Source organism: Mytilus californianus, unplaced genomic scaffold (assembly GCF_021869535.1).
Source record: "Mytilus californianus isolate M0D057914Y unplaced genomic scaffold, xbMytCali1.0.p SCAF_6, whole genome shotgun sequence".
Taxonomy (NCBI): Eukaryota; Metazoa; Mollusca; class Bivalvia; order Mytilida; family Mytilidae; genus Mytilus; species Mytilus californianus.
The window spans coordinates 55,089,119-55,161,207 of NW_026262712.1; the positions used below are offsets into that span (position 1 = coordinate 55,089,119).

Here is a 72,089-nt window from a genome sequence, read left to right on the forward strand (position 1 = left end):
AACGTACAGTCACATGAACGAGACCTGGGTTCTCTTTACATGTGGAACATATCCGTGATCTTCATTGGTAGCGTTTTGTAGATAGAGCTGATTACAAAATCCCCCAATACTTAATATCAATAGACATTCCATTTGGTTAACCACATGAACCACTTGAATCCCAGACATAATCTCTAGGCTATATTCATAGATAGACAACAACTCGGAAATTGTATTTGTATATATATAATTGAATAGCTGTCAATGTTTTTTTTCAAAAAGACGCAAAGTAAAGAGATGGGTAGTATTAAGGTATAGGGTTAACTTCTGCGGATTCAGAGAAAAATACATGTTGGAAAAATGCCGCCATTTCAGGATATTATCATTTATGACAATTCATATTAAAAAAAAGTAGGAACCTTCTTTAGGACCCTGTATGGTCTGTTGTTCATTAGGTAGAAATATTTTTCGGCTACGTTCGTGACCCAAATCTTGGTAATTCAGAAACATAAAAAGTTTGAGAACAAACAAACCAAAAGGTTCCCAAACAATGCATCCATCTCCGTCTACATTCATTTTTCATTTATCGAAGCAGTTGCAACATAAGTTCAGGTACATTAATTTACGCATACTTTACTGTTGATTCATTACAATTTTTTTTATACCAATACTAGTTAATATGGTTGTTATTTGTGAGCCACGAATTTATTGTTTAACGAAATACAAATTATGGATTTCGGTAAAACAACGGTATCAGATTTTAGTGTAAATACATTTTTTTTCTTTATCCACGGGAATTGGTTTCCACGAAAATACGCAATGCACATTATTTAAAATGCATCAATAAAAGTTTTACCGTAGCACTCAGTGGATGGTTGTCCAGTTGATTAATAGTTTTCCAGCAGCATTACTGACATAATTAAAGTACAGAACGTATGTCAAATCTCACATTTTTCTTATAAAAGCCATACCACTTACTTTATTTACATTTAGCGCTAAGTCTGGGTAAAACATGCTGCTATTCCATATTTTGTATATCAATATTGTATGACATTGATGTTTTCTGGATTGGTTGTTATGATAAATGATACGATGTAAATTAGTTATGTTGAACTGTACCACCAATGATTGACAGTCCTGTTTTCATCGATATCAGTTTTTCACTGAAATGCATTTAGCGTTTAAACTATAAGCTTACTTTTTTCAGTGTTATTTTTCACTTGTTCCAACATTTAGTCAGTTCGGGTGAAGCTGGATTTTTTTATTGGTTTAAACTCCAGATCTTTATAATAGCAATGCTTAATTGTCAGTCGACATGAAACAATTAGTTAAATGTGTTTGATTAAATAAATCTAGAAGCAGTAAACGTAGGTAAATATAGAAATATAAATGTTCTTCTGTTTATTTCCTAATATCATTAATTCGTATATTTTAACTATTTTGATTCGTTCGGGGATAGTCACATGTTACACTATATTTTCGAAGGTAGATAGAAAACGGCAGATAGCAAAAGTGATATTGCACGGTTATTTCGAGAATATCTAAAAACCAATACACTTTGTGACGTTATCTTATGAATTTCATGATATTGTTAAAAACATTTAAAAAGTGTATGTTTTTATGATCGATTATTTGAAAAAAAATTCTTTAAATACATCAGATGTACACAAGAAAAACATAAAAAAATAATTGAAATAACAAATAATATGTTCTTATTGTCAAAGAGACAATATGGTATCGATAGTATTCCAACAAAATCAAATAATCGAAAAAAGAGAATTTTGATACAAGTATTATCGGAAATTAATAATATAACAATTGTAAACTTTGTATGAGGTCGTTCAGTACAGTATATATCGACCCAAAGAAGTATATCGACCTCGAACTTCATCCTTAGTCAATATACTTTTTCCAGGTCATTATATATGTGTTTCGATCTCATACAAAGCTTATATCTGTTTAGTACGTCAGAGGGATATTATCTTGTGTACTACATTCAAATATCTATTCCTCTGCACACGATTAAAGCATTTCAGTAATCATTTTATATCTTTTATTAACCATTTTGGTGGTAAAATTACAGTGCATACATACATTGTTACAATAGAAATGGAATTGAATTAATGACAATGTAACTGTTAATATGCGACTAAGAAATATTAAAACTTTACAAGTCTACAATGTGAATAAACAGTATATAATTGTATTATAAGACTGTTTTGAGTTCATTTAACATATACAATCATATTCACAATAAATATAGAAATTCAATAATCCATATTCTTTGTTTTTCTTTTATCTAAGAAAAACATGCAGTATTTTGTGTCTTTTATATAATTGCTAACAGGGATCATGAGGAAAACTTGATTTTTCTGTATGTAAACATATATTCTATGTTATTACAACCATCAAGTAATTAATAAGATCATGCAAACTGCTTTGTTGCAATTATATATTTGTGTGCGCTTTTTCTCCCTTATCATTATAGAAACCCTGTAATCAGTTCTGTTTAAATTATTTTCCTTGTAAGGTGTCATTACCGAAAATGATTTAGGATAACACGTGTTCTACCTTTACAATATGTAGTTGCTATTCAATAGTCATGCATTGTGTTTAATTTTTAAAATTGCTACGTGTTTTGAAGTACATTATGTTTTTGTTAAACGATTAACACTTTTAAAGTTTCAAACATCATTCATCATTAATAAAGCACAGACAAGACACATTAAAACTTAAATAATTCACCTTTATGACATAAATTGTGTCGTTCCTTTATGTTTTCAGTTCGTATGTGATAATGATTGAACTACTAATTGAATTCAATCAAAATAAACCAGTCATATATATTCATGTATCGTAGTAAAATACATTTATCTTTATACTACCAATTTAGATTATACCGTATAAAAAATCTCTAGAAAAAATAGCTGTACCAAGTCAGAAGTATGAATAGATAGACATAACTGCATACCACCTTTTCAAAGTAAAGGGTAATTTCATCAAGGTACTGTGGTCATAAGTATATCGAAAATGCCTGTACAAAGACAGTAATATGACATGTGTTTTGAAGTGGCTGATAGGGCTGAAAGTTTGATTTTACAGTTTTGCGAACACCACCCTTTTTTTATTTAACCTGTACATGTAGTTAGGTTTTCTGGTTCATCTTTTTTGTCGACATTATAAGCATGGTAAAAATTAATTAATACAATCAATTACTTATCGCTATTAACCTATTTAGGAAATATCAATTCAATGTCAGTGCAAACATAATAAATACACGTGAATCTATAATGCATGTTAATTGTGTAACGTCAATTATTTCTATACTGTTTTAAGCTTACACGATTGTCATTTACTTTCTTAAATATTAATGAGTAATTATGTTAATACAATTCTTCCGTGAAAAAATAAGTTTCACTCTTCAAAGACATTTATGTTTTCATCATATCTTAACTGTTCTTTATTAAGTGCTCAACTATTGAAAGCAAACATTGCTTGTCTTTACAAATTGTTCCACAAACTTTTTGAACTTTAAGATGTTCATCCTGAAAATGTACATGACATTTGTATTATACTATTAATATTTGCCAAGCATGATTTTAAAATGATCCATAACGGTCTTTATTCTTAAAATTAATAAGACTTTTCGCAAAAACTATTAATCATTTTCATAGGCATTCATCTATTTAAAAAAACAAAACGATTGGGATTGTACCTCACTCAGTCATGCAATCATAACTTGATTGGGAGTATCTTTGCAGAATGAAAAAGACCTGCTCTGATAAGTAACACAGGTATAAATCATATGCATGACACTGACTGTGAAAGTAATTTTATAACAATGAGCGAAATAACAGAAAACATATGAACTAATTGTTTAAACAATTTCGTAAGAATATTACAATATTAATCTTACGGTATCCTTATAGTAAATATTCACTGCGAGAGATTATCTTGAATTATAATCATCATCGTATAGCAACACGTAATATACAAATAGATGATCTAACTACATTGATTTGATCCAAAATATCCCGGACAGAATAAAGTGCTTGCCGAAATAGGATTTGACCTTTTCTATTCATATCCTCGTCGTTTTTGTTTTAACGGTTACAAATATGGTTCTTGTATTTCCAAGCAAAACGTTAGACAAAAAGGTTGGAACAAGAATACAGATCAACACTTATGAGATTATATCATACCAATCACAGACGCATCCCTGGCCCGAAAGCCGTATTAAGATTTTTGTTGATTTTTGGTAAAAGACACTGGTTTCATCCTTTGACAAGACAAATACATTATTTTGTTCTTTTTACACATTTTAATGGACATTAGTCTCCCTACTATTACTAGGATTACATTTGGTTAATAAGATATGTATAGAAACACATAATGCGCCTTTATTTTAATTTATCAATAATTATTTCTTTTTTTTACCTAACAGACAAATGAACATGGCCTCATTTGACCAAATGAGAATAGTCGGATCAAGTTGGTTAAATATCTTATAATATTATATGGTTTAAAAATATATGTTGATCCAAAACAAACAAACATCATTTCAGTATATTCATTATCACTTAACCTGCTACCTATTGATTTAATTTGTTAATACGTTTTTCTTATTAGCGGCAGAAACGAAAATTGAAATTGTCTCCATTGTCAAATTAACGAACTCTGTTTATAATACATGTACTTGGTTAACACGATTTATATAAGTAAACCGAACTGTGAACGTCTTGATACCAAAATTAGCGAAACGGCAGGACACATGGACAGTTTTCTTATGCATCCTCAGATAACAGAGGAACATTAGTTATGCCTGCCTAGTATGAACACATCATTATGCTACAAAGCCTTAAAGAATAGAAGGTTTGTTACCGTTTAATAAATTCATTGTACCTGAATAGTTTGTTCTATGTCCAATGATAATCCTTTAATGAGTTCCATCTCTTCAACTAGCATGCACATTTGTGTTTTCCTGACCGACTGAAAGTAAAAATATATTAGTTGCTTAATGTTGATCAACTGATAAACATAAAAAAGAGTAGTGACTACGAACGAAAAAAACACCAAGAACCTTCATATATAAATGTGAAATTGTTTAAATTGAAAGCTGCCACATATACCTTGTTTTTAGCATGTTCGTCATTGCTTTTTTGTGTAGACAACAACTCTTTGGTTCTCATACTTTGACCTAGAGATTTTTACTAGGGTTTAATGCTGTAATGGTGCCATTTTCAAAGCAGTGTATCCTTAATTGTAATAAATTCATCAATAGCAATGATTGTATTTCCAAAAAAATATAGAGACAACGTTTCAAGTGCAAGTCTTGGTTCATTTTAAAACCCAAATGAAATAATCCGGTGACTTTACCATCCTATGTTAAAGTTACCAACGTCCTGAGTTAGAAATAGTTGGTCTTTTGGATTTACGTGTCTAATTAGAATGATATAAACTGACGGGGTAGGCTCCTTATTAATTGTTATTTCTAGTGCATTTCAGACAAATTATATCTTGAAACACATGAACAGGAAAAGGAAACGAATATATTATTCGTGCACCATTATACATTTTGGACTTGAATTAGTGTAAACTTGAGTGGGTTTTTGTTTGTCCCGTTTTCAACACTACCTGATGTTTAGGCAGATTAGGTACTTAAATACATGTTTAACATGAAGATCAAATGGGATAATGGCAAATAAAGATCAATAACAAGAATCAAGCAAATTGTTTTACTGGTTTTATGATTCTCAACAACAAAAAATGTACAGATTTACATCTATACTATTAAATGCGAAGATCTCATTTTTTGTGTCTTCCTTCCACAATAAATTAATCATCATGCCTGTGTGTCCTGAAGGTACCATGCATAGTCGCATTTGTCATCCTCCCTTATGACTATTCCGTTTGGGTCATTTTGGGAGGAAAACGAAAATAAAGGCGTCCGGATATTGTTTCCGTCATCGGACGGACTTTTAAGTCATAGACAAGACTTCCGTGTAGGACTGTTTAAAATTGCACATAATTTTTATAGGTACTTGGGCGACAGGACAATTATTTTCGCTTTTTCTGCATACCATGAACATACATCATGTACATATACTATAAATAAAGTGTACATTGTATTTGCTATTTACTATCAATTCCAAGTTTACTATCAACGGTGGTCATATATTATGCAGCGATTATAGTATATGTCTGTTCATAGTATACAGAAAAACGCGTAAACTATTGAAATTAATAGCAAACAAAATAATATCGGATTTTGAAAAAAGGGGGAGGGCTTAAAAAGTTGTTCTGTCCCCAAGTACCTATGACTTTTGATACCTTTCCTGAAATTCTCCAGTCATAAAATCTTTCACAAAAAATCATCTTACAACAGTTTACATACTTTCAACTACGCTCTAAATGCCCGAGATTTCGCAGGTGTGTTCTTGTATCTCTAAAACCTAATAATGGCGAATGGATTGGAAATATTGATATCAAATTTGAATTACAAATGTAATGAAATTCTAAGAAAAATCAGAAAAATATGTTGATGCTGGGTTTGATCTTAATTGATGTTAAGAGTAGGTAACAACCAATCAACGAATATATTTGTGGTGATGAAAAAAAACGTGCTTTATTATGTCTCTGCTGCATGATTTTTTTAATAAGCTGTTATTGTTCAGTCAGTAACTGCGAGTACTCTCAGATCTGTACTTTGAGTATTTGTGTTGTGATGTTCAAGTACCCGGCAACGTCCCCTCTGTTTTTTTTTTTTGTTTTTTTTTGTTAGATGTATTTCTATTTTTATCCATCTGATGAGTTAAGCTTTTTCAACTGATTTTATAGTTTGTTCTTATGGTGTACTGTTACACCTCTGTCTCGTGTTTTGCGGAGGGTTGGGCGCCCGCTAACATGTGTACCCCCCCCCTTTCACATCCTGTATTTGCCTGTCCCATGTCAGGAGTCTTTAATTCAGTGGTTGTAGTCTGTTTGCTGTGTAACATATTTGTTTTTGTTCATTATTTTGTACAAAAAGTAGGCCGTTAGTTTCTCGTTTGAATTGTTTTACATTTGTCATTTCGGGACCTTTAATAGTTAAATATGTGGTATGGGCTTTGCTCATTGTTGAAGATCATACGGTGAAATATATTTGTTAATGTCAGTATCATTTGGTCTCTTGTGAAGAGTTGTCTCATTGGCAATCATACCACATCTTCTTTATGTATATATATATGACTGAGATGGGATTTACGAATAACCGAACTACATTAATAAAAGACTGAACAGACGATGAAAGTTTTCATCTAATGAATTAATGTTATTTAAAACAAAGATGTGAAATCATTGATTGTTTCTTTATCTTTTATGAATATTCAAATTGTTTAATTGTGTCTATTGAATTCCCCATCAGTCTTATAATCAGTGTTAGCTTTATAAATATATCATTCTAGATAATTCTGCTCAGTGAGGTAGATTCAATATTCAGACATAACGTCTAGATTGATTGATGTGGCAAAAATTTTATACATATTCAGGAAGATCTTAAATTGAAGATTTATCTGTGTAGGTTAAGCTTTGCAGATTTCTTGAATATTTCTTCAATTAAATCCAAAAAAAAAAAAAACATGATAAAGGAGTAAAATTCAATGATAACAATTTAACCCATTCAGAAAGCATTGTAGTGAATGCTCCTTAAGTTTTTGTTCACAAGACGTCGCCAATTATAAAAAGGTCCGAAACAGACGTCAGAATTGACATGGTGTCGACTAAATTGGCAGGTGTCTCCTTATCAACAGACATGACAAATATTTCGAATATGACACCTTAAAATCATCAAACTAATGACAATTACAATAAACTTTGAACGCGGCCGTGTTCAAATATTTACTAGAAATTTTGGACATTAAATACTTTCTAATTTTTAATCTTAAACCAAAAACTGCAAAACCTTTTTAATTTTAATACATTGTAACCTATGCTCAATATATATAGCAATAAAATTAAAAAATAGTACTTTGCCAGAAGCTAAGATGATCTGAATTGTAAATCAAGAAATCTCGTCTACGGATTAAAGTGTAGCGTTTGCGAATTGGTATGTATCGGTGAAACGAAAGCTAGGCAAACTAAACGTATGTGGGCATTGATCTACGAACAACAACAATGCAAAGCTATATTGTTTACCAGCATTTTAATCAGCCTAATCAGTCAATCCATTCTATGCAAGTTTGCATCAACATCAACAAATAAACCACATAACTTACAATCCTCATCTTGTAACCTCTTTCCGTAAACAATGAATTGGTCTATAAATACACATGCTACATACATTTTTAAAGACAAAAATGTGGCAAAACACAATTCTCACCTCCATTACCGTTATGTTGTTGTCCCCGCTTATAAAGTCCCAACGAATATCGTTTTTGTGTGTAAATCGTATTACATAAACTACCCGATACATGAATATGGTATGAACTATTCTCCTGAAATTCATTTTACACCCCAGCGACAATTAACAAGAAGGAAGTGCTTGTTTTGAATTAAAACCAAAGATGAAAAACTGGATCTGCCTTACACTGTATTGGATACCTAAATTACATAAGTGTCATTAAACAATTCTCTCAAATAACCTTCTCCCTCCTCCTTCACATGTTAAGGTCTTCCATTTAATATACACTTCACTTTTTAACATGTAAACATAATTATATATTTTTATTGTATTAGACAGTTCCTCAACATATGTACCTTTGTATTATTATATACTTCCTCAACATATGTACCTTTGTGTTGTTGTATATTTCCCAACATATGTACCTTTGTATTATTGTATATTACCCAACATATGCACCTTTGTATTATTGTATAATGTCTATGTTCTTCTGTGTACTTTTATATCTACAGCAGTTTATCAGAATGAAATATATAACAACGTTGTACTGCTTGGTTTTCAACGTGCTCAATGAACATAAATTCTATCAGTAATCAAATACGGACTTCAAAGAGGTTGTGTAATAACCTATTAAAGAGGTAGCGTGGATCAGATGTTGATACTAAATAAATCCAACGATCTTTTAGAACATTTACAATCTTAGACTCTCTCATTGTGCTAAAGCATTAAACATTTGATTTTTCTTCACTTCACAAAAAGTATTCCCAATTTTAGAATAAAAGAAAAATTGAAAGGGTTGGTTCTGCTTTTTTTCACAAAAAAAAACCGACCAGCGTAGATTCAAGTATCTAGTCTTTGTGAGGAATAAATCGTACTTTATGAAAACAAAATTACTCTGATTCAAACATGAAAGCTATTGAACTAGGAGTTCCAAGTGGTGCAGTTGAAATGATCCTTTCGAAAATTTTACAAAAGCCATCACGAGTTGGCTGACCGTTATGGAATATCTGTTTCACAGATGACGGCGGATATGTTCTAATTGTCTTAACCATAATCAAGTTCGTATGTCCACGAATGTGACCAATCGAGTTAGACTTATCACCAGGTTGTCACATGTGAAGCAGAATATGTTCATCCTACCGACGCACTTTAGATCAACTCCGGTTTTTTTATTGGGTTCGTGTTGCTCAGTTTCAATATTTCTATGTTGTGTTTTATGAACTCTTGTTTGTGTTTTGGTAATTTTTATTTTCTTTTCTTTGCAATGTCGTTGTCAGTTATTTTCGACTTATGAGTTTGAATGTCCCTTCAGCAAAAATCGGTTCTTTTTTACAATAATTTTTGTTTTCCGTAGATAATATGTGTGTCATACATTCAAAGCTGTATGTATGTTATTGAATACAGATTTGTATCGAAGTTGAAATACATTCAATGTCTGAAATTTTCATTATTTATTTTAAGAAAAGGTAATTTAAGATCTTATGACAATTACAAATGTCATCTGTTCTATATAAAACATAAATCACATACGGAATATAAACGATAAAATAACAATGAATGAGTAAAGGGATTACGTCTAGAGCATACCTTTGATAACGACTTATTTATATGCATGATCTACATCTGATTGTCTTTACTAGCTTATGTTTTCGACATTTATCAATGAGCCATTGAATAAAAAATAATCTATGCAGTCAATTCATTAAGCGTGTTACCATACCTCTCGACCATTCGCAGCCTTCAACATATGAATTCTACTTCCATGCTTTAATTCGGTTAAAAGAAGATGTATACTTACTTGCATTACAGTTTTCTTGTCCCATGGTATTAACGTTTTCAAATCAATTACTTCACATTGTACTTTTAACTGTTCTTTTGCCATAGTTGCTACCTTTTCTAACACATGTATTTGAGGTCCATAACCTATCAGTGTTACGGCTTCACCTTACAATTATAAATAAAATATTATGTCAAAGGTTGTTTCCTCTCGCATACAATCAATTTATCTACATAATGTCATCAGAATGATACCTTTTAAAAGCAAAACAAATTGAACCTATGTATAATAGATCTAGAAGCATTATGTGATGTTCTTTTTTATCATTTGTTTGTTTTAAAAATGTAAGACGAGACAAAAAGTTTGTAATGTATTATCCTTGCTGCAAGTTAAGAAAACAAATTCATTAAGGTGTTTCCTATTTACAAAAAGTATTGCTGAACAGTGAATTTTGTCATAATAGTTATCCATCCTAGAATACAAAGTTACTAATTTTAAAATTACATTAAAACTATGTAAATACTGTGTTTATTTTAAAGTCACTTATAAACTGATTTTCTAAATAAAAATAAATGGAAAAGAATGCACCTATGATGCATCAAATTGATTTTGATTCGTTTAAATGTCTCGAAAACGTAATTTGTATTTAATAGATGATTAACGAATTTATTAAATACAATTATACAAAGCTGTTTTGCTTGCAAAAGTCAACATATATATTTAATAAAGGTTCTAAGTCGAACTTTGTGTGTGTTTTGATTAGTTTAACTATGGTTAATACAATCAAAGATCGTTTAAAGGTTTTCAAATTATACTGCTTTCAAGATAAGCAGACAGACAATCTCGATTATGTCAAGACGGCGATGTTTGTTTTTCTTTTGGCTAATTCTAGTTATGTATATATGTCTAGCTCGTTCAACAGCTGATTTTTCTATTAAAGACTGGTTGCAAATTGCCTTGCAAAAACAAAGGTGTCATTGCTGGCTATCTTTTATGACTGCTCAAGTACGATCGATCGAAAACAAAAACTTTTGTTACAATGATATAATATAGGACAAGGAATGATGAGGGGCGTTTTTGGCCCCCTTCCCGATTAAGTTTATATATAGATCATTGAAAGCCTTTGTATAGAAACTATTCAAAACTATGATTTTTTTTTTAGTTCCGGTGAAAGTAAGGTTGCCTAGCAACGGTTTTATTACATAGCCAAATTATCACTGATGCATTGCTTTCTCATTAAAAATTAGCATAATTCAAAATAGTATTGTTTGTTTAACAATAACTTGAAGTTGCAAATAAATAGTCACTTCAATTTCAGTTAAATAAATGCTTAACAACAACCTAGCAACAAAAATATTGCCTATCAACGGTTCAAAAATTTGAATTGTCTTCCATATGAGGTACAAATATAGCAATGTTTGAAGATTTAGCTACCGTAAATGATTTTTCTTTCTTATATGATGTCCGAGTCATCATCATTTTTTAATAAGTTACTTAGCATCCCAAAAGTTACTTAGCAACAGCCAAAAAAGATAAAATTAAATTTAACTACAAACATACATTTGTTTTTTTTTATTCTACACATTACAGTAAAATCAGATCAGAATGGTTTGTACATGCAAGAATAGCTAGCAGTAAGAAATTAAAGTAAGTCAATTGTATATCATGCTAATCAAAAATTTAGCAACCAAAATAGTGCTTAGCAACGGTTAAATAATGGTTTTTTTTTTGGTTACCTGAAGTTGGAATTTGGCATCATTATTCTATTTTGATGACGTAAATATCGAGCAAAGAAACTCATATGCCATGTATGCTGTTACTCAAAACAGGAAAAAAAAACAGTATTAAATAAAAGACAGCTACAAGGAAATTGGTCAGATTATTCGACAAAAATGCATAAATGCAAATCAGATTGTCAAACAATAAGCAGTAAGAATGAACAGTCTTTACATTAACAAGTTAGGTAAAATAAAAATAAGCTTTAAATAATAAGTGGCACAATTATAATTCATAAAAAATAGTCGAAGTTATGAATATAGCATTTTACATTTACATGATGAGTACATTAAAAAAACACAAATGTGTTAAACATACTGTTGAAAATTTAGTATCCGATTAATACGGTTTAAGTATTTATAGCCAACACGAGTTGCTCGTGCAATACCATTGTTTGTCATTCAAGTATCACACACTGTTAACTTTTTAACACTTAAAGCAATATCTTAAAGAAAGTAATATTGAACGCAAAGTTCAAAGTTCTCGTCAAGGTCGGGGTTCAAAACGTAAAAAAAAAAACACTCACAAAGAAGTGTAGACGAAGAAGACGACCTTCATTAACATTTTCAAGTTTCTCTGAAAATTTATTATTTCTATCATAGATTTCCTGAAATTAACACACTGATCGCCGCTGTATAGTATCATTTGCAAACATACCACATTTCATTATCTTATCCAAAATGTAATGCTTATGTTAATGAAACATATACATATGTACTTGGTAAGAAATAATTCATGAAACCCCAAAATATTTGAATTTGATTAAAAACGTACACATACTTCATTAAACATTAATGTTGCGGCTAATTAGTATTAGTGAAAATGGACACAGTAACAGGACACACTTTGAACCACAACCCTGAAAAGTCCTGATTTATACAAAGCCGTCAAGTGGTTTCTTGAAAAAAATATAGATTAACCGATAAAAGACATCGAAAACCAGTTAAGAAATTCAAAAGTGTCATCAGTGCAACTTCTTAAAGGACTATAATATTACATTTAAATAATAGAAAATGATATTATTTAACAATATTTCTTGTTATTATAAAATTGTATATAGTTGCAACAGTTGCCTATATTTATGATAATGACTGAATTCTGTTTAAAATGCAATCGGAAATATGTCATGCATATAAGCACAAGAAAAAAAATTAAGGTGTGCTGTGTACTAACCAAAAGTTCAGAGCAGAACATTTGAATGCTACTTCACAAGGTATCATAAAGCCTTACTTGGACACATTGTTTGTGACTCGGAGATGACAAGTCTTTGCTTTTACAGATATATAACAACTAATTCGAGCCAATTGAAACTGTGTTAAAATTTTCCTTTGAATAATAAAAAGAAAATAACGAACTAGATATTGACGATGTCCCTCTCTGCTCTGTCATATGCATGAGTATAGTTCCACATACATTTGTACTTTAGATTTGACAAATAGTGATTTTGCAGTACACAGCAAAAAATGCAACGCATGTTTACCAGGTGTTTTTTAAAACGTATGGTAAACATGCGTTTCGCCATATGTTTTACAAACGTAACAAATATGTTGTCAATCAAGAAATCAAGCATCTTGATAATGTCAGTTTCAGAAAATTTTTTGTTTGAATCAGAGTGATTCTTTACAAAGTAAGATTTCTATAGATTGTGACATTTTTATGGTATATTAATTAAATTTCTTTTTATTCTGTGTATTATATTGTCGAAACTGATGGACTGGCATGATATATATTCTTGGTATACATTTGCCAAGAATATTTCACTCAACCAAGGCCTTTTAGATAAAGTTAATAATTGCAGGGACTTGAATGAATTAGACTCTTTAAAGCCCTTAATTAAAAATGAATTTACAGAAAAATATAAAGACATTTTTGAAAATAGAATAAAATTATGATGAACTGTCAGAACACTTAACTGTAAACTCAAATGCTTCAGTAAGAAAAGAATTAGTGGTCATAATTTAGAAATATGAAGTAGTGGATAATATAAAATTCCTAGAAAGGATAGAATATGTATCCTGTGCCACTTGCTGGACGATGAAGAACACTTCCTCCGTGATTGTAAGGTTAACAAAACAACTTAGAGATAATCTATTTTAAAATTGTTTACCTTCTCATAATAATGTACACATGTTACCCAAGAACAAAAAGTAAAAGAAATGCTAATCCTCTATAACATGGAACATGTTTAAAATATTGGCTCCTTTATAAAAAATAGTCATCAGAACTAAGGGCAGAAACATAATATTTGTTTTCCATGTGTTTGATTTCTTATAGAATAGTTATTTCTTTGCATTATAATGTTTGTTTTTGTTTTTGTTTTTTGTCACAAACTAATTATAATATGTTTATATGACAATAAAAATATTTAATTTTACTGTAATGAATATTTTGAATATATTTATTCAATAGAGAAATAATGAATTGCCGAAATTTTATTTAGAATAAGTCTTAAAGATAATCTTAAACATTTGTTAAACAATGTTGAATGCAGATCAGTCTCTCTAAGTATAAACAATTTTGATTTTAGAAAATTAATTTGAAAAACACCTTTACAATAAAAAAAGGCAGGCATTGTGAAAGTATGCATTATATTAGAAGATTATATTCATTTATTATTCACTTGCCAAAAAATTCATGTAAAATATTACTTAAATTGATAGAATTATTTAAAAGGTATAACATCAAAACAAGTAGTCATGAGATAATTTTTTCGTTTTTTTTTTTATTAAGGTATATATATATGGTTCAACTTGTTTTATTATTTCATTTTATTTTGAATTTTCTTGTCATAATCACAGTAATTAAATTTGTCAAACACATATATTTTACCTGAGACACTTTACCTGTAAGTTATATAATTTGAACACTTCAATGCAGTCATGATTTCCCTTTATCCTTGACTAGTTTTTGATTAATACCTTGTGTATTAATTAAGCAACAGGGGGTATAATGATGGACATGTAGGGCCATCATGGTGGACATAGTTTTTATGGCCACCATTAATAAGATAAAGTCACAGGTAGTACTGCATCCTGTTTCCGGCGTCGGCGTCAACAATGTATTAGTTTGTGATTAGGTCTGTATATAAAAGAAGATATGGTTTGATTGCCAATTTGATGAGACAACTCTCCACAAGAGACCAAATGAAATGACATAGAAATTAACAACTATAGGTCACCGTACGGCCTTCAACAATGAACACAGCCCTTACCGCATAGGCAGCTGTAAAAGGCCCCAAAATGACAATTGTAAAACAATTCAAACTAGAAAACTAACGGCTTCATTAATTTACAAAAAATGAACGAAAAACATATATGTAACACATCAACAAACGACAACCACTGGATTACAGGCTTCTAACTTGGGACAGGCACATACATACAGAATGTGGCGGTGTTAGACATGTTAGTGGGATCCCAACCCATCCCCTAACCTGAGACAGTGGTGTAACAGTACAATATAAAAACGAACTATAAAAATCAGTTTAAAAAGGCTTAACACATCAGATGGATACAAATAGAAATACATCTAACAAAACACAGATTGAACGTGGCCGGATACTTGTATATATCTCCGAACAGCAAAAAGACGCTAAGTACTGATCTGAAAGTACTCACAATTAATGACAGCTAGTTCAAGCCATTAACAATAGTTTATTGTGAACCACAAGTGGTAAGTCAATGATATTTGGTATGCAGTTGTATAAACATTGGCACATCTCATTTCCATGGTGATTATTTGGCCCTATTGACTTTGAAACTTTTGCTTAGTTTACATGTATTAGTTTATGATTAGGTCAGTTCAAGGGGAACAATTAGTGGTAGGCCAATGTTAATTGGTATTCACTTGTATAAGCATTAGTGCACCTCATTTCCATGGAGAATATTTGGCCCCGCCTCCTCAGTCATGGTCTGTTGACTTAAAACTTTTGCTTAGTTTATGTTTTAGTTTGTCATTAGATCAGTTTAAGATGAACTGCTAATGTTAAGTAAATGACATTTGGTATGCAAAATTATTGGCATTTGCAAGTATCGTTTCCATGGAGATTATATAGCCCAAACCCCTTCATCATGGTTCATTGACTTTAAAACTTTTACATAGTTTACAAGTTAATGTTTGTGTTAAGGTTTATAAGGGAACGACTTATGATAAGTCAACATGGTCAATGGTATTTGGATTGCAGTTGTATTAGCATTGGCACATCTCATTTCCATGGAGATTGTTTAGCCATATACCTCGAGTCATTACCAAGTTCATCGACTTTGAATATTTGCATAACTTGCATGTTATTATTAAAAGTATTGCTATTTTAATTTCAGCATTTGCATTATCAAAATTACAAAAAGGCGAGACATATCTCTGTGATAACAGTTTATTATGTAATGTAAATAGTCCAGAACATTTGATTATTCTGTGCCAAACTGTTTTAGGGTTTGTCAACTTTGTCTAGATAATGTAGATATAGTCCAAATGATGTCTTGAAAGGCTATTTTATTTTTTTGCAATAGTGAAGCGTCAAAGCAAAAAATAAAATAGCCTTTCAAGACGTCACAATTATTTGGAATAGGGTTTGTCTGACCGAAAAAGAAATTTGACATTTTTCTACTATATTTTCAGCGAAAAAAATCTGAAAATTTCTGTCTGACATTTTGTCGGTCATACACAGTTTAGGATACACAGTCACTGTTTGATTTTATATGAATTTAGTTTGTGTAAAATTAAAGTCAAAAATAGATCATTCCAAGTAAATAAGCAATAAGTCAACTGTTTTTGGTGTAATGAATGACCGGTTTCACCTGACCTTGATCTCATTTTCACAGCTGATTTAATTGGTCAACAGTGGCAGATCCAGAAATTTTAATAAAAATGGGGGGTTGAACTGACTGCAAAACTGGGGCCTACTCAAGTCATGCTTCAATACTAGTAATTCCTTAAATAATCAACCAAATTTTCCCCACAGAAGCGGTCCTGCCCCCTCTCCCCCTAAATTAACCTATTATCAATAGCTTAGTAAGTTTACCTGGTTAGTAAGTTTCTGTAAGACTTGTATGCACCCTAAAAAAAAAATTATTTTCTGTAAAGATTTTCAATATTTCCATCCTATTTTACGAACCACATTAAAGTGGGATATTCTTTTCTGAAATGCCTTCTGGTTTGAAAACACCCTAACTGCTAGTTTGAAACGTGAAATAAAATATATATGGCAGCTGGTACATCTGACCTTGACCTGATTTTCATGGATCATTTCATTGGTCATGTTAAGTTTTCCTGGTTTAGACTACACAGCTAATTTTGCATAGGTACTATTTCTGTACCAAAATTATGTAGTACTGGATATCTACTTTAAATATTTTGTACAATTTTGTTAATTTACAATTATTGTATTATTTAGGTACCAATATTTACAGTACTTGATTTGTACTTGAAGTTTCATTACTACAGATTTTTGGTTACACCGTTACATTTTCAGCATTTTGAAAGTTTGTCTTTTTCAAATGTCTTAAAGTTATTATTTTCAAACATGGAGTATTGCGATCACTGTTGGTATTATTTCTGTTCCAAAATTTTAAGTACAAATCAAGTACTGTAAAATACAGGTACCTAAATATTACAATAATTTTTGAGTCAAGAAATAATACGTACTAAATATTAAAAGTGAATTTCCAGTACTGCAGATTTGTTGTACAGAAATAGTACCTCTGCAAAAGTAGCAGTGTAGTCAATTTCTTAGATACTGTAAAATAGGTCAACTTTTAAAGAATGAAATTATGACCCATGCGAACATTTTCATTCTTGGGTTAGTTTGAAATTAGCCATGTTAGCAGTGACAAACTATTCATTTTAATTGGTCAATTATATATAAAATTGCATTAGAAGCTCTCTTAACACTGCATTGCTTGTTCTGTTTAGCTTAACTGGCCAAAAGGGCCAAATGAGTTTTTCTCATTACTTGGTGTCCGTTGTCCGTTGTCCTCTGTTATTTTCTACAAAAATCTTCTCCTCTGAAACTACTACAATGTAACTAAATTCAACCAAACTTGGTCACAATCATCATTAGGGTATCTACATGTAGTTTAAAAATTTGTCTGATGATCCCACCTGCCAACCAAGATAGCTGATAGTCTAAAAATAGAACAGAAGTGTAAAATGCAAGATGTGTCTATTATTTTGAAAACCGTTATAATAAAGAATCTGATAGAGGCGGAACTGTCAAACAACTCCTAATATATAGGATTTGTCATAATAAAATGTAGATTGAAAGAAACTTAAAATTGAAAAAAATTGAAAGATTATCACCAAGACAAGTTCTAAAAATAATAAACTTGAGAATGGAAATAGGGAATGTGTCAAAGAGACAACAACCCAACCAAACGACAGAAAACAGCCGAAGTCCAACAATGAGTCTTCAACACAGCGAGACAATCCTGTACCCCACGGCTTGCTTCAACTTGCCCCCAAACAAAATGTGTAGTAAGTCTGACATGAAAATTGACTGCACGCTGAACTCCAGAACATATAATGAACTTTAATTAAAAAAACATACAAGACTTAATAGAGGCTCTTGATTTGGGACAGGCGCAAAAATCCAGAAGTTTAAATATTTTTTGTGAAATCTCAACCCTCCACTATATAATACCTTTAGCCAATGTAGAATACACAAACACACAGTAAATCTCTGTTCAAAAGAGGTCTAAGTCCGATGTCAGGATAAGTACATTTATACCAAAAAGAAACTAAGTAAAATTAAAAACCAATTGTTCAGAGAACAATTGAAGGTCTTTCCACCAGTAAGGATCTATTTTGATATGAAATATTAAAATTAGGTTTTAAATGTCAATTCCAGAGTCAAATGACGGCTTATTGTACGCTGATTCCTAAAATATTTGGTTTCTATACAAAAAGATATAAATAAGGGAGATAATGTTTTACTTCCGGTTTGAAAAATGTCACTTCTGGTATTGTTTGATAGTTTACTTGACAGTGATTCCAAAATTATATGGTTCTATATACTTTTACAATAATTTAATATAAAAAATAGCTACTTCCGGTTTACAAAAGGTCACTTCCGGTTTTTTTTTTCAAAGTCACATTGCTTGCAACCTTATGCAAAAAATCCCATGGCTTTATCATGCATAAATATGAAGTAAAAGCAAAGATCAAAATCTAGAACGTTAAATTTACCTATGACCTTGAGCTCAATTTCAAGGTCATAAACCAAGGACCTCAAATAAAAAGACCCTAGGCCTCTACTTTAAATTGTTAATGAGTTATATTACCATACGACTAATATTAGATATAAAAGGGGGGAAAACTTGCATCAAATTTCTACGTACCCTTTCAACCAAAATGTATGTGTTATGACATGTCGCAACTAACAATTGTGTGAAAATATTTTGTCGATATCTTATATGATTTCTGAAAATTAAAGATAACAAGCCAAAATCAAAATTTTGAACATGACCTTGACCTTTGACCTTGACCTCATTTTCATTTTTTTGGACCAAGGACCTCAAATCAAAAGACCCTAGGCCTCTATCGCTTATGGTTTTCCAGTTAAAAATACATTTTACTTATATCAAATACAAAAGGGGAAATAACTTTCATATGGAATCTCTATACGGCTTCGGTCAAAATAAAACAGAACATCCTGAGGATATAACGAGCAATTTGGAAAAATAAATTTGTCAGTTTCTTATACGGTTGAGAAGCCTTAGAAATAACAAGAAAAACAGTGTTCGGGGAGATAACTCTTATATGGGAAAGTATTCGGTTAAGCGGTGTCAGTTTCAAAAGCGTATAAACTGTTCGATATCGTATTCCAAATATCTAAGCGACATCTTGCGAAACAAAAAAACAACAAAGGAAAAAAAATTAGGCGGAAGAAAAACAAAAATTAAAAACCAATTGTTCAGAGAACAATTGAAGGTCTTTCCACCAATAAGGATGTATTTTGATATGAAATATTAAAATTTGGTTTAAAATGTCAATTCCAGAGTCAAATGACAGCTTATTGTACGCTGATTCCAAAAATATATGGTTTCTATACAAAAAGATATAAATAAGGGAGATAATTTTTTTACTTCCGGTTTGAAAAAATGTCACTTCTGGTATTGTTTGATAGTTTACTTGACACTGATTCCAAAAATATATGGTTCTATATACTTTTACATTAATTTAATACAAAAAAAAGCTACTTCCGGTTTACAAAAGGTCACTTCGGGTTAGCTTTTTCAGGTTCAAATGTCTTGCAACCTAATGCAAAAAGTCCCATGGCTTTATCATGTATACTTATGAGGTAAAAGCAAAGGTCAAAATCTAGAACGTTAATTTACCTATGACCTTGAGCTCAATTTCAAGGTCATAAACCAAGGACCTCAAATCAAAAGACCCTAGGTCTTAATTATATATGATAAATGAGTTATATCACCATACGTGTAATTTCAAATATAATAGGGGAGAAAACTCCCATTAAATGTCTCCGTACCCTTTCAACTCAAATTTACCTGTTACGACATATCGCAACTAACAATTCTGTAAAATATTTTGTCGATATCTTATAAGATTTCTGAAAATTAGTGATAACAAGCCAAAATCTAAATTTTGAACATGACCTTGACCTTTGACCTTGACCTCATTTTCATTTTTATGGACCAAGGACCTCAAATCAAAAGTCCCTAGGCCTCTATCACTTATGGTTTTCCAGTTAAAAATACATTTCACTTATATTAAATACAAAAGGGGAAATAACTCTCATATGGAATCTCTATACGGCTTCGGTCAAAATAAAACAGAACATCCTGAGGATATAACGAGCAATTTGGAAAAATAAATTTGTCAGTTTCTTATACGGTTGCGAAGCCTTAGAAATAACAAGAAAAACAGTGATCGGGGAGATAACTCTTATATGGGAAAGTATTCGGTTAAGCGGTGTCAGTTTCAAAAGCGTATAAACTGTTCGATATCATATTCCAAATATCTAAGCGACATTTTTCGAAACAAAAAAACAGCGAAAGAAAAAAATTAGGCGGAAGAAAAAAATAAATAAAATAATAATAATTAAAAACCAATTGTTCAGAGAACAATTGAAGGTCTTCCCACCAGTAAGGATCTATTTTGATATGAAATATTAAAATTTGGTTTTAAATGTCAATTCCGGAGTCAAATGACAGCACATTGTACGCTGATTCCAAAAATGTATGGTTTCTATACAAAAAGATATAAATAAGGGAGATAATTTTTTTACTTCCAGTTATAAAAATGTCACTTCTGGTATTGTTTGATAGTTTACTTGACACTGATACCAAAAATATATGGTTCTATATACTTTTACATTAATTTAATACAAAAAATAGCAACTTCCGGTTTACAAAAGGTCACTTCCGGTTAGCTTTTTTTAGTTCAGATGTCTTGCAACCTAATGCAAAAAGTCCCACGGCTTTATCATGTATACTTATGAGGTAAAAGCAAAGGTCAAAATTTAGAACGTTAAATTTACTTATGACCTTGAGCTCAATTTCAAGGTCATAAACCAAGGACCTCAAATCAAAAGACCCTAGGTCTTAAATATATATGATAAATGAGTTATATCACTATACGTGTAATTTTAAATATAATAAGGGAGAAAACTCCCATTAAATGTCTCCGTACGCTTTCAACTCAAATTTACCTGTTACGACATATAGCAGCTAACAATTCTGTAAAATATTTTGTCGATATCTTATAAGATTTCTGAAAATAAGTGATAACAAGCCAAAATCTAAATTTTGCACATGACCTTGACCTTTGACCTTGACCTCATTTTCATTTTTATGGACCAAGGACCTCAAATCAAAAGTCCCTAGGCCTCTATCATTTATGGTTTTCCAGTTAAAAATACATTTCACTTATATTAAATACAAAAGGGGAAATAACTCTCATATGGAATCTCTATACGGCTTCGGTCAAAATAAAACAGAACATCCTGAGGATATAACGAGCAATTTGGAAAAATAAATTTGTCAGTTTCTTATACGGTTGCGAAGCCTTAGAAATAACAAGACAAACAGTGATCGGGGAGATAACTCTTATATGGGAAAGTATTCGGTTAAGCGGTGTCAGTTTCAAAAGCGTATAAACTGTTCGATATCATATTCCAAATTTCTAAGCGACATTTTGCGAAACAAAAAAACAGCGAAGGAAAAAAATTAGGCGGAAGAAAAAAATAAATAAAATAATAATAATTAAAAACCAATTGTTCAGAGAACAATTGAAGGTCTTCCCACCAGTAAGGATCTATTTTGATATGAAATATTAAAATTTGGTTTTAAATGTCAATTCCGGAGTCAAATGACAGCACATTGTACGCTGATTCCAAAAATGTATGGTTTCTATACAAAAAGATATAAATAAGGGAGATAATTTTTTTACTTCCAGTTATAAAAATGTCACTTCTGGTATTGTTTGATAGTTTACTTGACACTGATTCCAAAAATATATGGTTCTATATACTTTTACATTAATTTAATACAAAAAATAGCAACTTCCGGTTTACAAAAGGTCACTTCCGGTTAGCCAAACAGTGATCGGGGAGATAACTCTTATATGGGAAAGTATTCAGTTAAGCGGTGTCAGTTTCAAAAGTGTATAAACTGTTCGATATCATATTCAACATATCTAAGCGACATCTTGCGAAACAAAAAAACAGCGAAGGAAAAAAATTAGGCGGAAGAAAAAAAAAATAATAATAATAATCAGAAGAAAACCAATAGGTCTTTCCACGGAAAAGTGGAAAGACCTAATAATCAGAAGATAACCAATAGATCTTTCCACGGAAAAGTGGAAAGACCTAATAATAATAATCAGAAGAAAACCAATAGGTCTTTCAACGGAAAAGTGGAAAGACCTAATGACAATAAAACCTAAATTACTAGCAGTTACTGACATGCCAGCTCCAGACCTCGATTAAATCGATTAATAATTATGTGTTCATCATATGAAAATCAAGCACAAGTCTAACATTGATGAAAATTTTACCAATTTTTCGCATCTTTGCCTCATCTTAAAAATTGTAATTATGGTAATGAAAACTTACATTGTAGTACAGAAAAATATTTGATCAGCATGACAAGATCTCAAATTTAAAGACAACATGGGGGAAATCATCCAACAACTCCAAGAGAATTATTGCCCTTTAATGCATTTAGTTTTTCCATATACTTTTTTTAATTTACCTTATACTATAATAATTGTAATAGATAAATACTGGGTAGACACTGTAAATCACAAAATTATCAGCAATGCAAGATCAACTGAAGTCAAATATGTTTTATAGCTTGTAAACTGTCGCTCTTTATTTATATATAGAAGTGGTTGCCCTTAAATGAGGATTTTTATACCATCTTTTGTGTTTTGAGTAAAAATTTAATTAGATAGAAAGAAATTAAACAGACTAAATGATCTACAAGATACAAAAAAAAATGTTGTCATTCATTCCATTTTCGTCTGCAATGTGGGAGAGTGTCCTTTGTTGAATATGCATTATAGACCTGGCAAGGTTAGCGACACAGGGTCGTTAGAGACTCTAGTTTTTGTCTTGCCATAGCAAAGTCATGAAGGTGAGACGTAGGTATATTATTTTTGACAGAGGCGAAGTCTTCAAGATTTGTTAAAATTCATCATTTGGTCAGTTTAAAAGGAACCAAGAAATAACTTATGATAAACTTGTCAATAATACTTGTTATGTAGTTGAAGTAAGATATGCGCTTCTCATTTCCATGGAGATTATATTGACCGAGAGAAGCACATCAACCTTGGCCTTGTCCACAGTTAATATGCCTCTCTTCATATAACCCTATATCGACCTCATACAAAGGCTATAATTTTATAATATATGTGTAGTTTTATAAGTTGACTATAAATTAATCACTTATAAAGACAGGTGTTTTTTTAACTAAACATAGGGACATAAGATGGGTACAATACAAAATTAAAATCAGTATATTGTAATAAAATCAATGTTTTAACTTCAGAGATCATTTCTCCACAAAAACAAGCTAAATGTCAATGGGCCTGATGAAATCGAGTTTTTTGTTGGATATTTTGGAGAAGTGGAACATATTGGTGATATAGAAAAGGGGGAAATATTACAGTACATGGAAACCAGCATGAGCAAGAAAAGACAAGATATTAAGTTATAAAGTCTATATATATATATATATTAATGTTTAAGTTGTGACCTCAACCAATCAAATTATATCACCACTTAATGAAGTTGGTGGTATATAGAACTAACCTTGACCAAATCGATATGTAAAAATGTAAAAAATAAATGTGGATAGTGTCCACATGTGGACACAGATGATGCCCCCGCTTGCATATAATATAGTTATAAAGGGACATAACTGAAGAACGGTAAAAGTGACGTTACCCAAATTTGAACTTGATCTGAGTTTTGTGGTAATAAGCATTGTGTGTAAGTCTCATAACATTTGGTTGAGGCTAACTTAAATAGAGAACAGAAACTAAAAATTCAGCAATTTTTTCTATTTGTAAACACGCATAACTCTAGAACGGTTGTGTATAAGTTTTATAACATTCGGTTGAGACAAACTGAAGTTAGAGAACGGAAACGAAAAATTCAGCAATTTTTATGTTTATAAAGGGACATAACTCAAGAATGGTAAAATTGTCGCCACAAAATTTTGTACTTAATCTGTATTATGTAGTAATAAGCATTGTGTATAAGTTTCATAATATTTGGTTGAGGCAAACTAAAGTTACAAAACGGAAACAAAAAAAATGTACTTGATCTTATTTTTGTGGTAATGAAAATTGTGTATAGGTTTCATAAAGTTTGGTTGGGGCAAACTTAAGTTACAAAAATTAGGCAATCTTTCGATTCATAAAGGAGCATAACTCAATAATGGTTAAAGTGACACTACCCAAGTTCAACTTGATCTGTGTTTTATCAGTGGAAGTCAAAATTAAACATTGCATTGTATAACGCATAGATTGTAGTTGATTCAACTATAATTATGGACAAAGGAAGATAACTCCAATTTTAAATATTACTTGATATTTAGAAGAAAATACCTTGACCTATAATGATTTACTTTTATAAATTGTTACTTGGATGGAGAGTTGTCTCATTGGCACTCATACCACATCTTCCTATATTTATAGATGTTCATATATCACTGTACGTAATATTAACCTTAACTTAATTATTTTGCTTGTTTTAAAATAAAGATTAATTGATAGTTAGTTCCAGTTATAATAAACTTTGCATCTTGCTTTATTTCGGAATCTGCCATGGAAAGCTACTAGTTTGAAAAAAAAAGAAAACAGATGAAGAAATTGACTTATTTTTGTTAGAATATATTTGAAATGTTACATTTGATTATACACTTAACAAATTTTAAAAATATATTCTTCTACCACAGACAAGAATTTATTATCAATCCTGCAATATCAAGAAAAACGTGTATGCATAGAAATTGGTTTGAACTTAGGCTGACAGGATTGTTAAGGTGTTTTCAACTTAATAATATAATTTATAAGTACTCTTCAAAAAATCTTTAAAAAACTGAGGGCCAAAGTGCAAATTATATAGCTGTAGATTCTTTATTGATTGAAACATCTGCACTCAGATGAAATGCTCATATGGTGCAATAAAATTGATACCATGAAAGTTTAATTTCAAACGCATAATTCACATAATGACTTATGTTTTGTTCATATATCCTACATGATTTTTCTCAAACATGTTAGACTGCCTCGGTTAGTCTGATGGTGCTTGCCATGAGTGCAGGAGGTTATTATAGGTTCAAACAGGGGCTGAGTCAATGCAAAGACTTGAAGACTGGTATTAGCTGCGTCTCTGCTAGGCAAGCATCATTAGTAAAAGAAAAAACTGAATCGACTGGTAGTCATAATAATGTTTCCTGGTAGGGTGACATGTCTTCCTGCAAACTGTTACTTTGTGAGTTAGCACTTTTAAAATCTGTCTCAGGGTGTCAGTCTAATACATAGCAGGGTTAGCGCTCATTTCTCATTATTATGATCTCATAACCTGGATATGCATCTGATCTGCCACTAGAAGTAAAACAACCATCATCCAAACATATGTTTACCGTACGGTTTATGAACATGTGTTTACAATATGTTCTCAGACATATGGTTACCATGAACATGCGTTTACCATGTGTTTTCAAACGCATGTTTTACATATAAACATGCGTTTACCATGTGTTTTCAAACGCATGTTTCACGTAAACGCATGTAAACTATACGTTCCTCAAACATGCGTTAAACGTACGTTGCTCCAAACATGCGTTTCTGACATGTTTAGAAACGTACGGTGAATTCCTGGTAAACATGCGTTTACATGCGTTGCATTTTTTGCTGTGTACAACTGGAAATTGTTGCGCTGTCTGTAAGACACATTGATGCTCCCGCCTAATCATAAGACATTATAAATTAATACTATGTATGTTGATCTATTTTTATTTTTTATTCTGAATGTCTTCAATTGCAGGACTGAATGTCCAGCCAAAAGGTTTCAACTTTCAAGTTATAGTAGTCACCAAGTTCAATTTTCTATTTTCAGTGATCACCAAGTTCAACTTTCCGGTAAATATTTAAAAGTAGTAAAAAATCTTATTTGTTGCATTTGGGACATTAAACTGTAGTAGTGCAATTCATGCCTTCAATTATATAGCAAGCGTGAAGGAAAACAAGTCCAACTACCGATTTTTGTGAATATACAACAACTACACCTATTTGACTTTTAGTACCAAAAAAAATTGACTTAGTCCAAATACCTGGCATTTTGAGAGTTTTTGAAAAAAAAATAAAAATCCTGTGGCAATGCACGCTTCCATTATGTGTCCAATAAACCTGTTAGATAGTAAAGCTGTAGCTCAAAAACTGCATACAAATATGAAACTGAAATAAGAGGGCATAGTTACCTGCACATTGAACAGGTCAGATGAACCACTGCACTCCGGGATAAGGTATACATTGTGTATGTTTGACATGAAATGATTGTCACTTAGATAGAACTCCAGACAAAATAGCTATAAATGTTTGAAATGGCAAAAAAAAAATACACATGATTCTTCACGCATACTTCATAAGTCTGTTTGCCATGGGTCTTATCAATTTTGTATTTATGCAAGTAAAATATGTTGACAGTAATTTTGTTGTATGTTTTATTTAAAAATCCAAACAGGAGCTGAGTGAATGAAATGCTACTTTTATTTTATGATTACAAATTGTCAAGAGTGCTCACATATATAAGAAAAATGTACCGATATATAAATAGGGTGTCAATATGTAAATTACAGTATAGTTTAAGTATCATGAACTTGCTTTCAGTATGAACTGCTCTATGCATAGAATAATGGTTTTTAGTTACATTGAATTCTTTGGATTTAATAACTTCACATGCATAGCTCTTTAGTTTAATACTGTAAACAGATATTCGTCTATTATTATTATATCTATTTTTTTATCTTTAGTTATTATATATATTGGCCTTAGTACATTCATTGCACGTATGGTAACTACGGATTGTAAACGAAATAAATATATATAAATCTATTTTTCTGAGGATGGTAAAATAGAAAATTTTCAAGTGCAAAATATATTAATTTTGAGGATATGAACAATTTACTTCAGAATTACAAACCCAATTTGAATATATTAAGACCTTATAATAACATTTATTTGTACGATTTAATTGAATATTTGAAAATAATAATGAATGGAAATTAATTCACCATATTTCAAGGGACATCATTTTGTATTTGTCTGCACGATGGTAGACGTTTTTGCCTTGGTTTAATTACACGTAGAACATATTTTCTTTAAGAGAGTGCAGTGGCGGATCCAGGGGGGGGGGGGGGGGGGGGGGGGGAGTGGGGGGGGATTCTAGGGGTTGGAACGATCGATGCATTTGAATGGGGACATATGGTTGAACCCCCCCCTCCTTTTAAAATGGCTGGATCCGTCCCTGGAGTGACATGTCTTGATGACTTGATACGACGTAAAAGGTATTCGTACGCTATATTTTGAGATCAATTGTGGACCCCGGAATAATTTCGTAACCGTGCGGTTTCGTTTGACGTATTATATTGACTTGTAAAAATTGTAAACAGTCGGATACGCCAACGTAGACCACCTTAATATTTTATTAAATGAAAGATACACAAGAGCACAGTTGATAGTTGAAAATTTCAGGATGGTCTACATTGGCGCTGATGTCAAATTTCGTCTCCAAACATGACTAAATTGTAGAATTTTTACAATTTTCATCGTTCATAGCCTTTTCAAGGTCTAAGTTTGCACAGATTTGAGCACATAACACCTTAAAATAAGGTTCTAGGTGGACGAGCAGATACGGCAGTTCATTCCACAGGCGGGATGGGTTTCAAATTCAAAATTTCAAAATTCTGGAAAATGGGGGGCCAGAAACGGCCCTTATCATACCTTGTCCTTTTAACTGAAGTATTTGGTACTTAATGCTTTGCAGTATATGTTATTGCAAGCTAGTGTAAACGTATGGTCACTTAGCTCCTAATACTCCTACATAATATAAATAAGCACTGCTATGTGTATCATGTGTATATAGTATGTTTATGCTTTTATATTGCATTTTTTTTTTAATATATAGATGTCTGGTAATTAATTACCTTAATATTACTCAACAACGTTCATATGTCTAATTAATACTCGATAATGTGTTATATTGTGTGATTTTAGAAAAAAAAATATCATCTTAACCATGTTAACATAGCAACAGTATTCATCAACTACTGTACATTAATATACTAATTGAAATATATCTCAAACCTCTAATGTTTTGTATTGTTCCAAGAGAGTGTACAGTCGCTTCAGTCTGCGTTCATGTCTATTTTACTTATTGTTGTAATGAAATATATTTCTTTATAAAAGAAGTAGTGATAAAAGGTAGAATATTGACATGGTGGTAATGTTTCAACGTAAACGAGATACATTTACCAATCTTCTACTGTATGATACGCTTTTATTAAATATGACTCATCAACGTATTTTAAGATGAGCTATACGATGGGAATTAGTAGTTGAGCATACGTTTTATGTTCGCTCGAGGATTTTGGACAGGTTTGAGTCACTAACTCTTGTGTTCCGTACTAGACTAGTAGACCCTTATATGTGTTTGTTTCTTTTGTCGTTGTTTGTTCGCTTGTTTCAGGCAAATCCAATTATATTTCCTTCTTTTCTGTATAGTTAAATATTTAAAAGGGCATTGGATTAAATTTATAAAACAATATATGTTCATTTTCAGGTTTCGGGTGTTTTGAATTATTTATTTGTGACCTTGTGTTATCACTTCGAACCTCTTTTAAAGAAGCCTGGCTTAAAGTTATTTCCATTTTGTTCAAGTAACATTCATCATCACAGATGAGCCATATGTTCTGAAATTTTTAGATCAGAGTTACTCACATCAACTGATATCATTTATAGATGTATGCTATCAATACTACTTTCCATAGAGCATATCCTGCCATACCTTCTAACACAATTTCTGCAATTCCTAACGGTATTGTGTAATCAGCATCGTTCACTTCTTCCTTATCGTCGTCATTGTTAGGCTGCAAGAACACACAAGGTGCATTTACTCTTATGCAAGACAACAGTAAACCTTTAGCCTGATAAGGTCCTCTTGGAATTACAACCTTCAAAGAAACAACAAATCATACAGGTGAGCTATAGGGGTGATTTCAAAATAGTATAAACGCTAAATTATTTCTACCGTACTCAGTCTCTGCGTGGTGATAGTACAAAACCTTTGTTTATGGCATGGCAAAGATATAAGATATATTAGATATTTTGAGGGATGCAGATGTATAAACTTGTAACGCTTAACAGAGTCAATTTTTTTATTTGTTTTGCTCAATTCGTATCAGTCGAACAAGTTCCTGTCTACTTTATTTATGTCATCGTTTAGATGGTAATTTTCTCTAGCAAACGTTTAAAGAAAAACAACCTTTTAATTCTCTGGCCAACATTTAACGAGTGGGTTAGTTTGGAGGGCGCCTGACATGCATTACTTGTACTATCCGCACTAGGTGCAATCGACAGTACATCAACTGAGATATATTATTTTCAGAAAGACCCTCAAGGACAAAATTTGTCTCGTCAAAGAGAGAATGAAAAGTCTACAAAACAATACATGAAAAAAAACTGAGCAAAACAAGACTCATACAAACCGAACGTCATATGAGGTGTTCTGAAAGAATTATCATATCTTGAATATAAAATCGCAAATTTTTCCCTTTTTCTTTTTATCTTGTATATTTAGTCTTACTTGGAATACAGACGGATAGAACGTTAGGGACATTAAAAACTCAAGCTTTGAATTTAAGCAAACAAATAAAAATCATTGAAAAAAAGACGACGTGGAGAAAAAAGAAGTAAAAAAAAAAAACCTACACATGATATTCAAGACTGAGCATAACTAATTCCTAATAAAACTAGTGCTGATCTAAGGTGTATCAACAAGGTGAGCAAATCATGTTCAGTGGTTGTCGTTTGTTGGTGTGGTTTATAATGTTTCTCGTTTTTTATATATATAAGACCGTTGGTTTTTCCCGTTTGAATGGTTTTACACTAGTCCTTTTAGGGCCCTTTATATTTTGCTTGTCGGTGTCAGCCAAGGCTCGGTGTTGAAAACCATACTTTGACCTATAAATGGTTTACTTTTACAAATTTTGACTTGGATGGAGAGTTGTCTCATTGGCACTCATACCACATCTTCTTATAGCTATGTACTTGTGACAACCCTCATGTTGTTCAAAGTACAAATTTGGTACTAAGTGTCAATCGTTGAACTTGAAATCGGGGAAAAACGATATAGTATGGCTACAATTAGTAATCTGATACACAGATAATCCTTAACGACCTAACAGACTATAGCGGCGCAATTAGTTCATAAAAAAGTTATAATTTGCAAAGTACATTTATTGTTTATCAATTTTTCATAAAATTGTAACACTCTAAAAAGATTGAGAAAAATATAAAAAATCCTAAGTCGAATAAAAATAGAAGGGTACTGCATAACTAAACGGTACAAATCAAGTCCACAAAGACTGCTAAAACTAAGATTGAACAAGACGATTTCTTCATAAAAAAATACAATATGGGTCAGCGGTTCTTTCTCCACTAGAGTAAACAAAAGTACTGTTATCAAAAGGGACGAAGAAACCTTGATTTTTATGTTAGTAATACATTGACTCATGAAACATTGTTGTAACAACTTACCTTTACACCAGATATATGTATATGATGCTGAGATTCCTTTTGACTTTGGTAGTTATACATTTCTTTAATCGGTTTTATGATGGTAAGTTTTTCATATTTAGATATTTTTTCAGCTTCACATTTTAACATCTGAAATGAATATTGCAAGGCAATAAAACATGTAAAAAGAATCATTATCAATTGCAGAAAATACTAAAAGTCGCATGGTTTTTGATATTTAAATTACAATTGAAAAGAACGATCAATTTGACCCGCATAAAACAGGATAAATCACCTAAACTTGTCGAATCTTCTGAATGTTCCGTTCCTCTTATAGACTATATTGTCAGGGTTAAAAATAAAAAAAGAAGTGGATGATTTAAATATCCTTAAAAAAGATTGCAGACACCAGATAGAAACTCAATAATCACCAGTCAATGAGAAACCATCACCACCATGGTAATAAACTTAAAAATTAAAAAAGACAGTCTACAAACCATACATTGGAAATTTAAACAAAGATACACCAACCCTACCATTATTCGAAGATGATCTTAAGTGCTCTGGAAATGTAAGCAACAATATAGCACCCGTCGTTTTGTTCATGGAATGTATAAGGCGGTAGTAAGAGTCATTTGGTGATGTCAAGCCCAGGACAATGAACGTGACTGTGGCTCCGACAACCGGAACATAACAGTGGTCGTCTGTGACACATATATTCCAAAACAGTCAACCAATCATGATGGCGTCTGTGAAACTTTCAAAAGAACGATTTCAGTTTTACCACTAGGAACAATGAATAGATTGATTCATCAATTACCTTGTTAATTGCAACTGTCTATCTAGGACATCATTATAGAAAACATTATCTCCGGAATATCGTATCAACTTGGAGATATATGTTCCATATGCAGATGCTATTGAATGTTGCGTTTTTTGTTTAATGTGTTTGAGCTTTTGATTTTGCCATTTGAATCAGGACTTTCCTTTTTGAATTTTCCTTAGAGTTCGGTATTTTAGTTATTTTACTTTTTGCTACATAGAAATGAAGCTTCACTTACTTTTTTAAGATCCCCAAAAAATACACAGAAAATGATGTAATCAAGAAGCTGGACTTTTCGATCGACAACATATTTGTTAAGGTCGATAGATTATTATGTCAGCAGACAGTCGTTTTTCTGATTGCTACTGATTATGAACCAATACTGGTATACTTGTTTTTGTACTCACACGAAGCACACCATGCACAATTCATAAAGAGACGAAATCATCTCGCAAAGTTCTTCAATTTTACTTTAAGGTATTTTGATGATATTCTAACACTCAATAACTCGCATTTCAATGGGTAGAATAGAATTAAAAATGGAAAAGGCGGCTGTCTAAAAGAGTCATCAACCCGAGTAGAAAGCCCAATGCCTCCATTGTGTTATCAAGGAAGCCAGAATTTCCCGATCCAGGAGGCGGTCTTCAGCTGGCCCCTATCAATAATGTATACTTGTTCATTGACATGGACGTCACATTATTAAAAATCCGAAACAAAATAAAAGTTTAAAAAAATACTCGCTGTTGGGGTTGTTGTCTCTTTAATAAACTCCCCGTTTCCATTCTATAGTCTTTATTGAAATAATGAATACTAAGACAAATGAAGATATGCTTAATAGATATAAGAAGATGTGGTATGCATGTCAATGAGACAACTCTCCATCCAAGTCACCATTTGTAAAAAGTAAACCATTTTAGGTCAAAGTACGGTCTTCAACACGGAGCCTTGACTCACACCGAACAGCAAGTTATAAAAGGGCCTAAAAATGACTAGTGTAAAACAATTCAAACGGGAAAACCAACGGTCTTATCTATATAAAAAACGAGAAACGAGAAACACTTATGAACCACATCAACAAACGACAACTTCTGAACATCAGATTCCTGACTTAGGACGAGAGCAAATAAATGCAGCGGTTTAAACGTTTTATTAGGTACCAACCTTCACCCTTATCTAAAACAGTAGTGTAACATCACAAAATAGAAAGACACACTATTAAATATCAATTGAAATGGCCTAATTAAATTATAAGACATATTAACACTGAACGAATAAATTTGATCTATGATACAATGAAAATACAAAATCAATAAAATAAGGGGTGAATAAATAAAGGCAACAGTAGTTTACCGCTGTGAGATGTTAAACAATTAAAAAAAACAATATCCTTGAACCAGAGGGACATTCAAACTCACAGATCGAAAATAAACCAACAAGGACATGGCCAAAAAAGAAAAAGACAAAAAGACAAACAATAGTACACAAGACACAACATAGAAAACTAAATACTAGGCAACACGAACCCCACTACGATAAACGTGATAGTTGCAACTTTCCAATTGACAGCAGTAACATAATACTTTCTGCTCAATCGTACAGTGACATTACGAATTGTTCATTTTATACAATGACTGAGTCAATGTTTCAACTCATTAGTAACATGTTAAGCGGTCTCAAGTCTTTAGATATAGGGTAGTTGCCTGATCTGTAATTTCACCAATTGTGACATTTTGACTTGACGTTGCTATGCATTTTGGTTGATGCTTGCAGAGTAGAAGACGCTTTCTCTGTTGGCACGATATGTCTCGCTCTATTTGAGGATCTTGTGATTGTCTATCGTTTGTTTATGAACCGTTATTTGTCTCTTTCTGATCAATTTGCCAAATTTTAACATTGCTAGATTACTGTCGCCACAATTTGTCGCAAAGATTCGTCTTTAGCCAGATAGATTGATACACGAAAGATAATACATAATGTAGATATTTTCGATTGCAACAGGCACACATTTTAAGACTATTCAAAAGTTTTTATCGCTAAGTAGAAGGAAAATTCCCTAATTATAAACATCACGAAAAAGTATGCCGTCTCTCAGATGTCCAAAGAACTGGATTTTTTAAACATGCAAGCTTAAAAAACTGTTAAAGAATTATAAATACTGATATATTTGAAACAGTACATGGTGAATTTCTCCTCAATAGAATGGTTGTGTCCAGCAAAACATGCTTTATTCAACGTAAACGTTTTTTTAAACATGCAAGCTTAAAAAAAAATAAGTAACGAATTATTAGTATTGATATAATTGAAAACAGTACATGGTGAATTACTCCTCCACTAAATTAGTGTGTCTAGCAAAACATGCTTTATTCTAAGTAACCATATCTTTCAATTCAAAATGAAAATCTTATAATTATTATATTGTAACAGACTTCGTAAAGACATGACCGGATTAGAAGGCAAAAGACTGACTGATTAAGATTAAAAAAAACACTGAACCCCAAATTTTTGAATAGTTCATTTGTATAGTGAATATATACGAAACACTCAAATATAAATATTTATGAAAAGGTTTTGATTAAATCTGCGTCATCTAAGTCTAAATATAATGTTGAAACCTGTTACATTTTTTTAAGCATTTTTATCATACTAGCACCAGTATTAAACAATTCATTATAATCACAGTTTACAGTCAACATAGTACACTTATCAAGGTGTAAAGAGCTCATAATGATACAGACGAAATAAGCCGAACAGGGACTTGTAAATAGACATAGTTTTAGTGTTACGTCAATTTGGTCTTGCAAACCCAAACCTTATTTCTTCATCGTTTTGTCCGAGACGTAATATATTGTTCTATTTAACAAAAAATATATTTCAGAAACATATTTTATCTTCACACAACTATTATAGTTCTTATGTTAAATGTTGACATTAAAGTGATTTGATAAGACGATAAGTGTATATAACATTTTATTGTGTATTTACATGTAGTAAGGCTGCAGTAGATTCACGTTTTTTAAATTGCTTAAATCGATTCGGAAGTAATACATTAATGTTCAAGCAAAATCTAAGGGACGTACAAGAACTACAGAAGGAACGAGAACGGGTGCGTTGGCACAGTATTGTCTCCTCCTGTGCATGTATCACCGTAAATGCGAATTCACACTCAAAATGTCAAAATGTCAAAATCGGGAATAGGACGAAACCAACATATTTAATTATTTGGTGAGAGGACAGCATCTGTATAGTGGAACGTGATGGTAAATGATAATATTGCAGTATTACTCTGTTTGTAATAACACCTATGTTATGTTGGTGTTGAGTACAATAGATACATTTTAAAAGTCCTTTATGTGTTCTACATGTTTGGTTGCAATCTTAGATAACAAAAAAAAAAAAAAAAAAAAAAAAAAACAACAACAGATGCATGATTGTTCGGGACTTCCTCTTAGTAAGTTTCGCGGATGTTATATTGATTTTCAATTCACTAATAAAAAAATCAAAACAAGGTGAAATTTTAAAGATTTTACTTAACAAACCTTGAAAGTTTGAATAACACACCCAGCATCAGAACCAGTTAATTCTGTGTGTACAGTAATTCCTTTTTTACGTAGAACTAACGGTCTTTTGATATCTGAAAATATACAAAGAATAATTTACCAAAAAAATCATTTTATGGGAAAAGTCGTCCTTTGTATATACTTGTTTTACTACATTTGTACATTTGGTTTTTTAACACTAATACAAAGATAAATCATGTAATATACACATTACTGTTTAACCTAAACAGCTAAACGTATATACATGGCATATACATTAATATCGGTACATAAACACTAACACATTCCTAATGAACATGTATGAATGATAAAAAAAACTAGACCAATGCATATTCTTTAGCTTTACAGTCTATCAATTAAACAATAGAAAATTATTTTTTCTTCCAAATATGAAACACCTTTGCTAGTGTACTGTTTATCTTTTTATTTGTCTTACTATTAAATTTCGTGTTTAATCCTACGATTTTTCTGTTTTCATTTGTGAATATTTTCTTTGTGCTCATATACTGGGCTTTGCTAATTGACATATAGTGAGATAAAAAAAACTGAAAAGAACATAAACCTCAGAAAGTGATTCAGTGCAAAATAAGCATCATCAGTTTGACGACACTAATAAACTTAAGTCAAGGCTATCGCGATTGGAACCAAGGCTGGGCCAATATGTGGCACTCTGGTAGGTGATAACATAGAAAACAGGTATACGTAAAGGTTGCACTTTCTAAATACATCTGTTTCACAAGCCATGCCTCTTTTTGGGGAGATATATAATATTCATAGATATGTTAATTTGTTGATGCACTGGTTCCCAGATATGATCTCTGTGTTTCATCTCATAGAGAAATAACTTTAAGACGTTACCAGTATAGAAAAACATGGTAGCGCCTAAAATTTAATTCTTAGGAGGTCAAAAAGTGGAGGTAGGGGTAGTATAGAATTTTAGCATAAGTTTAAACTCTTAGAAGTTAAGCGCATATAAATGTTGAAAATATGCCGCACGGCACTATATTTTGACCTTGAATAAAACAGTAGTGCATATCAACTTTCAATTCTGAGATATAATTTTTCACGAAACGTCATAGTAAAAGTGGCACAGCTTTAGCCACAAAAGGAGTTCCTATGGGAAATTGCATTGTCTATATATACAGAATTGCAACCTATAGATACCTTCCTAATGCATGTGTAATTCGATGAACCATTTGGGTTTTATATTCAAGAATTTTGGAAGCGATAATTCGATGACTGTTTTATCTTCCGGTCAAAGAGAACTAAATTTCACTCATTACTGAATGCCTTTAACGAATCAAAACAGTTCACACACGAGTCCAGCTATTCATAAATACTGTTTTAGACACCTATATTACCGGAGAAGAAGCGAAGATCATTACGAATTTATATAGTAAACACTCTTACATTATCATTATTTGGACTTCAGATCATGCCATCCGTCACATTTCAAACGAAACATTCACTTCAATTTAACGTAGATGTACAATAGTTTTAATTGTAGAAGTACATGATCAAATAATATAGGAAATGAAAATGCGTCTAGAAAGACAAAACTATCCTATCAGTTTGATCTACAATAGAATAAAATAGGTATCAATAATTCCAATCGTTGAACATACAACAAAGGGATGACAGAAAAGATAAGCAGAAAATACTTCCGTTCATAATTACACTTAATCCCGGTTATCACAAAGTTCGGCTTATCGGTTTTAACCTATTGTACATCGATAAAAAAAATGAAAAAAATAATCAATGAATAACATCAAATAGGAAGCCGTCAGCACCAAATCTGAGGAAACGTATTACACGAGCAAAATGCAATACGCAGAATGTGGCACATTGAAATGATCCAGTGATCCAAGATGTCGGACGTACGATGTTATAGAGGTAGTACAAAGTAAAACTTTTAAATCGGGCACAGTGATCAAATTGAATTTAAGTATCAACTGCAAATCGGATGATACTATTAATTGTTCCACATGTCGTAATTGTAATTCAAACCAACAGACTAATTGATAGAGGCAGATCCAAAAAGAGTAGATACAGGACCCGAAAATTGGAGATTTTCCTTTTTCTAAACATGTTGATGAATGTGGTAAGGGAAAATGTAGCTGCATTGGCTCAAGGCGTAACAGAAATTGTCTTCAATTGTTGTACATAGAAACATTTTAAGTCACAAAGTAATTCTCTGATGTAAGTGTTTGGACAATCTATAACTATAACTTGTACTATAAGACATGTATTTCCAATGATGCGAAGGGCCCTGTATAATAATTAAACATAGGGGCATATTCGAAGTGGTGGTTAACTAAGATTGACAACCATACAAAATTCTTTCACTTCGGACTGCACCCTAAGATAAAAAATCTTTTATGGTTGACAAATATTTTCACACTTTCTATTAACCATAGTTGTATATAATCAAAGAAAAAAATAGTATAACATATGAACAATAATAACAAGTCTAACATCAATTTTGTTGAAATCGAATATTTCACGTAAAACACACATCCATTTCCGACTCCTTTTAAAACCAAAAAAATGGAAGTTTATTCATGTTTTGAGACAAGTAGAAATTCTTTATATGTCGGTTTTTTTTTTTTTCTGTATTGACGACCAGTTCTCAAACACATGAAATTGTATTAACTTGATGATTTATTTTGTAGTTTAAGTCATTGGTTGATAAAATTATTTATCAGAATAACATAGATTCAAAACATACACTATACTAACACTCACTCACATCACTCCAGTCCAGTGTTTCATATTATAGTGTTGTTTTTTTTTTGTTTTTTTTTGTCAATCACTCAGTCTAGCTCCTATCATATTTTGGTCATCATCTAATGTGTATGTGTTTATATTTGTATTGTGATAAGACGTATCTCAATTTGCTATAACTGGTTTAAAATCCCCCTTGTCATGTGCAAAAAAAATTTCACAAAACTAAATAAATCTTTTAAATCATTCGCTATGCTAAGTTTGTTTTACCACGGAATTGACGCCTTTAGCAAGATTTGACACCAACATTGCTGGTTTTAATGGCCTTTAGCTTCGTAATTGATTTGACTTCAAACTGCTTTGAATTGAGCACCACTGATGAATCGTGTTTAGACGAAAGGTAAGTGCTGTGTACAAAATTATATGCCTGATATCTTTGATCAGTTTGATTTGAAAGAAGAAGGTGAGGAAACCTAGCTAAAGCGGTATCAACTCAGTGCTAGTGAAATTTGCTTCTTCTTTAGCGATGCGAATAAGTGCAACAGTGGTATACCGCTGTTCGAAATTCATAAATCGATTGAGAAAAAAAACAAATCCGGGTTACAAACTAAAACTAAGGGAAACACATCAAATATAAGAGGAGAATTACGACACAACGGAAACACAACATTAAAATATCATTCGCAATTAGTAGCTTGATGATCAAATAAATAAACGACATAATTGCTATTGATACCTTCAATACAGTTCCAGGACTTACAGTCTACTAGCAGCGGTATCGATAAAGACTTTAACAATTCAAATTTGGTATTAGGGCCTAATTAGTATTCAAATTTGTAACTGCATTTCATCTGGTTCTTGCACACTGTTTTAGTAATGGTGTGTACAGTGTTATATTTTCGATTTATTTACAGGGATAAACAAATAAACATCAACATAAACTTTCTCTTATATCAATATATATATATATATCATCATGATAATACATGTATATATTTATCTTAATACCTCATATTTATTTTTCTAGGAATATGATTGGTAAGAAAAATTGTGGATACCGTGTATATTCCATGGTGGATAAGTAGGCGGGGTTAATTTCAATACACGGTTAGTAGTGGTGGTACGTCCCTTTATAAAAACAATACGGTGTTGAGGAAAAATCTTAAAGATTTCAACAGACGAAGAAATTGATGATGAACGATTGAAATAAATTCATAAAACACATGTAAAGCTAACGAGTTGTTATTGTTGATATTTGTTTTTGTATAGACCAATGAAATTGGGTTCTTAATACTATCGGTATTAAAGACATGATCACTTTGATATGCCTCTAGTTTAATTGCTACATGTTAAGGTAGTCGGTAAGATAAATTATTTAGATAGTGTGCTAGTGACCTAATACGATACATATGGGTTCAATAAATTTAATATTATTAGTTATATGGTTTGATACTGACCCCCTATGGATCCATAAAGGGTTAGTAAAATCCATATGCGGTGAAGCAGGTGGCTCTATGGTTCGTAGAGGGACAGTAGTGAACTGTATAACGAATTTATAGCACACGGGACTTTTCCTGCCGCGTTTTGTAGAAAGAAAAAACCAATGAAATACAACTACATCAATAGATGACGTCACCATTCACAGTAGACGTGACGTCATGAACCCTCTGTACATTTACTAACCACCCTCAGATCCATAGGGGTCACCACGTGACGGCGTTTAACCATTCATAACGTCTTAATTAAAACGCAGTGCGATATGTCGTATTAGGTTACTAGCACCCTATGTAAGTAATAATATTCCACGTTGTGATTTATTTTTTAATCTTTCTAGAAATATTTCCACAGATGGTTGAAAAATCATGTGTCTAGAGATTAGAATTTAGACGATGATACTTTCAATATTTAATAAAATATTGCTTGATTTTAGTTTAAATATTTGACAACTTTTTCATTAGCATCATTTGTTTTTTTTTTTTATTTTAATCTATCAAATTCAGATTAATAGCTGTTTGAATATATGAATTAGAATTTAAATATCCTGTACGTTGCATAGAGGTTAAACTTATCTATCAGCTGTCAACCCCCCCCCCCTTTTCCCCCTCACTTAATGGCTGACCCGTGTTAAGAGTAAATCAATATCTCTTGCACGTAAAAGACACCCTTGTAGATTTCGAAAAAGAGTAGGCTAATGCTGCTTCAAGGCCGCACTCGCACCAGCAAAGTGGAAAGGGTTAAATATAAGTTGTAATAACTTGTTTCCCAATCCACTATAAATAAACATGTTTAATCTAACCTGGGACAACGGTGTTAGCAATTAAATTACAATTTTAGCACAGTTTACAAATGATTTTGCCCTTTTTATTTAAGACTGTGCGAACAAAAAAAATGTTGGTGTAATTAAAAAGATCAACCATAAATTGTTTTCTTTTGTGTGATCTATTTTTGAAACAAAATAGTAAGGTATGCATAGTTCAATCTAATGCTGAAGCTTTAGACACAAATAAGTTATAACGAACTTCTTCATCATGTACATGCTTCTGATAACCAAAATATATTTTCATGGTAGCCTACCATGCAAGTTTCGATTTCCTAAGCATATTGATATGCATGTTTTAATTGGTTTTTCAAAAGAAGTATTGTATGACAAGATGAACTTACCATTGTTGTCCTTTGTTGTTTCAGTACACAACGTTATAATTTCATTACAATTTGCTTCTTCTGAAAGTATCACTGAAAATACAAGTTAAAATTGGTATAAAAAAAGGGGAAACAGTAATCTGACTAACATAGCGCCCTTTATTTTTTCAATGGTTATCATTGAATTGAGTTAAGGCGAATAGTACATTTTATAATGCACATTGCGTCCTATGTTCTTATCTACCAAATGTAATACCAAACTGATATTTCGTACAATATCGTTTCATGACATGAAAAAAAAAAAGATTTGTGATTGTGTTATCGATGTCATTACTATTAATGTAGCCATTTTGAGCTGCATTAATGAAAAAATATTGGATCAATGTCAGTAAGATATCAACTATCTGTTGCTTAGAACGAAACTTTAGAGAGATAGGTAAATCTATACAAGCTATATGGTCATACAATTATCCAATAAGTATTATAATTGACCTTTTTCTGTAAATGCCTGTACCAAGTCAGGAATATGACAGTTGTTATCCATTCGTTTGATGTGTTTGAGCTTTTGATTTTGCCATTTGATTAGGGACTTTCCTTTTTGAACTTTCCTCGGAGTTCAGTATTTTTGTGATTTTACTTTTATCTGAATTAATGCTAATTTTGAAGTGCGTTGGACTTTCCTTTTTGAACTTTCCTCGGAGTTCAGTATTTTTGTGATTTTACTTTTATCTGAATTAATGCTAATTTTGAAGTGCGTTGTATTGTTATCCACTATATATACTGGCACTAAATTTATACATAACTTCTCTTCTAAAAGCTTTCAGCTGAACTACTTTTTACCTGCGTATGGCTTTTTATGACCAATAGCAATACCCAAGCCATCGCAAATAGCCTCTTGTATATTCCTTTTTGTCTTTACCACTGTAACGATAAATGATAAATTACATCAACAGATATACAACTATTATGATCATAGTATCCCGTTAGAGTTATGAAACTCATAAGAATAATATACATGAATACTTTTTGAAGGAAATTCATGCAAAGTTAATATCCACAATTATCGAATCGAGAAAAGGTTATTTTCCTCCAAGTCCGTATGAAATAGTGAAACAGATTTAAAAAGTTTGTCTGATAAATTTTCACGAAGTTCATTACTGTATTATTATACTGAACTGAATACAAAGATATAATTTTCCTTGAATGAACATAAAAATTCGAGATACGTTTCACTCAGCTATACTTAGAAAAAAATAGTTTTCTCATGTATCTGTATACTCACTTAGATGTATTTACGAAATGTGCTTAGTGCTTTTTGGATGTTTGTGCCTCAAAATATTGTAGAGGTCCAGTTTTGAGATAACGCAAAATGTTGAGGCGGCAGTCATATTTTTAAAGGTACACAGTCGATTTGACGTCACTAGCTTGTTATTATTTTTGACGTCCAAAAGTGCTCCAAAAATATGTATTTTTGCGACGTGGATATTCCCGAACAGTTATGTTGCCTACGCGTATATCCCAACACTGTTTATTGGCCTACGCGATATCTGCCGCTGGAAAAGGGGGTTATTCTACTTGAAGTTATGACAAATATACAATATTATCTTCATCATTTCATTAGTGGTTGCTATAGTAGCGTATAATACTTATTGATAGTAATTATGACAATATTCGAGATTGAGACAAACTAGAACATTTATTGCATATACAACCATGTTTTACTTCAAAATAACGGATATAGAGCTATTGTCACACACAGTAGTGTACCAGCGGCAGCAGTTCAGAAAGCAAATAAAAAAAAAACAGATTTGTTTAACCTACTCCGAGTTTTCATTTTATCAAATTCCAGCATTTTTTGATAAGTAACTGCATCTCTACGTTGTAACTTAACTGATTAGTTTTGTGCTATATTGTATACCGATATTATAACCCAAGTTAAAAGCAAGAGTTTGATGGAAAGTAATGTTTTATGTTCTCTTTTGTTATCCTATCATGCGTATTGAGCGAACATTATTATTTCGAAAACAAGGATGTGTTTTTCTAGGAAGAAATTAAAACTTATCAAACAATCGAGATAATTTATAGTGTATAAAAATAATTTTACTTTTCAAAAGACGGTTGCGGTCAATTCAATAATTCTAGCAAAGCAGAATTTACTCCTTTCGTGGCATTTGGTACAACTTAATTTGCTTCACAGAATAAATACTATTTTGTCCGAACAACCCCATCCCCCCTCCCCCATCCCCTCCCCCCCCCCCCCCACAAAGCAAAATACCTTCATTTATTGAAAATCTTTTTTATACATGTGTCCACGTTTGATCAATTCTTCATTAATTGAACTACCTGTTGATTTTCTTCAATTTGTTGTTGCTTCTAGTTTCAGGGTTTTTTTTATGAAAAACTGTCAACTGTTTTTGATTCTTGACAAAAATAGTTCCTTTGCTATATTCTGATTGAATTAAATTTTCTTGTTTGTTGCTATCATTTTTGGATCAATGCATCTAAATTCAAAGTTAATTATGTCATCTGCTTATGTTTGTTATTCAGCGGCTGTAAGCTATTATAAAATCCATCCCAATAAGTTTTACGCATACTTAAGCATTATAAAATTGGTTTGTCGCTCCATGTTTTTACAAATACATCCTTAATTATTACCATTTGGCATCAAGGGCGTTTCTTTTTTACCATGTGTATAAGTTCTTCCTAAAACAGAAAGATTCCTTAAACCTCCAAATAACTTCAGATGCATTCGTACTTGCTCCTAAGTTTGGATATTCAAAAGATAACTGTATCTGTAATGAAATGTAATAAGTGTGTGTTTATGTTCAATATTTGATACATTAAATAAAATTGAGAATGGAAATGGGGAATGTGTCAAAGAGGCAACAACCCGACCATAGAACAGAAAACGGCAGAAGGTCACCAACAGGTCTTCAATGCAGCGAGAAATTCCCGCACCCGGAGGCGTCCTTCAGCTGGCCCCTAAACAAATATATATACTAGTTCAGTGATAAAGTATTCTATATTTAAGAATAGTATATGGTTAGAGAAAAGGAATATTAATATAGGAACTATCCATTAAAGACACCGATTACGACAATGCATCTACCTATTTTTGTCTAGTAGCTGAACACATTTCTTTGGATATTTTGAAGCTACATGTTTATTTAACGAAGCTTGTCCTGTAATTGTAAGCAAAATAACCCTGTATAAAGAAACGAACGTTTTGATTCATAACGTCTAATTGTATGCTGCAAAATGGCAGACATTCAGACAACATCAACTCAGACACAAATAATGTTAGTAGAGGATAAAGGAGTTCAAAATTAGATTCAAGCGGGAACGGGACGACGTCAGCGTATAGACATATTATGATTTACAGTGACGCCTTATTGTACACTAGTGTAACTGAGGACTTTTCTTAACTTAAGAGTAATTAATACAAGGTTTTTATACTTTCCTCGATATTGCAGATCAGCTTTCATATTTCGATACGCTTGTCAATTATTTTATTTTTGGACAACAGTTCCTGCTGAAAACATTAAAGGTTTTACAAACAGCTGTATTCATTAGACTCATCCCAGAAAACTTTACTATTTCCCTTGCCTATTTGTCTCACTAATCAGCAGTTTAAAAACTACAAAGACATTTTCTTCCAAGCAAAGAAATACTTGAAATCAGATTTCAAGGTACTAAATAAATAAGTCATCTCTTAAAATGCTTTTAATAACATGTGTATAGTACTTATTTGTCTTGTACTATTTTAACATTGCCACCGAATATAGTAATCCTCCAAGCTAACTATATTAGTACTGACTGCTAAACTGGATATAGGTGACATGACTTTTCAACTAACACCTTTTTTTTTAAACAGGAAACACATAAAGATAATTGAAAACATTTCACTGAATTTTTTTTTTCTTTAATTTTTACTAAAAGTACAGAAAATACTCATAAGACTCAAGACCATAGCACTTTTATAAGTGTTCATGACAGCATTAATATTCATATTTTTTCTATGTTCGAACTTTGTGTTCATATTAAGAGGAGCCAAGAATAATGCTTCCATTTTGTTATTAATCTCCTCAAACATAATAAGAGAACTTCGAAAAAGAAATTGGTTTTTTTTAACAAAATACTTCGTGAGTCATTCTATATTTTAACTTATGTATATATATGTTATATGAAATTGGTAAGAAAATGGGGAATGTGTCAAAGAGACAACAACCCGATCAATGGGCAGAAAACAGCCGACAGCCAATGGGTTTCTAACACAGCAAAAAGTCCGCACCCGTAGGCGTGCTTCAGCTGGCACCAAAACAAATATGAAACATGTTCAAATAGTTCAAATCAAACTTGACAAAGTGTTTACAGTTAAGCAGAAACCTCATTCTCAACTTAACATAAACAAAGACTGCAAATAAATTTATAATAAAGCATTGTACCAAATTATCAACATTCATCGGTATATGCAAAATTACAAAACCGAAATGAGACATAGCATGACAAGCATTGAATTTCCTTCAAAGGTACTCATTCACGCGTATAACACTTGTATGTTAAAAATATGCACCGTACCCGATAAAATCTACAAAATAAACATACTTCAGAGGCGGAAACAATTGTGTCTTTATTTTTAGCATTTAGCTCTTTTTTTAATTTGTCGTCGTCGTTCTGTTCATTCTATTGTCCTTTGTTAATGTGCAAGCCTGTATTAATTTTATTCATTTAACAGTAACAGCATAATATTTTTCGTAAGGATTTCACATTACAATTTTCCATTTTTAATCATTTAAATGAACATATAGATTATAATCATTTATAAAATGCAATGTAACAAAGTACCGAGAATATTAGAATATTAATACCAAATTATATCTTTTGTTTAATTAGGTTGATTGCAAAGGTAGCCGATGTACACATCAATGTTTAATTATTCCTGATGATGAATGTAGGATAGCAAACGAAACCATCACATTGTATGATATTCTTATAATGTTAATTTAAACTTAAGCCCCGGTCACACCTTATCGGATAGCACGAACGGACGCCGAACGGATAACTTTTTTGCAATCCGGTAATGTCTGTTCGATGTCCATTCTTATCCGTTAGACGTCCGTCCATATCTGTTTCATGTCCGTTCAACGTCCATTTTATTCGTCGACGTCTGTTCTGTCCGGTGGAAAATTTTGAACATGTTCAAAACTTTGAACAGACCTCCAACGGATGAAATGTCCGTTGAACGTCCGGTAGGCGTCCGTTTTTTACGGTACTCATCTGTTCCGTTTCCGTTTTGTATCCGTTACTTGTCCGTTATACATCCGTTGGAGGCCCGGTAGACCAATTTACCAACGGACTTCTACCGGACGTATAACGGATAAAACTGACGATGAACGGATGTGAAACGGACATGAACGGAAGGATAACGGATAAAAGAGAAACGTACCGAATGTTAAACGGACAAATGCCAATTGAAAATTTCGCGTCAGAAATGCCAATTATTGGTATGTCTGATTTATTGAGTGTCATGTATGTTTATTATTCATGATGATTCAAGAGAACGTCTTCACTATCAATCAGCTCTTTGGTGGCATATTGAAGAATAAACTTAAACCAGTTACACGGAAACTTTTTAATAATTCTAAGGTCACGTGTATGTGATTTACATGTATTATTATTGCCGCCTTTAATTTTACGCTTATCTTGTTCATCCGTTTTATCCGGTACGCCTCCATTATGTGTCCGTTTTATGAGGTACTTGTCCGATGGATGTACGTTCGACATCCGTTCTGTCCGGTACGTTTCCGTTTCTCGTACGTTGCATATCCTGTGTGTGTCCGTTAGGCATTCGTTACGCGTCCGTTTTATTTGGTCAGTACACCTACGGAATCCTAACGGATAAGGATTTGGTCAAAGGAAAACTTTTTTTGTATCCGTTCGGCGTTCGTTCGAGCTATCCGGTAAGGCGTGACCACAGCTTTAAAAGTTGATTTTAAAACATAAAATAGCACGTCATTAATTTCATTTGTCCTTAGCACTTTTTGGTTTACTTTCAAAGCTCAAACCCGAATATTTGAAAGCCGATAATGCATATTGTCCGAAACAGTTAAAGAGCTATATCATGTACTATATAATCCAAAAATGTCGACATTTTACAACACATCTTTACATTATACATTTTCGTATTTTTTTCAAGCTTAATATTATAATGTCAATTAAGATTGGTTCAATTTTATTGATACTGTAATCATTTAGAATTTAGTCGAGAGATTAAAGTTCAGCCCGTTGGTCTCAAAAACAATTTTAACTGGCATTAATCAACTTACGAGAGTGTGTACAAATTTTCCACGACAAGTAACAAAAGGTTAACTAGTCTACACAATTTATAAAGGAGTAAAAATTGCATGAACACAAACCATGATAAATCTATTTAAAGTACACGGGTTTTAACTTAATTGCTGACGACTGCCGAACTTCCTTGAATCAAGACTTTAATGTGGGTGCAAATTTTAAGATAGATGTAGATAATTGTTTAACCGATAAAGGTGGTTAATTCAAAATGTAGATTATTTTTGGCATTTACATTTTGGAATGAGCTGTAAATGAATTGACAATGCCCTTTAAAAACTGTATTTTTTTTCGTAATCTGTATCAATCTGTAATCTTACATGCGAAATGAATTCAGCAAATGTCATATCTTTTCTTCTGTATTTTGTAGAATCATTCGAACATTGTTAGATACACAATTTGTGTTGGCCTGCATTATTCACTTTATTCGATTAATACTTCAATAATTTTGTTTCAATTCGATTGATACAATGGTGATATTTAGTTATGTCAGTCATCGTCATTTAGTTATTTAAACTTCGGAGGTTTAAGTATCAGTTAAAACGGAGGACACTAATTAACAGTTTTAATGTTATTTGTATGATATTTGTGTAATTTATAGATCTCTACACTTCGATCTGCTTATAGATTTCCGATATTTTTAAAGAGTGAGGTTTTAATATTTTTACTAATTACACAGTTATCTGTGCTTTGATTTTACGTCATTGAATAGTACTGCATGTGTGTTCAACTGTTGAAACAAAGCCCTCTTTGTTGAATTTCTTTAACAAATTCACATCCTTATGTTTAATTGTACTGCCTTACATGAAATATTTTATACTTTCTTTTTTCTCAGGCTTCATGTATAATGTCACCATGTTGCACCTTGAGAAATTAGAAAATAAAAATATGTTAATAGCTTATAATTTGATACGTCAGACGGGCGTTTCGTGAACATAACTCTTTAGTGGCACTCAAACAAAAACAGTTGAAAACCTAAAATGACAAGTTAAAGATAATTTAAGACCAAAATCTTCTTAATTTTGTGCCAAATAAGGTAATGGCATTATAGACAAGGGGAAAGAAAACACTTTGGATTTCGAATAATTTAACATTTAGTAAACCGAAAATGTACAGAAAAAAATTATTGATATCTCGTGTTAACACAAGAGTGCTGATTACTAATAAACTAGAAGGTATGTTGAATAATACCCATCACGAAGAACTGGCTATTGATAAAATAGAGAAAGGAAACTTGGACAAAGAGACAAAACCCGACCAAAGATTAAAAAAAGCCAAAAGCCACCAATGGGTCTTCAACAGAGCGAGAACATCCAGCACCTGGAAGCGGCGTCAGCTGGCCCCCAACACAATAATGTATATTTCTTCTTTCGTTGATCAATAATAAAGTTATGGTCATAAAACATTTATCATTTTTCTATTCGTTTATAATGTTTCGCTTGGAAAACTTTTATTTGAGACGATTTGAAGGATGGAGTATGTCTATAAAGTTGTTACTTTAGACTATGCAATCTGCCAAATACATTTCAAGTTGCAAAAAATAACAGGTAAAAGCAAATAACTTCTTACAATCTTCATGGTGACAATAATATTGTAGCTGTGAGCAATCTATGTTTAAATGTTTGATATCACAGATATGGAGGCATATTGTTTTCAGATTTTTGTTGTTACTGTGTTTAAAGGTTTATACGTTTCAGTTAATCAATTGCTCATCCATATATATTAACCATTGTTTAAAATTTGCACAGCTCTGTAAATATTTTGTCTGAGTGTAATTTCATGAAACAAATATATCCAGAAGAACACATGTACATGTATCAACTTTATACATGTCAATTTTCAACCCATGTTTAAAGTGTTGTAGTGACACGTATCATTTTGGAAAGTATCCTACTACAGTTCCATATCATATGTTAATGATATGTGTCTGTTTGTTTAAGAATTTAATGTTGATTGAAGATCTTTTGTAATTTCTGTTTAATCTTTTCTTCATACTGAAACGAATGATTAAGAGCTTTACAATAAAATGGTGTTACGTACATGTATGTATTTTGAATACGGTATGTCTTCTTGTTTATGTCTTTTTGTTATTTGTGTCCTTATTCAATTGTTGACAAAAAATTGAAAACAACACGTTTAATAATTTCATGCGTCAAACTATTTTTAGGCTTCGTTTAACTATGTTTAGAGCTTAATTCACAGATATGACCAAGACGGACATTAGAAATTACTAAGTTCGTGAAATGTCACATTTGCCTAATGGATAGGGGACCTTTGTTTCATGTATGAAGGTTTAATACCACCAAATCATAGTACTATTAGGGTCTTTGCATCGGAAATAAACACATTTTTTCTAAAAACGGTTGTTGGAATGATACTGGTTAAGTTCTTCTCATATATTTTATGATGGTATGATACTAAACCCCCAACGGGAGGGATTGTGCTTGATATTCATATGATGAAGACATAATCTTTCAATCAGTTTAATTAGGGCCTGGAGCTGTCATGTCAGTAACTGCTAGTAGTCCTTTGTTAATTTATGTATCATTGTCATTTTGTTTAGTTTCTTTTGTTAACTATTCTGACATTGAACTCGGTCTTCTTTTAAACTGAGTTTTACTGTGCGTATTGCTATGTGTTTGTTTTTTCTACATTGGCTATATGTGTAGGGGGAGGGTTGATATCTCAAAAACCATGTTCAACCCCGCCGCATTTTAGCGCCTGTCGCAATTCAGGAGCATCTGGCCTTTGTTAGTCTTGTATGATTTTAGTTCATCTATATATTTTGGAGTTTAGTATTACGTTCGTTATCACTGAATTAGTACACATTTTTATTTAGGACCAGCAGAAGCACGCCTCCGGGGGCGGGATTTCCTCGCTGTATTGAAGACCCATTGGTGGCCTTCGGCTGTCTTCTGCTCTTTGGTTGGGTTGATGTCTCTGTGACACATTCCTCATTTTAATTCTCAATTTTACGTCATATCCGGTTACATACAAAAAAGGGTCGAAAAAAATCTTCCCTTAAATTTTACAGTTGTAGGATATTAATCCTACTTTTCATAGCAGTAAAATATTGTCATAAACATATATCTTGGGTGTTTCAAAGCACCATTCTTTTTTTTTTTATTTGGTGTTTCTATAGAATATTGTGGAAACTTGAGGTTACATGGTTACTAAAGATTGTACACAGGAAAAAAAGTGGCGAAAATGTTATTGGTTAACTTCAAGTGATGGCTTTTAACGTATATGCAATGAAATGTTATGTGAAATTTGTCTATAGTACTTGATATGATAACACTTTACTCATGCCAAGTATTTCTTTATTTGAAACACAGATAAATTCTGCACCATTTTATGAAAAGTGCAAATTTAAAAAAGACTGATAGGGGAAATCAATGGTGGTATTACACCTGAAATGATTTCTTAATTATAGACGGCAAATATTAGACATGCATAACAAAAAGCATGCAAACATCATAGAACTAACTTTATAAACTGATGCAACCATCGGTACCGACGTTCAACCGGTAAATGTCAGTTCCTAAAAATTAATACAAATATTAAAAGACTAATAATAAATATAATTTTGATTTCTGTTGATAATATAATTTAAATAGTGACTTGGGATTATATTGGAATACAGTTATTATTTATAACATACATTGAATATGTCTATACAAAGAAGAAGATGTGATATAATTCACATTCTGACACATATTTAAATAAATTAAGTAAACAACTATATACCAACGTGCATCATCAACAATAGCATTAATAGGTAAAACCAATACAATATAATCAGTTATACAATGCTTCGAAATGACAAAATTTAATCAATTCTAAAAAAAGAAAAACAAAAGAAAAAAAGTACCAATATAAGAGTACATTGTTGTATTCCCAGTTACTGACAGTTCAAAGCAACTCATATACAATTCGCCATTCTCATTTTTGGACATATATAGCGTTTTAGGACAAACGAAACCATGTTAAATTGAAAAAAAAACTTAAGAGCTGCAAACCAGCTTAAACTACATATGATATAAACATTTCCTAACTCATTCAGTATTCGAGAGCTTGTAGCTGCTTCTCAGACTAACAAAACGTATCAAAGGTCTGAAGAGAAAAATGACGAACCAGAGTTATATCAAAGAAAGTTTGGTCCTTTTTCTAAAAAAATTCAAAGGACGATCCCAAGACATTGTTGATAAATATTCCTAATCAGCTTCACAAATACTACATGCTGGTCATAAAGTATAGATTATAAGTACTGCATTGTTTATTATCTTATTTAATTATTATTATGTTCTTTTTATTTGTCTTCGTATATTTGTTTAGTCTTTTGCCTAATGCCTTCTGGTAATATTTTTTTGGAATGTCTCGATATTTTTACATCAAGTCATTGTGTTATGGTCTTTTTTGTCTTTTATTGTATTCTTGTCCTTCATTTTTGCTAATGTGCTTTGTCTTTAGAGTGTCTATGTGTCATTTTGCTATTCTTTGTTGACAAAGTTGTTTGCGTTCAAGTGATTAAGATAATAACACGATATTGACTGCTGTATCCTAATTTTTGATAATTCTACCTAGTATGTCTGGTTTTTTTTGCTCACAGATGATTATCAATATAATGGAATGATATGCGACTGTCATACACATGAGATGTTTACATTCCTATAAAAACAGGTTTAATCTACCATTTTCTACATAAAGAAATGTATGTACCAAGTAAGGAACATGACAAATGAATTCCATTCGTTTGAGGTGTTTGATTTTTTGATTTTGACATTTAAAAAGAGTCTTTCCGTTTTGAATTTTGCTCGGAGTTTGCGATTTTTGTTATTTTACTTTTTACTACAACCAATTACATGTAAAGTTTCTTCTGGGAAAATATTTTACTGCTGGTGGATTATTCCCCAAGGGCATCATTAACGTGGTAGTTTAATGCATGAGAAGCAATGCTAGGAACAAACCGGTTTTGACGTCGCCTGGATTACCGTCCTACGGAATACACCTGATGTGACTCATATACAGCCAAATTATTACTGTAAAATTAAAATACTTTTCAAAAATCAAAAACATATTCTGTCAATGTTTTTCCGACTGTTTAAAGACACCCGCTACTATTGAATCAAATCTTATCATTTCTACTTGTAAACATAAAAAAGGAAAGATCGGCACATGGTAGACCTGTACAATGTTTACTACTTTTATATTTCACTGGTACATGTAACTTAACAGGACTAACTAATGAAACAAAATCTTGTGAGTCTCTGGGCTGTTCCACGGACAATGACATTTACGGAATTGAATGTACTTCGTGGGCTTCTTTATGTTGGTTACACTCTACAAACTATGCGTAAAAGGATGAATCAACACTGGTATGATAATAAAGATCCGCAATAACCATATTTATCAACCGGAAAATAATCCTTCTAAATCAATGAAATTACTCATCATCGAGAAAATTTATCAACACATCAATAGCCGTATACTAATAACGCCTTTCCGAAAAGATAAAGATAAATTCTGGAGAGCTAGGTACTTCAAAATTATAAATGGGGAAGTCATATAAAATTTTTAATGACATCTACTGGTCTAAAATATTATTTACATGACGGGTGGTGTATTCATAGGCAAAATACGCATACCTTGTCAACGCACAAGATCGATTTCCACACAGGATAAATGTGATAACCTCTTTTATATTTTATGTATATTTGAAATATATTTTCCTGATTTTAACATGTTTAACATCTGGTAACTACTGCTGCAACTTACTAATTATTATTCGAATATAAACTTCATTCGTTTATTGCTTCTTAATCATCAACCTTTTTTTTTGGCAAACTGTCATGCAATGTTTAAAAGTCGAAACATCAGTCCAAGGGGACTAACTATAACTGTTAAATGTTTATTCTTTTTTTTGTAATTGATATTCATTGGCGCTGATCTTTTCGACCAATTTGAAATATCAGAGTATCGAACTTTATAAATTCAATACTGTATCATGATTATAGTATTGTTCTTACATTATATTTTCTAACATAAATATATTAATTACTAAACAATGAATGTTGATTTCAAATGCACATGTAACTGATGGTCTTTTGGAGATTTCTTTTAACGAAAGCTAAGAATATATTAACCTTGATGAGGACACTTTATTAAAAGATGAAGTCGGATTAAAAGCAGCAACGTTTTTATTTGTTTTTATTGTTATTTCGAATCATTTCTTTAGATGACCAACGTTGAAGGGCTAGTAATTTCAAAACACAAGTTTGAAATAAAGATTTTACAACAGCTAGTGAAAAGTAAAATATCAAAAATACCGAACTCCGAGGAAAATTCAAGACGGAAAGTCCCTAATCAAATGGCAAAATCAAAATCTCAAACACATCAAACGAATGAATAACAACTATTATATTTCTGACTTGGTACAGGCTTTTTTCTTATGTAGAAAATGGTAAGTTAAACCTCGTTTTATAGCTAGTTAAACTTCTAACTTGTATGACAGTCGCATAAAATTCCATTATACTGACAACGATGTGTGAACAAAAAAACAGATATAATAGGTAAAAATGTCAAAAACGAGCGTACGATTGAACATATGAGCACGAAACAGTTCATTTGCTTTCATTAGGGATTCGTTTTGGGAATCATATATTGTTTTCAATTTCAAGTCTTCTATGTAAACAAAAGTGATATATTAAAAACGAAACGTGATTGCAAACCTTAAGTATTGTTAATAAATATACGTTCTGTTTAGTTATCTTTACTGCATACGGAAAGTAATGAGACTTTTTAGCTTCAACATACTTGAAATATTTCTTATGAAGTATACGACTCGATATTGCTTAAAAATGCGACAAAAAGTATTATATTGTGACAGCCATGTATTTGTGCCGTTTCTGTTATTCAATATGCATCTACAGACCTTCTAAAATTCAAACTGACCATTTTTCCGTTCGTTCATCGTGTATTGTGCGTGTTGCGTGCGTGTATCATGCGTGTATCGTCCATTTACCAATCGTGCGCTCATCATTCATCATTCCGTGTGTTTTCCGTTCAACGTGGGTTCATCGTTCATTCATTCCTAACCGTGTAACGTGCGCTCATCAATCATTCATTCTTAACCGTGTAACGTCCGCTCAACAATCATTCATTCTTAACCGTGTATCGTGCGTTCATCAAATATTCAGGCTTATAACGTGCTTTGGTCAATCGTTCATCCCTAATCGTGTAACGTTCATTCATTGTGGTTTTTATATGATAGTCGGTTATAGAGCTGATCAAAGCTCATATGTTATCTGTTAGTGTGTTTATTTGTTCCAACTTTAAATGAAATTTACATTCTTACTTACTTTCTTGTGCACTCTTAATTATTGCAATTTTGAATTAAATGTATTGAACCAAAAGATATATCTAATAAGTTTAAGTCAAACTGGTGTATAAGAGTTTCTGTATATGCAGAGGGAAGTAAATTGAGGTCTTACAAATTGTTTAAAAATAATCATTGTACTGAAAATAATTTGAATAAATATTCTGTCAATTAAAAACAGAAGTGGAATAGCTCCGCTAAAATTAGAAACGGGAAGGTATGAAAGAAAAGAAGTCCACGAGAGGACTGTAGCTCTACTATTGAAGATGAACATCATGTCATTTTTAAATGTCCAGTATATGTAGATTTAAGACAAATCATGATATATGAAGCTATACATCTTAATGAACATTTTAACCTATTATCAGATAGCGAAAAATATATATTTTTATTTAATAACGACCATGTTGCTGCTAAAGTTGCCAAAACCAGCAACAATATTTCATTGAGAAGAAACAGTATTTTATTTCTAGTTCTTAAAGAAACAAATGATTTATTTTCATTTAGTATAGATGGACACTGTAAATTTTAAATGTAAATGTGTAAAAATATGTTTATATGTATATATTGTGTCTTAAAAGTCTCTCATATATCTTTTTAAGATTGATGCATACAATGCAAATGTTTTAATGTTTTTTGTTTATTTCTGTGAATCTCATTTTATGTTTGTATGTGGTGAGACTATAATGAAATATTGAATCTGAAAATATTGAATCTATAAACTTAACTCAAATTTATAATTGAGTCTGAAAAATAAAACCAACAGTGTTAGATTTAGATTTTTAGGCTGACAAATTTGTGTCCCTCAGCGAGCTTTTAATACCTTTGACACGTATATATATTTTGGACATTTTATTATTAACGTACAACTTGAGTCATTTCTCCAATGTTGAACTATGCTAGATCATAATTCTTCGCTTATTTGGCAAATTCATGTTCTACTTAGATATTTTCAATCATTTAGGTTTTGATAAATACCATTACAAATATCATATTTGTCTCATTTTCTGATGGTCACATGTACATGAGGGTATTCCATCAAGAAAATAAAATATACAAGGTTGTCGGGTAGATGTGGATTGCGGATTAAGAAGTTAGATGTCAAATTTGAATTAACTTAACTGAGGCGAATTTAACACGGATATGTATTTTCTCTTCAACAATATTTTTATTCTCTGTTCTTTATTTTCATTTGAACTAAGCTAAATACGTTTTGTGGCAAATTAAATAAAAATAAACATTATATATGATGTATTTGAAGGCATTTTGTAAATAAACAAGTATAAGATCAGGCAAATATATAACGTATTCCTTTAGAATGATTTTGATATATGAACTGTTTTTACTTAAAATTGTGTTTACGGGTTTAAAATACAGTTTTTTTTTTTATTTTCTGATAAAATAGTTAAGTATATGGTATTACCATTACAATTCTTTATTCTGTTTAAAATAAACATGTAACACTTTCTCGGATTAACTTTTCATCGTGTTTATGATTGCAAATCCGGGACACCGTTTTTAATGTATGTCTAAAAGATTAATTCCGAAAAAAATAATTTACAATAGTACTTTGTTAACCTTCTAGGATTATTAAAAAAAAAATGACGGATTTTTTTGTTTACCATGAGGGTACTTTTTGTTCCGTTACTGGGGATATTTTTGTCCTTTACGAATCATTATATTTTGTCTAATAGAAAAAAAAACAACATTTTTTTCCGATAGGTTTTTTTCATTTTTTATCGGATATAATAGCTATTTTGATAAATACAAATAATTAATTGAAGTTTCGTATGCACCAATCAAGATCCAGCAATTTTGTCTAGTAATACGTACATTATATGATATGCAACTTAATCACCAATGAATGAGATGGAGTACATTTTTTGCCTGTTCATGTACATTTATAACTCATTCCAATTCCTTTTCATCCGAGCTTTCATTGTTGGGGAATAATACAGAATACACGATTCATCCATCAAATATACATGAAGTAGTGTGCGTTTCACTCTCAAATTGATTCAACATAATAAAAGGTGTATCCTTACCTAAGGATTGCTTTGGTTTTAAGCTCAAAACGGTATTATTTGTTTTGCATGAGCATTTAATGATTCTTTTTTCTTGATTTCATAATGCGAATAAATTCAAAATGTGGAGTGAATTCGGGACACTTTACATTGGTTAAATAATGAAATGTATTTTTCAGAAATTTACACAAGTCTAATTTCAGTTTTGACGCCCGGAGAGACACTATCGTTTACAGTAAAAGACGAAAATCTACACATGTACGTCCTTATAAAAAAGAAGATGTGGTATGATTGCTTATGTTCATTATTATATCATAATTAATGTTATCCCCCTAATAATGAATCTATAATAGATGCCACTGGACGTTAAACGATCAACTATTGATTCATCCATCTTATCCTTTTAGTTTTGTGATAATTTGAATATCAAATACATTACATGAAACAACGTTAACTGCAGATTTACACTATACATAGTAGTTAGGAGGCCAAAATTATTGCACACATAAAACACTCATTCACATCCCTACGTCTTGATCCCCTCACATAACAATACTTTATAAATTTCATGCATCCGTAAGCATTTCTGGATTTACTTTCACAAGGAACGCTCAATGTTAAATATCTGAAAGCCAAAGATTGTATAAAAAAGATATGAGTGAAGAGCTGTATGATCAATAAAGGACCTACACATTCGCAACATTCTTATATATATGTGTTTGTCCAAAGTCAAAAGCACGTAGTTCAGTGGTTGTCGTAACTTCAATTTTTTTATATATTTGGGATTTTTTTTGGGGCAAAATTGCTTTGTTATTAATAAGGCCGTTAGTTTTCTCAATTGAATTGTTTCATATTTGTTCATGTCGGGGCGGGGCCTTTTATAACCGACTTTACGGTACCGTCTTTTTTTCATTATTGAAGGTCGCACGGCCTATATGATATATAACTGCTAACATCTTCTTGAACTTTCTTGAATGGTTGTCTCAGTAGCAATTATACCACATCTTCTTATTTTTACATAAGAGCTAAATCCATCAAAGGCCAACTTAGTCTGTGGTAGCTGAAACCTACGTTTCTTAAAATAAAATCTAAATTTATATACTGACAATTTAAGAAATGTTTGTCATATATATCTGTTCGTGACATAAGTATCAAAATATTTCAGCTATGAAGATTTGTAAACCTTTAAATAAACCGTATTTCCCTCGGGCAATACCTGCGGGAATTAAAATTATTACTTTAGTACACTAAAAACCATTATCAGAAAATCGGTATAAAAGTGTTTGCAATTATTGAAATCAAGTAAAAAGAAGTGTATATATACACTGTGTGTATGACTCGGAGGTGCAAGGGGGACCATGCAGTTTGATGGTCACGCTGAAGTGCGATGGTCTGCGCCGAAGTGCGGTGAGCCGTTCGATGGTTTGCTATGGTCTATATGACGCGTGATAGCTAGATTAAAATCTACAGATGTGCAATTATTATGAGCAGTATATTTGTTTCAAATTCAGTATATAAATTTGCATTTACTTTTGTTATTGTCCATGGATGTATTAGTTACAGCTGCATACTAATTGAGAGATCGTTCTCTTTGATTTTTTGCATGTGGAAATTATTCTTGCTTTAACATGTATCTTTACTTTGTTCCTCTCATGAGATCCTCATTTACCGTTATATTATAATAAGAAGAGTCTGTGGACCCGTATGTATTAAGGGAATGCCTCGCTCCATCATACGTTAAAAGACACTTTCTTATATTTCACGTTTCAGAGTCCTACATGTATATAGAATTTAACTCAGAACTCAGAAAGTTGATACCAGCGTGGGTTATGCTTAAACCTCTTATTCTAGATGTCAGGTAACCTACTTGTGTTTATGTTGGATTGCTGTCTCATTGACGCATACCCGCCAGTTTATAAATAAATATTTTTTTTTATTTTTTGTTTAGGAATGCATCTAGTTGTACCTTTTCATTTAAAATATATTTTCGTGACGTAACCTCAAAAAATTAGTTACTTCAATAAATTTTTCTTTTAGGGAAAACGAAACCTCTTCTCGCATGTCGCACTTTGGGTAATTGTTAACCTTGTTCTCTTCGACAAAATACGGCCTTGAATTTCAATTTTGATATTAATATAAAAACAAACACAATTTGGTTCCAAATGGATATTTTTCAAAACCCCTAAAGCTAGGTAAAGCCTATCTCTTGATATCGGCTCTTAAATTCAGCACGTTTTAGAGATTTTTTGAAAATACGATGGTTTTTTGCCTTGTTCAAAACTAAAACATGACCAAATATAACTAATTAAACTAAAAATATGATAAACAAATGTATTCTTGTTATCAGATCAAATTACATTTAACAAGCCAGTGCATTGATAGAGAATTAATATATTCTTCTGAATTTACTATATCGATAATTTTACATTTGTAACTATTACGTAATATATATATAAGACCTGTGTCCAGGTGAAAAATAACAACATGTGGTATGTATACTAAAATGTTTATCGTCTTCAATTATACATGAGGGTGTGGATGGGGGTTTGCAGAATAGAAAATAATTGACAAAAAATAAAGAATAGAAAAAATAACCAAACAAACAAAGAAAAGATAATGATGAGGTACTAGAATATAAGGAATTAAGAATGATGGGCAAAAAGTATAACGACTAGAAACAATGGCCTAAAAATAATAGAATACATAATTTATGAATCCCCACCCAGACCCTCATAATCTGACGGTAACATTTAGCTTTAGGGCAATTATGGGCATACGATACAGTTTTAAACCCACAGTGATTTTTTAACCAAAGTTTGCATACCAGCTATTTTTTTACAAAATCAATTTGAATTTGTAATAAAAAATATATCTTCATGTGCTAAATTTAAAAGATAAATGGGTTTGAATTTTTCGACATTTACTTAAAATTTCGGTTTCTTGGACATTTCTGTCCTTTCAACAGACATCCTTAACTTTTTTGTTTCTAAAGATAAACATATGCGGATTTCGAGATAAAGACATTAGGAATATCTTCGTAACAAAATTAGACTCTACATCTGTGTAAAATTCTTTGTTAATAATTAATTTTTGTTAAAGAAATTGATTTTTGAAAGAAAAAAAAACGGCATTTGTGTTGTATATTTATCTAGTTTAAAAAAAATCGGTGATTTCTTCCTAAAAAGGTTGGAACGAATAATCTTCATACAGTATCAAGCCAAATGTCATTATAAAAAAAGGGGCCCTGTGTTAAAGTCCACAAATCATCTAAAGTCCACAACACCGCTAAAGTCCACAAAAAATTTCCGCTAAAGTCCATAACGCCGCTTAAAAGTTCACAAACTTTCCGCTATCAGTGAATCAAACAGGCCAATTTGGACATCATTTCTAAAAAGTTATCTAGTCATAGTAAATTCTTTAGTTATTACATAATTCCTGAATTCTTCAAGTACTGTTTTTTTTTCTTCTTATTCTTTGTATATACTCACTTTTGACATAACTAATTTACATGTTATAAATATAGCAAACGTATCGAGAAATGTTATTAATAATGACGACAGGTACAATGTTGGTGACACACTAATGTTGATGTTCGAGTATTCCTATTATTTTCGGGTACTTATAGGTATATACAATATAATAATGTTATACCATTTGGAAGAGGAACGTTAGGGCTTTGGGATGACATGTATGTAAAAAGGAAATAACGCAATTTTCGGACGGAGTAGGCCTTGAAAGAAGTCATTTTTTATTGTAGACACCAAAGAAAAGTATCACTTCCTTACGGCACAACAGTTCCGATAAATTTATAGCGAAAAGATTATATTCTCAAATTTGTGACAGCGCATATGCTTTTGTAAAACAAGTTTGGAAAACTCTTTGAAAGCAAAGAAATCCAATGTAAAAGAGCAAATCCCATGAAAACTACGATTACAAAAAGAGTAAAAACAAGATCTGTTTTTCGAAAACATCACCATAATGCCAAATTCCTTTGCAAAAGGAACATTTTGATACAGTCATATAAACTATAAAGTACAGAGTAATGTACAAAATCATCAAAATAAAGCGGTCGCAAGTTGGTCTACCAAAATGTCACAGCGTATGGTCGGACCGTACGAGTATACTTATACGGTCCAGATCGTACGCGAACGGTCCAAATACTCATATGGTCTGGAACATATACATGTAGTATTGTTGAAATGAAATCTTTTATACTTGTACTCATCATGGGTAAGACAAAATACAGAAGTGCATCCGCATATAATTTATTCAACTCATCTTCAACGCATTCTGAAACACATTTTCCTTTTTGAAAACCAAACAAACATGCACACCAATGAGTGATGGAAATCTATGGAACGCCATGACTGCCTTATGTTGATGATCATCATTATATGCAGTGGTCACAGCATTTTATGCAGTGGTCACAACATTATATGCAGTGGTCACAACACTATATGCAGTCGTACCAGCATTATATGCAGTTGTCGGAACATTATATGCAGTGGTCACAACATTATACGTGTTTTGTTGATGAAGGTGATGATCAGTGATGGTGATGATGATGATGATTGATGTATGTGAAGGTGGTGGTTCAAATTCGGTAAACTTCGGAATTTTTTAACGGAAATTACCGAATCCTGTCATATGATCTATGATCGAGGTCCGTTCACCAAATCATTTGGTGTCATGACTACACCAAAACTAATACTGGAAGTCTCCTCTTTTCGATGTCTTATATAATTAGATCATTTGTTCCAACTTTTTTTTTAATTTTCTCTCAAGTGATCGTTTTGTATTCGTATAATGCTGATATAAAATCTTTTTAAAAGTCCAATAAGTTTCGAGAATTTTCCGATTTTTACCCCGAGTGAAACCTATACAGGAAAAAGAAGCCCCACAGAAACAATCAAGATCCACCATCAAAAGTAAAGTTTCCTGATAACGAAAAATATTCAGATATGCAAATTTCAACCTCTTACATGGAACCGATCCTAACATGGGATATGGAAAACATTTTGTTAGCAAAAATAACAGAAATCCTCAGACTATAGACAAGCTTGTATGTGAGAAGAATTAGAACGCAGATAACAACAACGATAAGAATTCACAGTTAAATGATAGTTCTCCGTTAAGAGACATAATAACGAGTGGCGTGTTTTTTGTGTGTGTGTTATGGTGACAAAAGTTTTGTACGCACCTTCAATAAAATAAAAGAAGTGCTCAGTAACAAATATTATTCCTCTTTTACGTGCTGTTGCTATCATCTGGACCGTAAAACAAATTTTAATCAGAATCTTTTATTTGTAAAATATAGGTCGAGACGACCAACTTTTTTCAAGGTCTTATGTTGTTATCAAAGATCTAAAAGATATCATTCTTCTATGACTTGTAGTTGATTAGATTTTGTATGTTAATGCAAAACTTAACCAGAATTAATTTAGGTCGAGAAGACCCATTTTTTTTCCATGGACATTCGTTACTATCTAAGATGCGTGCAATAATAGTAAATCATTCTTCTTTGATTCACAGTTTGTTTCGATCTTGACCTCAATGGAAAACTTAACCGTGCATGACAGACTGACGAACAAACAAGTAGACGCTTTATCCACCCAGCAAACTCCGTTTTCCAAAGGGATGATAAAGAGATGGTACTATAAATGAAAATGTTAAACTGGGTCTGGAAAAGGTATTTTTTTCTTATGACAGTTTATATTTTCATATAACTAAAGGTTGCTGCTCATATTTAGGAGACAAACTCGGCTTTACGTGCTAAAAAGCTTGTAAAAATGTTGGATTGATTTAATGTAATGTTAGGTTAAACACCAACAATGAAATGCTTTAAACTGCATTTTTCATAATCTGTTAGATACTAAAACATGTAAAATGCAACATTCTGAAAATAGAAGGCAAATAATGGCTCTATCATGACATATATAAGCTAGCGTAATATGGTACTTGTGTCTTATAGAAAGCTGACTATTTTATTTAAAATGTATTATTATTTATCAGAGCAAATTGCGATATCTGTGCCCCTCGTATTTGAAATCTGTCAGACTTTATGTTTTATTAAACTGAGTACTGACTATAAAGTGGTACCTAGCTTAAGTTCTTCAGTAGGAAATGAACTCGAAGCATATATCATACAAACTTTCCTTCGATATTTCATCATTATTTATCGTTATTTTACTTACATTATGCCCGATGATGCGTATTTCTTACGACGAACAGAACTAGTTAATCCATTCAACTCTTAGTTTCATCATTTTCCTCAGAATGAACTTCCCCTATATTTATAAAATTATGTCTATCCAATTTGCAGACAATAGCAGGCGTTATTTTTTCTTATAAAATTTAAGTTTTAATCAAATTGCATAAATGATAATATGACTTCAATAACTGTTTTAATTTGTTTGCGGGGCATTATCATTATGACAGGATTCGGTAATTTCCGTTAAAAATTCCGAAGTTTACCGAATCTGAACCACCACCATCACATGCATCAATCATCATCATCACCATCACTGATCATCACCTTCATCAACAAAACACGTATAATGTTGTGACCACTGCATATAATGTTTTGACCACTGCATATAATGTTCCGACAACAGCATATAATGCTATTACGACTGCATATAATGTTGTGACCACTTGCATATAATGTTGTGACCACTGCATATAGTATTCCGACAGCTGCATATAATGTTGGCACGACTGCATATAATGTTGTGACCACTGCATATAATGTTGTGACCACTGCATATAATGTTTGCACGACTGCATATAATGTTGTGCCCACTGCATATAATGTTGTGACAACTGCATATAATGTTGTGACCACTGCATATAATGCTGTGACCACTGCATATAATTATGATCATCAACATAAGGCAGTCATGGCGTTCCATAGAAATCTGCTTAGCACCGCAAAATGCTTGTGTGGAATTCTTCATCATTATTTTGATTTCAAACAAGAACATTATGGTTTAAGGTATATTTTTGAGATTTACAGACCGTTTTGGCTGCTGGGGAGCCTAACAGACACTGAATGGATTTCTTTCTTATGTTTTATAGATATTTGCAAAGGAAATTTCAATGTCAAATATAGGCTCCAATATATGTCAGTGTCTCCAGCATATACATAAAGAGAACGCTATGTTGGAATTTCTTGTGGATTAACAAATGTTTACTATAGAATACAAAAAGAGCACCATAACTAGATAACTTTTCAGAAATGTTGTCTGTTTGATTGATAGAAAATCGCAATACAAAAATCAAATTTATGGGGATCAAAATCAGATACTATAACCTTTTTATTTATCAAAAATATAATTCAAGCTGATAAGAAATACTTTCCAAGAACAAAAGTCAATGCTTTTTATTAGATCTATACCATCGGGAGTAAAAAAAAGCGAATTTATTTCTTGATAATAAAAAAAAATTGTGTGGACTTCAACAGTGCTTTTTTGTTGACTTTAGCGGAACTTGTTGTTGCGGACTTTAACGGTGTTTTTTTGTGGACTTTAGCGGATGTCATTTTGTGGACTTTAGCGGCAAGTTTGTGGACTTTAACGGCGTTGTGGACTTTAGCGGAAATTTGTTTTGGACTTTAGCGGTGTTGTGGACTTAAGAGGAATTGTGAACTTTAACGGTGTAACAGGTGTGGGCCCATGTGCTCGTTTTTCAGCTAATATCAATGGTTAGTTCAATCGAAAAAAATGCTTCTTTTCCCGATATTTCACAGTTTGACGTCGCGAAAAATAAAATTTTACGTTAGCAATTAATGTGTCTATAAAAAGAACGAATTCTACAATATAAAAAATTCTGTCAAAATGTCATTTTATAAATAAGCATTCATCCGGAAAAAGTGATGAGAATAATATCATACTTATTCAATTTCATGCAATTAGGTTTTAATGCTAAAAGTTTTAGAAGAGAGAGTTTTATGTCTGACTATTTAGATTAATTCTGCGATTATGTTTTTGTCTTCAAAAACATCATAGAGAGAAATAAAGAGAATGACAACCAATTGAATATTTATTATTTTAAAAAAAGACTCTTAGATGCATGATTATTTTTATTAGTTGTTAGTGGCTTTGAACTATCTGTCAGTAACTGCGAGTACTCTATGATCTGTACTTAGTGTCTTTTTGTTGTTGGGATATACAAGTACCCGGCCACGTCCACTCTGTGTTTTTGTTAGATGTGTTTCAATTTGTATCCATCTGATGAGTTAAGCCATTTTCAACTGATTTTTACAGTTCGTTCTTATGTTGTACTGTAACACCACTGTCCCAGATTAGGGGAGGGTTGGGGTCCCGCTAATATGTTTAATCCCGCCACATTCTGTATGTATGTGCCTGTCTCAAGTCAGGAGCCTGTAATTCAGTGGTTGTCGTTTGTTAATGTGTTACATATTTGTTTTTCGTTCATTTTTGTGTACATAAATTTATGCCGTTAGTTTTCTCGTTTGAATTGTTTTACATTTGTCATTTCGGGACCTTTTATAGCTGACTATGCGGTATGGGCTTTGCTCATTGTTGAATGACGTATGGTGACCTATAGTTGTTAATTTCTGTGTCATTTGGTCTCTTGTGGTGAGTTGTCTCATTGGCAATCATACCACATCTACTTTTGTTATACATGTAATAGAAATAAAACGACTAATTATTTTACAATTCAAATTTGATTCTCGAAAATTCGTCCGCAGACATTTTTTATATTGAATTTGTCATTGTTCTATATAGTTCCGTTTTAGTGATATGCAATTATTTAGGGACCGTCGGGATCGATTTTGTCTTTTCTATTAAAAACGCATGTCTTAAACTCCCGGTTACGCTTGACCGCAGAGATAGATATAAGAAGATGTGGTATGAGTGCCAATGAGACAACTCTCCATCCAAGTCAAAATTTATAAAAGTAAACCATTATAGGTCACAGTACGGTCTTCAACACGTCTTCCTTGATCTTTAAAGACTTACCATGTTGACCCCGCGTGTCAACTAATTAGATAAGTAATTATACAAATATATTAAAAATTCAATAGTTATTGGATGTTTTTTTTCTTTTTGTATCAAATACGGAAATTACATTGTGTAGCATGAAATCATATCTGATAAGTAATAATACAAAATGACATGACATGATAAAATTTGATTATGCAAATCCTTGATCAGATCCAGGGACACAGATGTCCAAATCATTAAGTATACACCACATTCTGAAATAATATTAAACCAGTTGCTTTCTTTAAAAAAAGAAATGCAATCGTGAACCCAAATGCCTGTTTGATATGAAAGATCAGATAATAGTTAAATAAAGATCCATGGTTGTACCTTCTTTCTGTTGTATAAATAGAGACAACAGTAGTATACCGCTGTTCAATAGCTATTATTCCATTAAGCAAAAACAAATACTGGTAACAAACTAAAATAGAGGGAAACACTCTATAAGATATAGAAACTGACATGGATTGTCAATGTAACTGCTGTTCAATGTCAGGCAAAATATTCTTGTTAAAAGAATCTGTTTATCTATCTCAGCTCCCTCTCTTTTGCCCGAAAGATAACATGACAACATTCTTTTCTGGCTCAAGTCGAAATGCAAGTGTGAAGAAATTTAATGAAATTAATCATAATTATTTGTTTGAATGTGTAGCTAGTTTGAAAATAATTCAAAATTCTAAGCTGTATTCTTATTTGATTATCCTGGACTAACTTTTGTTTTGAAAATTAATCAAACTAGTGTATATGGTTTGGTCATTGTATATCATGGCATATTCAAGATAATTTTATGTTTGACATCAATCTATTTATATCACAGTCAACAAACTCCAACCAAACATTTGGAGTGAAAGAGTTTGAAACCACAACTTTACTTGTTCAAACAAATCACATTTTTCATTTCTAGCTTGTCCTTTTGTAAATAAGCAAAAAAAATGAAATGAAGTTGTTGTTTTGTTGCTTTTATTTGCTTTGTAAATAAGAATAAGAATAAAAATTAGAATTCTATTAGTCTAAAATCCAAACAATAGGATTGTTACTAGATAAAAAAAAAAAAAAAATAAATAACAAAACGATAGACAATACAAAGAAGCCAATACAAACATGTAGCATTCAAAAAAAAAAATGTTTATATTTATTACAATACTATTTTAGACAAAACATGCCTGCTCTATAAAGTTATCAATATCAAATATCTTGATCATATATTACATTATGATATTAGTCATGAATCATTCACAGTTCATATATTGACATTATAGTTGTTTCTCTCTTTATACATTTCACTTATACTGTTAAGAATGATATTAATATATCACATTCTTCACAAGAAAATATAAAATCAAAATTGTTTTCATTGCTCATTGAATTAAACAGGGGACAACATTAGAAATTTCATTAAACATTTTGATCCAAGGTTTATTAAGTTCTGTACATATTATGATAAAATGGAATTCATCTTCCACCTCTTTGTGTGACAAGCAGAAGGAAGCAGGAATAAAGGCGACACTGCAGTATAGTACATGTCCAGTACGCAATTAATAAATGCTGTTTGTTTTTGCAATCGCCTGTCGGCATTGAATGTATATGGATGTTGATTAAAAAAATATATATGTACTGATCTAAGGTTGTTTTTTGTTTGTTTGTTTGAGTGAGTGTGTGTGTGTAATGAATACAAACGATTTTTTAAATCGCAATCTTGTTAACAGGTCGTCATATTTTGTCGCTAAACGCGCTCCATGCATCTATCAACTAGACACTCTAACCGTGGCTTGGCCTATGAATATAGATTGTCACGACTTCTCGAAAATGAATTTATGGAATTCCCAGAAACTTGCAATAATAGATTGGACATGAAGTTGTTTACCTGCTCATTTAATTTTAATCTTATTCATAACGGGGAGGGGTTATAAATACATGCACCAAAACAAAAGAACTGACTTTGCCATTTTAAAATATATTTATTGGAGAGGGTAGTTGACACAGATATCCCTTGGAAAACTTTCACGTTCATCCCACAAAAAAGACAAACGGATCTCTAGTTTGATAAAATAATCATAACTTAATAATTTTAATCTTTCTGGTATTACTAGTACTTAAACAATTGCTAATCTATTCTCGAAAACCACATATCAGTAGTAATTTACGATTATTGTGATTCCAAACATCGAGGAATATGTCAAACTTAATTTATTTAATTGCAATGACCATATATTTTAAATAAATAGAAAGTCATCGCATCACGCCAAAGACTATCATTCAGTATATGTGAATCGTTTTATATCTAAATAATATAATTTAAAGGAATCAAACGCATATTCATTAATTAACTGTTTCGATATGACGGTATATTTGCATTTAACCACAGATGTCCCTGATTTAACACATCCAAAATGCGCCTTTTAAATTTTGACTTAATTTACAGGGTTAACTGGCATTTTTTTATGAGATTAATAAATGAAAAAAATAAGGAGATGTGGTATGATTGTCAATGAGACAACAATCCACCAGAGTTCAAATGAAGAGGATATTATTAGTTACATAGTGTGCTAGTGACCTAATACGGTATATATGGGGTCAGTAAATTCCATATGGGGTGAGAGCAAAGCTCGAATCCCCATATTTAATTTACTGACCCCATATATACCGTATTAGGTCACAAGCACACTATGTAACGAATTTATCTAACCGAGTGAAATTTAGACTGGTGACCTATCAAAATGAGCAAGTCTTCAATACTGTTAGCATTAAGAAACTACTTCCATTGATCCTACAAAAACAGATGCCAACAATAAAAACTTGTTAGGTTTGAATGTGTTTTATGAATTTGTTTCAATCTTATAATCATCAATTTCTTCGTCTGTTGAAACCTTTAAGATATTTTCTCAGTACCGTTTTGTTTTTATAAAGGGATGCAACACCACTACTAACCGTGTATGAAATAAGCCCCGCCTCCCTTCTAACCTTATATGGAATATAAAGGGACGTAACACCACTACTAACCGTGTATGAAATAATCCTCGCCTCCCTACTAACCTAATATGAAATATACACGGTCTCCACGCGGACGCTTTTAACCAATCATATTCCTAGAAATGTATAGGAGGTAAGATAAAAGCAATTATAGGCATCCGTATGTCTTTCATGCCCGTATTTTATTCTGTTTTTGTTTCTACTTTGATGATGGTGAAGGATTTATATTTTTCTTATATATTCCTCTTGAAACGAAAACAATAAGTAACTCCACCTAAGTAATTTTAATTGTTACCTGCTTAAATGAAACTGCACACTATTTTAATTTTGCTAAAACGGATAGATTTTAAAAGTCTAAAAACTTCATCGGCAGTAACTTTTTTTCACTTAAAATCTCATCTCCAATGTGAACACAGCTTGTGTTTCGGAAAACCTTTACTCATGCTTCTCTAATTAATTAACAAATGATGTACAATGTAGGATATCATTAAATGTCGATAAACACTTATCTCTATAGTAATTGCAAAACGCTACAGAGGTCGTCCAATATATACTGCAATAAAATGGCCATCTTAGACGGTTTGTTTGTCTAAAAGGGCTTTCTTTGGAACCCCTTTTTTGACGATCAATGCTTTTGAATGGGGACATATGAACCACCCCTTTATCCTGGGTTGATAACACTCTTTTTAAAAATGTAACAATTTATAAATATTTTTTTTTATCTTATTTAATATCAAGTTGAATTATAAAAATCGACGAGTTTTATAATTTGACAAAACTCATTGATATTGAAAATACACTAAAAGGTATACATTAATTAATTTATTTACGACATTGAATGTTTAGTAAAACTGCAGATCAATCAACACCGAAAGCGCGATATCCAAAGTTTGTATACCCTTATACATTTTAATTATCATATATCAATGAATCATTCACCGTGCGTGTATCGTGCGTTCATCATTCATTATTCACCGTGCGTGTATCGTGCGTGCTTCATTCATCATTCATTTTTCGTTAATCCTCTGTGTAACTCTCATCGCTCATCGTGTGTGGGTCGTGGATCGTGCATTCACCGTGCATTCATCGTGCATTCACCGTGCATGTATTGTCCGTGCGTGTGGTCAGTTTGAGTTTTAGAAGGTCTGTAGTTACGGCTTACTGTAAATTCTCCGTATCGTGCCTTTCTTAATGTTGGATTATCCTTGATGTTTAAAACATCGTGGACGATATAAACCAATAGAAGCTTGTAAAAAAAGTATCTAAAACATAAGTAGTCAGAATTGCATTTATTTCCTCACACAACATTTTGCATACTGTTAATATTAGTTTTTTTTTCTTTTTTTTTTTATCACAAACATGAGTCAGATAAATTCATCCCGAAAATGACAATCCCGTGCTGTTTTGCAAATGTTTGAAATACTAATAAAAAAAAATACACCATTATACTGGGTGAATTTCAACAACATGAAAACCACTATCTTAAATTGTAAATTATGTCCGCTCTTTTGTGCGTGATAACTCATTTATTAAAAAATTGTCTTTCTTTGTGCATTGCTATGGGTATAACCACAAATACCAAAAGTAATACAATAACACATGCATTATACTCTTATTGTATTTGTGGTGTTACTTTACTTGTACTGGCCATATGCCACTTCTTATTATAAAAAAAAAAAATAAGTATGATTCATTAATAAACATACATTTTATTATTCAACGGGAATTTTCAGACTAAAATATAGAACTAATTTGGCAACAGAGTATTTTCATTTTTTTGTTGAGCCGCCGGGGAGTAAACCGATCACCTTTACATTGGATATCAGCTAACATGGTTAGGCCTCCCATTAAAGAGGAGGTAGAAGAGTTAGATATCTGCACTATTACTTTAACCTCATTTTCCAAATCTGCAAAATTTAAGAACTTGTTAGGCATAAATCATAGTCTATTGAAATATCTCCAAATAACCATCAGATTCCAGAACCGCTGTACGTCAGTTACCCACTGTGATGCGCACACCTCCACACAACTATTTACAACCATTTACTTCATGAAAATGATCAATGATGCTGTTAGTGTTGTGTTTAGAAATTATTTATAATTGTACTGCAGATTAATTAGGAAAACCTGAGTGCCAGTAAGTGACAAATGTTTTCAACCTGTTTTACATAAAAAAAAATCCATTGCCTTCATTATAGTTTGATATTAATAGCCAATCCCACCTATCATGTACATATTTTCGGAACAATGAATTTTTTTATTTGTCTTTTGTTTTAACATAGGACCACGGTTATAGAAATGACAATATTTGTGCTGGAGTGTTATATATCATCCCAAAAGTCTAGAACTATAAAATTATGTGACGTGAAATGCCCGTTTCTCATTAGACGAAAAGTTAAGGCTGTCTTCAGTACACTACCGCATATGAACATTGCTAATGACATACCTTTATAATGCATGCATATGGCTTTGTTATTATAGACTATATACTGTGGATTGATTTATATTCTTCGAATATCACATTTCAGGAATCGTGTAGGTTATCATGATTTCAAATGCTCAACGAAATAACCTAGTTAAATATGGTACTACAACTGACTATATACTAGCTACAAAAACTACTTGAAACTAACTCTTCATTTTCAAACTACATTCAACATTTTCAAAATGCTGTATTCCAGACGATGAATTTCATAGTTCAAAGTTTTGGATGTGCTGTAAATTACAATCTAATTAATGTATACAGTTAGGTGCATGCAACATGGTTTGGTTCAAACGCATCGCAAGCCGAAGAAGCCAAGGAAGGCATTCAAGTAATTATAACACTTATTATTGATATGTGTTAGAGGGTTTGGAAACGTCCTTGAGTGTTTGTAATTGTAGTGTCAGTGCTCTACATTAAATTGTAGAGTTGCAGCACTGCAAATCGCTTGTGATATTTGAACTTTAAGTTCGATGAAATATTTTTTTTGATGTATGGTAGTTTTTTGTAGTTAACATTTAAGATAATGATTTTTTATCTTGTCTTATAACACATGATAAGGTGTTATGAGTGGTGTTATGATTAATTAAACGAAAGACCGACCGTTTTATTGTCTTTCTTTGGCGAATTCAGACACTCAAAAATAGATATCTAACCAAGTATCGTATTAACATGTGTACCGAATAGATTCGTGTTTTCAAAATGGCAAAATATTGGATTTATCCGTTTAAGAAAAAAGTCTAACCACATATTTTTTGATAAAATTGTTTGTCAGTTTATGTGTAGAGGAGACTGTGGTATTTTATTCATAATTACACCTTATGTAAGAATCCTGGGTTTTGATTGGTTGATAGCCAGTGTATTTTTCACCAATTTACTGTTATCAAATGAATATCGTTCATTTTTTAACGCCGCCGGGGTATATGCAAAAAGGATATGCCTTTTTTACCCTCTCTGCCGTGGTAT

The 72,089-nt window shown here is 31.8% G+C and overlaps 1 protein-coding gene across 1 annotated transcript; it reads right to left on the minus strand.

Moving 5' to 3' along the window:
• Positions 1-1,922: 1,922 nt before the first annotated feature.
• On the minus strand, positions 1,923-43,702 carry LOC127705699 (2-oxoisovalerate dehydrogenase subunit beta, mitochondrial-like). Its single transcript, XM_052210067.1, has 9 exons — positions 43,572-43,702; positions 41,757-41,837; positions 40,938-41,009; positions 35,532-35,626; positions 31,194-31,322; positions 29,443-29,608; positions 10,155-10,300; positions 4,882-4,968; positions 1,923-3,524 (listed from the first exon to the last, which is right to left on the minus strand). The coding sequence occupies exons 1-9, from the start codon at positions 43,663-43,665 to the stop codon at positions 3,429-3,431; spliced, it is 966 nt and encodes a 321-aa protein (XP_052066027.1). The 5' UTR covers positions 43,666-43,702; the 3' UTR covers positions 1,923-3,428.
• Positions 43,703-72,089: the final 28,387 nt, after the last annotated feature.

What these genes read in the sequence shown, in the direction of transcription:
- LOC127705699 (XM_052210067.1), bottom strand. Translation starts at nt 43,665, where the DNA reads ATGCATCTGAAGTTATTTGGAGGTTTAAGGAATCTTTCTGTTTTAGGA. An exon ending in AACAACAAAGGACAACAATG is followed by an intron (nt 35,627 to 40,937) that starts GTAAGTTCATCT and finishes GTATATTTTCAG; the next exon opens with ATATCAAAAGACCGTTAGTT. An exon ending in ACAAGAAAACTGTAATGCAA is followed by an intron (nt 4,969 to 10,154) that starts GTAAGTATACAT and finishes TTTTACTTTCAG; the next exon opens with TCGGTCAGGAAAACACAAAT.